The sequence below is a fragment of the Tiliqua scincoides genome, chromosome 5 (genome assembly GCF_035046505.1).
Source record: "Tiliqua scincoides isolate rTilSci1 chromosome 5, rTilSci1.hap2, whole genome shotgun sequence".
Classification (NCBI taxonomy): domain Eukaryota; kingdom Metazoa; phylum Chordata; class Lepidosauria; order Squamata; family Scincidae; genus Tiliqua; species Tiliqua scincoides.
In genome coordinates this window covers 13,108,587-13,180,675 of record NC_089825.1, presented here as the reverse complement: position 1 = coordinate 13,180,675, position 72,089 = coordinate 13,108,587, and the positions used below count along the sequence as shown (strand labels likewise).

The window sequence follows — 72,089 nt, the reverse complement described above, 5'->3', positions numbered from 1 at the left end:
TCAAGAACCACCACATTCAAGCTGTTACACTCCGATCTGGTTTAACATTCTGGCCTCCATCCTCCCACGCTCCGAGCAGATGGAACAGCTCAGCTGCAGCTTGCCAGCTGCTTCAAGGTCGCACGGTGCCGGTGGCCTCGAACTGGCGACCTTGTGGATGTTAATCTTCAGGCAAATGGAGGCTCTACCCTCTAGACCAGACCTCCTGCCCAATGCATACTCTATACCAGGCTGCTGCTGATGCCCCTAAAAGTTAATCAGTTCACATCGGGAGTACTGTACCCAGTTCTGGTTGGCACCTCTCAAAGATGATATAGTGGAACTGGAAAAGGTGCAGAAGAGAGTAACAAAAAATGATTCCCTAACTTGAACCTAGCCAGAGTCTGGTCCAACAAGAAGCTGACAGAACATACCAAAATCTAGGTCTACAGAGCTTGCGTCCTGAGTACACTTCTGTACTGCAGCGAGTCATGGACTCTTCGCTCACAACAGGAGAGGAAACTGAACGCTTTCCACATGCGCTGCCTCCGACGCATTCTCGGCATCACCTGGCAGGACAAAGTTCCAAACAACACAGTCCTGGAACGAGCTGGAATCCCTAGCATGTATGCACTGCTGAAAGAGAGACGCCTGCGTTGGCTCGGTCATGTCGTGAGAATGGATGATGGCCGGATCCCAAAGGATCTCCTCTATGGAGAACTCGTGCAAGGAAAGCGCCCTACAGGTAGACCACAGCTGCAATACAAGGACATCTGCAAGAGGGATCTGAAGGCCTTAGGAGTGGACCTCAACAAGTGGGAAACCCTGGCCTCTGAGCAGCCTGCTTGAAGGCAGACTGTGCAGCATGGCCTTTCCCAGTTTGAAGAGACACTTGGCCAACAGTCTGAGGCTAAGAGGCAAAGAAGGACGGCACATAGCCAGGGAGACAGACCAGGGACAGACTGCACTTGCTCCCAGTGTGGAAGGGATTGTCACTCCCGAATTAGCCTTTTCAGCCACACTAGACGCTGTTCCAGAACCACCTTTCAGAGCGCAATACCATAGTCTTTCGAGACTGAAGGTTGCCAACATATGAACCCAATTCTGCTGTGACTCCTGGCTCATTCTGCTGGCTCAGGATAGGTGGTTGTTTTGACCTGTAGGGGTGTTTTGTTTTGCCTGTGGGCAGAAATGTGTTTTGCTGTGTTTCTCACACTTGCTAACACACAGTGGAAATGTCCTTACACCAAATGTCCTTACATCCGTGGCCCCAGCTGAGCCCTTTGGAGGGGTGCTACTCCCACCTTCCCTATTCAAGTTGTTAGGTCTAAGATCCAAAATGGCAGGCTTTCTTTCAGCATGAAGGAAGAAAAATTGTAGGATCCAGCTCCCACCACGGATCTTTTTTTAATTCTAATAGTCACCAGTTAGATTCGTTCTGTGCTTCTGCTGGTGGTGAGATCATAATCTCCAATCTTGATATGCGCCTTGGCAACACAGCCCTAGTCCAGAGGCTATAACAGAAGAGTACCTCTATTTTTGAACTTCCCATATTTACATGCTGATGACACATTAACTTGTATTTTGCATTGATACTACCTCTTCCTCTTTGACCAAGCACTTCCCCTACCTCTAGCTTTTCCATGAAGTCTTTGTATTGCCACTCACTCCTCTTGCTCACATGAAACCACCTGCAATACAATAAAGAGTCCTGTGGCACCTTAAAGAATAACAGATTGCTTGACGTGTTTGTGCAAACTATGTACGTGTAAGCATATATGCTCACTCACATTCCTTCCTTCTTTATACCCTGTTATTCCTCTCCACTCTCTGTTCATTACCTTTGCCACTTTCTCTTTTTTCCTCCTTCTGTTGACTCTGATGCTGTGAATCTTTGCAATCCTTAATACCACCCTATAAGATATTACCACCCCATATTGCAAATGGGCTCAAGCTGAGAGGGAGGAACTTGCCCAAGGTCATCCAGAGAGTCCATGGGAGAGGAAAAATTCAGACCTGAAACTTCCTGATTTGTAGCCCAGTCTCTTAGCATCAGCTCTCATATTACAAAAAGCGCACTGAGAAATTGAACAGCCTTCTTGTGTGTGTGTGGGGGGGGGGGGAATCCCCTCCACGGGACAGGACAATTAAATAATATGGGGTCTCTCTTTCTTGCCGTTTTCACCTGTCCATTTTGTGATGTTAGGATTTCTTGTATTGAGACTGGGTAATTATAGCCTTGTATTTTTTTTTTTTTACATTTTGAAATATTTTAAATCAAAATATTTACCTCTCACCAAACCACGCTTCTTACATGGACATTTTTACCTCTGCCAGTGTATCAACAGACACATGGGTCATGCCTTTCATTGCCTCACTAACCAGCTCCAGGTTCACTTGTCAAATGCTTTTAATAGCCTTGGAAAGGTTGGAAGAGTGCCTAGACAGTCACAGGATTGCATGAGTCACTGTAGGCTTCAGAAAACCAGCTCAACATAGAACTGAAAGCATTTTTTGAAAGCGCAATGTTGTTTTCGAGTATCTGTGTTGACGGAGCACATTCCATCGGGACAATTTTCAGCACAGGCCTCACTGCAAGGAAAGAACACCTTGTTATTCTATGGCATCTGTACATCCCACCCTTCCTCCATGGAGCCCAGGGTTGCACACAAGGTGTGTCCTTCCATCCCCTTCATTTTATTCTCACAATGCTCATGTTAGGTCCATGGTTCTTAAACTTTTTCGCACTGGGACCCACTTTTAAAAATGACACTCTTATCAGGACCCACCTAGCATTACAAGATTAAAAAAAAATCTAGAGAGAAATAATATTTGTATTTATTTGCTTACAAGTAGTATTTTACTCATTCATTTATTTGAAAAAACTTGATCCATTTCTTAACGAGGCAGCTCTAATTAATAGTCTCAAGGTTTGAGGGGCTTAGTTATGTGACCCAGCTTTCACCTGCCCCCACTACCTGTCACTGGTGGACTTGAGAAAAAAAAGAAACCAGAAAAAAAGATGCTCAGACATTTATCTCCCTATATTTACACAAGCTTGCAAAGTGCAGGACCTCAGCTTTTTGCAGGGCAATTAGCAGCTATCCTGCAAACTCGAGAGCTCAGCTGTTTGCAGAGCAGTTAGCAGTTATCTGATTTTTGAACACCTCAGGGCTTGAGGCAATTAGTTATCTGCTTTTTCCACCATCTTTGTTTTCATTGGATGCTCTGCAGAACCCATCAGAAATTTGGGTCATGCCCCAGCAAGTGGGTCCCCGACTCCATCTGAAAAATGCTGTGTTGGGTTGAAAGAGAGTGACTAACCCATAGTCACCCATCACAGCAATCCATATGGCTGAGCAAGGAGTAGTGTAGTACCCTACACCAGAGGTGTCCAAACTTTTTGGCAGGAAGGCCACATCATCAGGAAGGCCACAAAGGAAATAAGGATTAATTTACATATCAAATGGGAATAAATTGACATAAATGAATATATTAGAGATGAAACTTATAGGAACAAACAAAGCTCAAGGTCCATAAAAGACCTTGCACAAAGCAAGGCCACTGCCGCTGCACCATCAGAGACAGGAAACAGCAAGCAGGGGAGGGAACTCCCGGCCTGCAGCTCACGCAAGAGGTTGAACAGATGCCCTCAAGCTGAGAGCAGTTGCATTGGGCCAGTGTGGGCTCCAGCAAGTCTTTGGAGGAACAGAGGCTCATTGGAGACTGGGGCTCCCTGCAGGCTGGATTGGGAATCCCTGTGGGTTTTTAATGGCCCCCATGCTGGGGTTTGGGCACCCCTGCCCTACACTACACTAACTCTCTCCTCCTTGAGCAAGAGAACTTCTCAGTGGATGGTATACTGTGGTCATTTCAGCACACATTACACAACCGAGACGCAGACTGTTTTGGAAACGCTCAAAGCTCATGCCAAATAGCTGGAATTGCTGAAGTGCTTGAGAAGCTCGTTCAAAGTTGCTTCTGAACACAACTGCACATGGTATAATTATCCGGCATTTGCTGTGTTTACTGGGGCAAAGTACTTTGCATGGTCATGAGGCATGGAACCATTTGGGAGCAAAGGTGAAGATCAGCTAATGTGGTAGAGATGGTTTTGGGCCTTTTTTTTTTTTTTCCCCACCAACTGTGATTTGGAAAGATGAAATAAAAGTTTGAAGACCAGATTTTTGTCAAAAAGGGACGAAGGAGAAAGAAAAAATCCCCGAGGCTTGAAACAAACCTTTTCCCAAAGGCTAAATATAGTGTTCACATCCAGTTAGGCAGCCAAAAAAATGGGAGCCATGGGAAATGAGCCAAATCTAGGTTAGGTATATTAATATCTTCCTTCATTCTACCTCCCTTTGCTGTTCAAATTCCTTCCCAATGGCTTGAGCTGATACAGTTTGATACTTTATAAGAATGAAACTGCATGACTAAATGACAGAGAGAGATCAGGGTTTAATGAAAGCTTTTGTGAGTGATTCACAGCTCTCATCTCTTGACACAGAATCCTGGGCTGCAGGCAGTTTCGGTATTAATCAGATAGTGGTTGCTAAGGGCTACAATCTGCTAACACACATACACAAAGAAACTCAGATTGTTCATGCATTCACTGTCACAGGTGCTGTTTGTTAACAGCATTTTAATTTATCAGAATGCAGTCAAGGCCTGGATTGAAAGACAGAAGGGGGCCCTCTGTGCTGAAACACGATCGGAGATCCTATATTATTTCTGGCCAGAGGAGAATGTTTCGTTCACACCAGTGAAGGGAGAATAAGAAAGGATAAGAAAGAGAGCTGGAGAATCAAGATTTAGGCAAGGGCAAAAACTTTCTGCCCATGACACTGGACTCTCGATGCCAAGTCAAGATTTGAATGTCTTGGTTTGCTGAAATGGAGAGACCAATTGGGAAATTCAGGTTTCCACAGTTCCTTTTATCTCAGTTTCCAAAACCCCTGAGCTTACAAAGTGTAACACCGTGTCATCTGAAATCTTTTCTTTTCATTTAATGTATAATTATTTAATTTAGGGCGCAATCCTAACCCTCTTTCCAGCACCGACATAAGGGCAATGCAATTTCGAGGTAAGGGAACAAACATTGCCATACTTTGAGGAGGCCTCTGTGACTGCCCCCCAACTGCAGGATGCAGCGCATGCCCCACTGGCACAGCTATGCCAGTGTTGGAAATTTGGTTAGGATTGTGCTCTTAATAAGTGAAAATCTATTTTTTGGTTGTGGCCACTGAGAAGCTTTTGTTCCCCACAAGGCCTTTCATTATTCGAGAACCAGGATGGCGTAGTGCAGCGGTTCCCAAATTCTTCCGAGGGAATTGGGAACACCTTGAGTTGTTGCAGGAGCAGGAGTGGAGGATGGTTGGCCCCAACGGCTCTGCAGCGATTGTGGCACTGCGGTGACCCAGGGGTATTGTATAGTAACTGGTGGTGTCCTGAAACCTCCTGGAGGGTCCTGGAGGCTTGTAGCCCCATCTGCAACCCTCCATGTGGCTGTACTGAGCTCCAATCTGCTATCAGAACTCACCTCTAGTTTGCGATCGCACAAATCGGAAGTGAGCTCTAATAGCAGATTGGAGCTCAGTTCCGCTCCAGGAGGCTTCTGACACCACTAGGTACTGTACAATACTGCTGGGTCTCCACAGCACTCTGATCGCTGCGGTGCCATCGGGGCAGCCATTCCTGTGCCACACCCCTTAAAGGGGAGTGGCCCATTTCCAGTACTTCTGGTGAATTGCAACCCACCAGTTTGAGAACCGCTGGTGTAGTGGTTCTGGTGTTGGACTTAGACCTGGAAGATTCAGGATAAAGCCACTGCTCAGCCATGAAGCTTCCTGGGTGACCTTGGGCCAGTCACCATCTATCAGCCTCACCCACCTCCCAAGCTTGTTGTGAGGACAAAAGGGGGAAAGGAACCATGTACCCCACCATGAGCTCATTGGAGGAAGGGCTGCATAAAAATGTGAAAAATAAATTATGGGCTCCTGGTCTCCATCTCTGTTATGCCCCCTGCATCATGTGATCCGTAGTGCATGACCTGAAGAATCAATACTTTCACACTGCCCCCCCAAAAAAAAATTGTGCAAAAGACCAATAGATTTCAATGTTCCTTTTAATTAACAGTTCTCACTTCTTGTGGAACAGAAATTGACAAATATCCCAGGATGCATTCTGTTTAACAGCTACAGACATCACTATTAATAATTTAACACAATGGCCAATAGCTCTCGTGTTGAAAACCACTTCCTTCCCTGACATGGTGCCTGGCAAGGCCTCCATCAATAGTATTCCTCCGAGGAGATGGATGGTTTACCGGCTTCACTTTGCAAGCCGAGGAAGCAACACTTCAATGCTTCGGCATAAACTATCTCTATGCCAGTTGAAAAATTTAAAAGCAAATTGTGCGGGGGGGGGGGAATTCAATGGGATGTGGTGAAACTGCCAAGCACAGAAGGACTCCATTCTCGCCTTCCTTAAAATGCCATTGGTTATCTGCAATCAATGCAACAGGACAGTTTCCCATACTCTAATGATTTACAGTATGTTTATAAGCCCAGGTAGGAATAATCGTAGGCATAGAAAAATATCCCTGGGTGAATTCTTTGAGAGTCACAAGTGCTTGCAGAGTTGCAGTACTCTTTGCCAAAGAACACATGGCGGGCAAGCACCAGTAACCAGAATAATAAATGCAGCCTCTCCAGTTTGTGGCTCCTCATTGGGGAGTTGTACCCCCCCCCCCATACAAAGGGAATGGCCGGTCTCAATCTCATTCTTGAAAGGAGCAAGTTGCTTAAGCACTTGTGAATGTCTGCTTTTTCATATATGGCCACTGCCATCTAGAAAGCCACTCCCTTCTCTCCCACCCGGCCTCTGATTCCCCCACAACATCCTTTTCCGTTAAATTGCATTTAGCAGGATGAGCAATCGTAAACCCTGGGTATAATAGCATTTTGCAAGGGATCCCAGGGCACATCAGCACCAGGCGTTGGCCAAAGAAAGAGGGACAGGCAGATTTCCAATCCACAGTAGACACAATATCTGTTGCCCCCATAACCAGTAATCAGAATTTAAAACAAAGAGGGCAAACGGGGAAGCCATGGGGCAAGAGATGCGTAGGTTGTGGGGTGGGAGCAGTGACTTCCAAATTTGGGGAAAGGGGGGCAGAACTTAGGCAAGACTAGGTTAAAAAAAAGAAGGAATCTTACAGAGCTGGGGGAAAAAAATTAATGATTTACTAAAACTCCGCAAGACATTCTCAGCCACCGAATGCATTCTGATCAGGGTTTTCTTAAATGTTTTTGACCTGAGCAACTTTCATATTCCTCTGTCAGCAACTAATAAAATCATCTAACTTTCGTCTCTGAAAAAGAGCTGCTTCCAAAAGTGTCAGGTGACATATTTTATTGGAATTTTTGTAACATGTAATCAAGTTTTTTTTTCCAACCCTTGGGGGTTCCCCCCCCCCCATATTTTTCCTTATGCTCAGAAAATAACCCAAGTTATTTTCAGTGTATTTTCTGGAAGCTGCTCTGTTTGTTTTTTTGAGCAAATCTGACACAATTCTGAAGGAACTCGCCCATCTGCAACTGACCTTCTACACAGTAGCATTGAGTCTGGAGAAACTGCAAAACAGGAGGTTTTCATAAGGAAAAAGAAACTGTCACCTATAAAAGAACTTGCACAAGGGCATTTGGCTTCAACCCTCTGCAATTTCACCACACATCACATGAGGTGGTATTGCTGATACAGGGGAGAGGAAAAACCCTCAGCAACCACCTTTCTATTCCTGGATTATGCAAACAAGCTATTTACTAGCTAAACAAACACAGGCCCTTCCTTCAAGGAAACATGTGCACAGGCACGAGGTTGGCTCTCGACTTCAGAATCTGCCAGAGCCTAGCATTTCCTGCTTGAAATCAACACTCTTTCTCTGGGCCTTTGCCCTTTCCTGCTTAGCAACCAGTGGTCAGAACATAGAACTTTGCCATGAGCCATAAAGCCAGAGGTTGCGTCAGCCCAGACAAAGCCTGTCGTACTATGACCAGGCTCCATACAAATCACTGAACCATTTTCAGGGCTGAAAAATTAATACCCTTAATTAGGGAAAACCAATGACTCAGCAATTTCTGTTGTGGCCTCACCAGGAGCGGAAGGGCCCAGTGCAGTGCATTTGAGTGGGGCCCTCCCCACTCTCCAAGCAGTTTCGTGATTGCAATTGTGGCGAACCAACTGTTAATGGGCCACCTGGAAATAGTTGGCAGTGACACGATGACATCATTGCCAACTACTTCCAAGAGGCCCATTTTGGGCTGTTTGGACACGGGGGCGGGCAGGAAGGCTGACACAGCACTCAGCCTGCCTCACTTTGGCAAAGATTCCGTGCCAGGGTGGCAGTAGAAGTACCCTCCAAAGTTGGGGCCCCCAATTTGGCCGAATTAGTCAAATCCCCCTAAAGCTAGCCTCAGGCCTCACTCCTCCCCTTTTAAAAATTTGCAACACGGGTATTAAGGAGTTTTGCATAAATTGTAGAGCACAGTACACTGAAGTAGAGAGGCCTATCAAATTTGCAGTGAACAGTGAACAGTTGAGTTACAGTTACTCAAAAGCTTACTTTTGAGTAAACATGCCGAGGATGGTGCCAGAAATCTAAAAAAGATGCAGAGGATGCACCAGCAACAAACACTGGATAAGGTACTATGCTGGGTTGAAGAGGGACAGTTCAGATTTGGGATAAGCACACCAAGATATTTGTATGAGGAGAGCAGCAAAATATATTGAGCAAATGATTTGTCCCTTATTTGTGCTCTGCTATCTGACTGCCATGCAGCTTCCAATGACTCAACTCTGCCAGGGTGTCTTCTCTCAAAGGATTGTATCACGTAATGTTAGAACATAAAATTGATTAAAGACACTAGGTAGGCCAAACTTGAGAGTTCGTTTCAGAAACCAAAGTTTCTGCATGTGAAATCAGGCTAACTTGAACTGGCCTCAGGAATACCGACTGCACACTCTTAAGATGAATGTACTTGTACGGTTGGTATCTAGTGGGAATGCCCATTTATCCACATCAGCTCTTTTAAGTCCCCAGACACATCGCATCATGACCCATGGATTCCAATTGCCAAAAGCTGCCCCTGAGCATAGCTGCTAATAAAAAGAAACCTAGAGGCTCTTGTCTATGGTAATAGAGAAGCACCAACAAATCCTCAGCTCTGGAACATTCCTTGCAGTGAGAGAGTTTCAGTTTCTCTCTTCTGTTACAGTAAATGTTTGAGGAGTTCCTGTTAGGGATGAACAAACAGGAGCTGTAATTGAACACTGTGAGTCAGAATCTTAACAGGGCAGGTATATGTGTGTGTGTGTGTGTGTGTGTGTGTGTGTGTGTGTGGAGAATTAAGAGAAAGTGCCAGGCTTGTGTGGGTTTCACTGAGCTGAAATTATTATTATTATTATTATTATTATTATTATTATTATTATTATTATTATTATTATTTTAGGGAAGAAAGAAGAACTGGGCGAACAATGTTCTTCATTCAAAGACAGAGATGTACTTCTCATTATCACAGTAATCACAAATTACCTTAGCAATGGCTGGTTGCTCCAGCCTCACTGGGAAACTTTCATTTTCCCCTTCATTTGTACTTGAAAAAATTAGCAGTCTCTTAAAGGGCTCCGAATGAAGCTCATGTCAGCAAGAAAAAATAAAGTAACAGGTCGCCGATGCTATCAGGCGATCGTCACCTACAAGCCTTTGCAAGGAAGTCATTACGATCATTGGGGAGGTATAAGTATTTATAACACTCTGGTCTGATAGATGCTCACTCACAAGTCAGTCCCACTGTGTTGAATAAGGCTTATTCCCAGGTAAGTGTGCAGAGGACGACAGCCCTAAATTATGGAGTTTGGGTTATGAGAGGGAACCAAGCCTGGGGGTTTTGTGATAGAAGCACACTGTTTTGTGCAGGATTTCAATATGACAATCAAGTTTGATATAGGTTGATCTCTTTTATTGACTTTTATTGTGCATTTAGGGGTTGATACACAACCTGGCTGAGTGGTGGGATATACGTTACTGAATGAATGAATGACACTTTTTTAGGAACTGACTCACAGAATGACTGGCAATACAGTCGTTATGCACATTGAGGCACTAGTACAGCACAATCTCTGTCATTGGACACAGTAACAGGTGTTGTTGAGCCTAATCCTATGCTGCCCGGAGCACGGGGATACAGCAGTGCCAAAAATGGCTGCCACGGCATCCTAAATGCTAACTGGGCGGCACTGGTGACACCTTGGGAGAAGGGGCTCTCATTACCTTCCCCAGTTCAGGCAAGTAGCTCCGCAATAGGACTACTCAATTCTGTGGCAACGCTTGGGCTCCATAGACTCGAGAGCCTCCGTGTTGGGCCTGCAGCCTGTCCCGCTCCCTCTCGCCGGCACGCTTCTTTCCCACCCTCTCCCTGCTGCTTCAGGGAGTTTAGGGTGGTGTACAAGGTTCCTTCCCTCCTTTTTGTCCTCACAACAACCCTGTGATGTAGGCTAGACTGAGAGATAAAAGACTAGCCCAAGGACATCCAGGAAGCATCATGGTTGGAGATGTCCATGGCTTCTACTAGTCCTGTTGAAATGGATGAGCTTTAGGGCGCAATCCTAACTGGCACTTATGCCAGCATAGGAGCCCCGGAAGGGTCGCAAATGTGCCATAAAGCACATTTGTGCCTCCATGGGAGAAAGCGGCATCAGCGCATCTAGATGCGCCGATGCACAGAGGCCAGTAGAAGTCTCCACGGCAGCTTCCTCCCCGCCGCTTGTGCCAGCGCAACACGCCGACACAAGCAGCGAAGGTAGGCGTGGGGGGCGGGGAGGAGGCGGGAGGGGACGTTAGTGCATTGGGGGGAGGGCAGGCAATGGGCAGCCTCGGAGGTGGGTGCCGGGGGCAGGGCTGGGAACCAGTGGTTATGCCAGATCCCAACCCCCGTTCCCGGGGAGAACAGACTTGCGCTACTTCCAGAGGTGGCGCAGGTCCGAGGAGACCCATTGGGGCCAGCAGCCCCTACCCAGGGGTAAGGGGAAGAACTTCCCCTTGCCTCTGGCTGAGCCGCTGCTGGCCAGAAACCTGTGTTGTATGCAGCGCAAGCCTCCTGGCTTGCCAGCTCCAGCGCGGGTTTGGATTGCGCCCTACGTTGATGTCTAAAGGATGTTGGCAGAACTCTTGGAGAATGCATCCAGTCACATGTGCACTCAAGACTGGTTCATTGTGGCTGGCTCTTGCCAGCCATGAGATGCTGGCTAGATTGGTCCACTTGGTGCTAAATGCCTATCTTTAGGAAGCAATCGTGGTTGACCATTTCAAGAAAATTCTTGAAAAATCTGCCCTGAGACTCGTCTAGCCCTGAGTAATTACCACCTAGTCTCTAATACAGCATTCTTGGGCAAGTGGGCAAACCTCCTGGTGGTTGGAGATTATAGATCGGTGGCATCACTAGAGGGTGCGGGGGCTGCATGCCGTTCTGGGTGATGCACACAGGTGCGGTGACACCAGTATTGGCCAAAAAAATTTAAATCTTGGTATTTTCGAGTCATCATGTTACATATTATTTGATGTGTAAGTTCAAGCAGAATGCAGTGAAACAAACCGTGTTGAAATATGTCTATTCTAACAAAAGTTATAACCAAAAATACCCCAGAAGAGGTGGGGCGATGGTGCATCATATGCTCACCACCTGGGATGTTGCCCTGCCTACTGCAGGAGAGGAGATCCGTCATGGGGTTGAGGTGCTGGCCTCCTGCATTGGGTGATGCAAACCCTAGTGAAGCCTCTGCTATGGAAGACCACCTTTTCCCCAACGAAGTACCCAATCCTATCTAATTTTCCAGTGCAGGTGCAACCGTGCCAATGGGGTGTGTGCTGCATCCTCTGGTGGGGAAGCAGTCCCAGAGGCCTTCTCAAGGTAGGGGAACATTTGTTCCTTTACCTTGGGGCTGCATTGCAGCTGCACCGGTGCTGGAAAGTTGGTTAGGATTGGGCCCTAAGGCTGCAATCCTAACCACACTTTCCTGAGAGTAAGCCCCATTGAACAAAATGAGACTTACTTCTGAGTAGACTTGGTTAGGCTTGTGCCCTAAGTTATAGATACCACTCAGTCTTTCAATCAGCAGTTTTGTAGTTCTCAAATTTTATAATTTTGAAAAAAAAATGCTGAATTGAAAATTAATGAGGTGGGTATTTTTTTGTTTTGTTTTAGGACTGTGCCCTTGTGCTTTTGCACATAAATTAATGATTTAATTTATCTCTTTGATTATGAGTACAAAGAGTTACTTTCATTACAAATGAAAAAGAAATGAAACTGAATGAATCCTATAAATAGATTCTTTCACATTTCTCTTGCTGCCAGTCTTCATTTATTGCCATTTTTCAATTTTACTTATTTCATCTACAAAGTGCTCTAGGTTAACGCTCGTATGAAGGTTTCTATATAAAATAAAATTTTATCATGTGAAACGCTGGTAAAAACCCCTCTCAAATATCTGATATAACTTAATCATGGAATTATACTTGAAGATTAAATATTTGTCTCTGGAGGCTCCGGGGAATGGTGAATTTCATTTTTCCCCTCTCTTAACTAAGCATTCTATTAATTAATGCACTTCAAAGTGATTAAAAGCATTTTTCAAATAATGAACAATACTGAGACAGACAAGTTAATTGATTGATTGGTGTACGAGCATGGTCCTAATGGATTAAAATTTGCATATTAACACAGATCCAATCTCTTTGTCCTTAATGAGCTACGTGCTACATTTTATCTTCTTTTGAGCAAGTCTGTGCAAGTTCAAATAAAATAGAATGCTGACTGGATTGATGCTCCTCAAAGGAGCAGGAAAGACACTTTAATAGTGCCCTTTATTAAGGTCTATCCTATTGGACACGGGTCTGTCATGTTTGGAACTAGAGCTATCCATGTGTAGGGTTGTTAGAGAGAATTGACGTCACAATTCTGTTACGAATTGGGAGACGTCACAACTGACAAAGGCAGTTGTGGGTTTGGGATTCCCAGCATACCTAGTAGTGGCAGAGGAGAGCACAATCAGAAGGGTGAAATGGTGGGAGAAAGCATGCTGAAATGTAGCCCCACACATCACACCTCTTTAACCCCAGCCAACTTTCCCCAGCTTGGGTTCCAGCATCCGGAATCATGGGCTTCTTTTCCTTTCTGCTCTGGGCTGCCACACAGTGCTTCCAGAAGCAGAAATAAATCTTCCTCCAGAGGCAGGGTTCATCCCACCAGCTAATGTCATTTGCAGGCTCCTCAAACCCATTCCCACATTGCTATGGCAAGGAGAGATGCTCTCGAGGAGAACTGAACCCATTTGCAGCAGGGCTTCCCAAAGCGTGCATCATGACACCGTAGGGCAGGTGGTGTCAAACACTTTTCATACAGTGGGCCGAACAGCATTCATAAGGCCTGTTGGAAGTGATGTCATTAAGCAGGTGATGACCCAGACACTTTTCTTCTCACTTAGGAACTCATTAGCTGCAAATAACAGAAGGGAAAATACAGAAAACTTGATCATATTTTCAAGTTTGTTACCCTGCATGTGCCCGATCTCGTCTGATCTCGGAAGCTAAGCAAGGTCAGGTCTGGTTAGTACTTGGATGGGAGACCGCCTGGGAATACTGGGTGCTGTAGGCTTATGCCATAGTCTTTCGAGACTGAAGGTTGCCAACCAACCAACCATTTTCAAGTTATATGAGACCCCAATATATATGGAGACCCCAATTATCACACAGGTTGCCCTTTCAGCAGTGATACTTCAGCACAGCTGAGCAGCTGAGAGCAGCTGATGTTGGTGCTGGGAGAGCCAGAGGGTCAAATAAAGAGCTTTCAGGGGCCACGTCCAGCCCACAGATCTTATGTTTGACACCCCTGCCTTAGGGCATCACAGCACACTCACAGGGGCACTATGGGATGTCCCTTGTGGCCCCTCCCACCTGTTGTCTGAGGCATCACCATCTTGGATCTCATGAGATCTTGTGGGATTTGAGCCATCTTGGATATCACAAGACCTTGCAAGATTCAGTATGGAAGTGCCTGGCCGGAAGAAGAGGCTGTGGGGTCACCATGACACTTTTGCCATCATTTCCATGCACCTAGAGCTATCCCTAAGGAGATGAGGGGCCTGGAACAAATCAGCCTCTCCCATGTCCTTCACATTTTGGCCGAAGCTTGACCAGTGCCTGAAGCAGTGCCTACATTTTCCACCTCCTTTTTTTCTTTTGAAAGCAAGCATGCCCCAATTCTTTCCTCCCTGCCACCATGCCCCCTTCCTTCCCTACCACTCCACATCTTCAAATGTAGGTGCAATACTGTTCCTGCCTGCTCTGGAAAGCTCATGATTGCAGCAACATCACCTCCAGCTACATCTCCAGCCCCACTGTCATGATCAAAGGTAGTAGCACTGGAGGAGTTGCCTTGAGACTCAATGCTTGGGGCCCAGGATTGGTTTGCTGCATCACCCTACCATAGGAGCTGCTCTGCATTTTGCATGCCCAGAGGTAGTGAGAGGTTAGCTCTTAAGACAGAAGGCAGAGAGTGAAATGCATTTGCCCCCTCCACTGAAATGTCCATGGAGATTTATGTGTGTGCAGAGAATGGAAAGAAAATGTACATGAGCATGTCAGACAGAGTGGGAGCAACATTTCCAATGGATCGGGTGGAGGACTTCAGGCTGCACATCTCTCTTTGCCCTTGTCCATGCAAAATGCTTGTAGGTTCACCCCAAACATAGTTAACTTGCATAATATATACAGGCTGAAAAACTAAGGGTGCAATCCTAACCCCTTATGTCAGACTTTCCAGCACTGGCATAGCGGTGCCAATGGGACATGTGCTGCATCTTGCAGTTGGGTGTCATTCACGGAGGCCTCCTCAAAGTAAGGGAATGTTTGTTCCCTTACCTCAGCGCTGCATTGCCCTTATGTCAGTGCTGGAAAGCACTGACATAAGGTGTTAGGATTGCACCCTCTGTGTGCTTTGTCTCAATGCCAAGTCAATGATTGTGCACATCTATTTTCAGTGCCGCCATCTTGCTTCGCGTAGTAGGAGTGGTGCATTCATTCACTGCTCGCCAAAACCTTTGATTTCCATCCTGACCCCATTATTCCTCTGGCTTTGCTTCGGGAGAAGCCGAATGAAAAGAATTGCCATTAACACGTACACTTGTTTTGTGTGTGGGTTTTGGTTCGGCCTTTATGATCTTTGCCGTGGAGTTTGCAGGTTGCTCCCGGGTGACACGCCGTCCCTTTCAGTCCTGGGAAAACGGCAAGCACTGTTACTCATGATTATTTGACTTCGATGGAGTCCTTGGCTCTTCTCCTTCAGAAATGGTGGTTCATCATCTTTGAAAGCTTCTTAAGGGAAGTAGAATAAATTCCCGACAACTACAACAAACTGCATGAGGCAAGCTTTTATTTGGTTCTCTAATGGTGCTCTGTTAGGGAAAGTGAATAATTAAGACAGCATGGCTTATTCCCACACTTCTCTCCCTTCTCTCTCTCTCCCCCCCTTTTTGAGGAGGTACAATATAAACGAGTCAGTAATATATGGAGGCATTAGCCGCAGCGATTTCAGAAGAAAGCATCATGTAAAACAACCTCTTTTAAATGTTTAATACAGCTGGAGAAAAAAAAGCTGTAAGAGTTGTTTACATTTGAATGCAAATGCGGGCATAAAAGAACGAGCAGAAAAGGTGTGATTTTGATCCTATAGGTCTTTTGAGCTTTCTCGAGACTGGCATTTTTCCCCGGGGTAATTTATAAACTATTATTCCCCGTTGTGAGAACATTGGCAGAGAAGAGAAAAGAGGAGCTCCAATTTTCACTCTAATGCATTTGGCGCACATCCAGAAGTCAGGGATGGGGCGGGGGAGAAAGGAACGTGTTTGCTACAGAAGTGAGATTAGGAGCTAATGCCTACATGCACAGTAATTGGTAGGGTAGGAAAAGTGACACAATCCTTGCAGCAGCGTTGTTTTTTTTTTAATGTTTGTTTAGATAGATTCCTCCATCATGCATAATAGGGTCATAAAGATGGATTGTGTTCTAGGGCTCCTGGTTTGGGTTTGTGCTCCAAGCAAACGGGCGATGAGATTATTTTTTTAAAATTAAATGACACACCAAAGATACAAATATAACAGGCAAACAAAGAAAAGGTGTGATGTTCTGATGTTGCCATTTTTCCCACCGCCCCTGCAAACGGCAGTCAATGGAGTTAAGTGTGGCAGGACAATGTCAGGAGCAATCCTAATGCGCTCTTGGACCCATGCAAGTCTTGCACTGGCCCAGGAGTGTCACAGAAGTACCATCAACCACTTTTGCACCACTCCAGAGGAAGATAGGCCAGTGCACGGATGTGCGCTGTCCTCCCTGCACCGACACAAGCACCGGGTCAGATAAAATGCGCTGGCCGAGCTTGGCTGGTGCAGGAGTCTGGGGGAGGGCGCGGGTGGGAGGGAGGCATTTCGGGGCTGGAGAAAGTGGGTGGCAGACATTCCCAGGGGTGGGTGGGCAGGGAGTGGAAGGTGGGGACAGGATCCGGCAGTTATGCCAGGTCCTAACTCCATTCCTGGGAGGCCTGATGCAGTCCTGGGCTGTTCAAATTTGCGCTACCTCTTAACCCATTGGGGCTGCTGATGCTTTACCCAGAGTAAGGGGGAGTGATTCCCCTTGCCCCGGGCTGAGCCACTTTCTGCCCCTATTCTGCCTTGGATGCAGCGCAGGCTCGCCAACCTGCCTGGTGCAGGCAGGTTAGGATTGGGCTGTTAATGTCACAGGCTTTGGACATAGGAAGTGGCCTTAGGCTGCAACCCTCTACACACTTTCCTGGGAGTAGGCCCCACTGAATCCAGTGGGACTTACTTCTGAGTAGACATGCTTAGGATTGCACTATTAGGCTCATCCATACCAAATGTGCAAAAATTCATGTAAGCAAAAACCTGCAAGAAATGAGCAGGTCTCATGGAATGATGGCATGTTAGGTTTCAAAGTTCATGCGAGTTTTCTTATCCATAAGCAGTGGCATTTCACTAGAGCTTGCGTCACTCAGTGCAGGATGCCAGTATGTCACTGCTGTGATGAGCCTCCTCCCATGCAGTGGGCAGGGCAACAGACCCTGGGCTGTGGGCGTGGTGCTGTACCATCACCCTGCCCCCACTGGTTTTTTGGCTATAACTTTTGATAGGATAGAGATATTTCAATGCCATTTGTTTCACTGCATTCTGCACGAAATTACACATCGATCGATATATAACATGATGGTATTATTCAAAAATACCAAGATTTTTAAAAATGTGGGCAAGTAGTGGTGTCAGTCCCTCCCCTCGTGCACGTCACCCCCCTTTCTTTAGGAAGTGCAAAATATGTTTATACCTCATGCGGTTTTGCTATAAAACTCTCCGATTGGGGTGAAGCAGGAAGCAGGGACTCAACATCTCAAAGTGGTGGATAGTCTGGCTAATGAAGAACTACAGTGTAGGATGTGTGGAGGTGGTTGAAAGAGATTTTGAGGAGTGTGATATGTGAATAGGTCCTTGGTCACTCATTTGTCCTTTATGACTCTCCCTCACTGTGAAGTGCAACCCACATTTCATTAAGTCCCGTGCAGGAGATGCTTGTGACGTACGAATTAGCTAGGCAGGAACAAAATTGACAGCTGTTCATCATGATTCCTATATAATGGCAAGATCAAGGCCAAAATTAAACTATGAGGACTTTTTTTTTCTTTTGAAAATCAACTGTTATTGCTGCAAACATTGAGTAAGATGGATGTTTCAGTGGTCAGAAGGCAGCTTTCTATGTTGCCAAGGCCACATTGTAGTGGTGCAAACATGCAGTTGGCCCCAAGGTGCTTGCAATGAGCTAGTGAGACAGTCAGGGCAGCAACAGCATGATTGTGCTAAGGAGTATCCCAGTGAAAAACCGTTCAGATTCACAATGATTGAAGGGGTCACAATACATTGTGATTCCAAATTTTTCACCAAATTTCTTCACCGTGCATTTAAATCACTTTGAACAGAGCTTCAGGTGCCAAGTTACAGGCATCAACACAGGATTTTCTGATCTAGGTCAAAGGTTACTGAAGTCTGAAGGGTGCAGCAGGTTTGAATAGCTACATTAACCTTTTGGGAATGTCTTAAAATAGCGCAACAGCTGAAACATGATCGTTGCATGAATGGATGCCGAGACGCCACTCTATTTCAACAGCGTCACAAATGCTCAAGAGGTATGTTAGAAATGATTGGAAATCACTAGGTGAGGAGCAATTGAGCTCCTGAAACTGCCAGGAATGTCATTGGCAACAGTTAGCTATCTCTTAGTTTATCTTCTTGCCAATGCCTCTGGTTGATTGTTTATTTACTGACTTTTTTAACACACCCTGTTTCTAAAAGCTGAAGGTGAATACACTTTCTTCATCCCATTCATTCCTATATTCCATCAGGAATATTCGTTCTCTCAGCTGCACAATCTCACAATTTGGGCACCACCAACTTGGATCTCATAGAATATCATGAGATTGAGGTGCAGACATCTTGGATCTCACAAAATCTCATGAGAGCCAAAACGGTAGTGCCTGGCTCAGCTGGGAAGAAGAGGGCATGGGGGCATAGTGACCCAAGTAAGTTTGGGAACCACTGCTATAAAGCAAGAAAGTACCATACCCATTTTACAGATTGGAAACTGAGGCCAAAACATAAGGGCTTGCCCAAGGGCACTCGCTAAGATTTCACTTGTTCCAAGAAGCTTCCAAAAAGCAACTGCAAGTGAGCTATATTCTTCCTTTGCTTGCACTCTCAGGTTGAAGAATAGTGTCGAAACATATACATCTCCCTCATAGCGAAATGAGTAAATTATTATAGGAGTGAAAAAGAGAGAGCAAGGAAACTTTCTTGCATTTCCTTTTCCAGTGCTGCTTCATAATGTACAAAGCCAACCTGAACTTGTGATTGAACTGAGAGATCAGCCCAAATCCACAAGGCATGGTTGACATCTGACCAACACACTGTCCTGTGGGATAACCACAATGTGCAGATTAAACTTCTGTTAAAGGTGCAAGAGTGGGTTAAAAGTTGGCAATTCTACTCTCACATCCATCTGCCCTGTACACCGGATAATGCTGGTTTCCAAAGGAAATAGCATAAATATATGAAGGCAGAAAACTGCCCCTGCCAAGAAGCTTTTCCTAAACTAGTAAGTAAGTTCAAATATATCATCATGCATGGTGAAACCCTGCAGTAATTCTAAACTTTCATCAGCTGATTAATCCTCATCAGGACAATGAACTCTCAACTGTAATGTCACATTGCTCGTTTGGTTTATGACTAATATCTCCTTTCCAACATGCATACTTGGATGTCCCACTCTGATCCCACTATGTGATGGGACTCTGAGTCATACGTGACCTTGAGACTGAAGTGGAACCATCTTGAAGTGCCACCTCAGACAACTGAATCATGTCCTGATCCACAGCACTGAACCACACAACCAGAGCAACCTCAAGACTCCATGATGAATAAGAAATAAAATGATGGTTACGACATCATGATGGAGAATAAAGGTTTAAAGCAAACTGCTAGCTTGTAGTCGTTGCAGATAAGTTATGGAACTCAAACATGTTCAGGAGAAGTAACGAAAACTGTTCCACCCAGAACTATTAGCAAAGATGGACAATGTCCAGAAGTAAATGTCACATTCAAAAAGCTTCTGTCATCCATCAATCAGAAGTTCAAATTTTGTGGAGGCCCAAACTAGCAGCAACTGTTACCCTGCACATACCCGATCTTGGAAGCTAAGCAGGGTCAGGCCTGGTTAGTACTTGGATGGGAGACCACCTGGGAATACCGGGTGCTGTAGGCTTATACCATAGTTTTTCGAGACTGAAGGTTGCCAACCAATTCTTGTATGCTTTCTCTGAAGTGATGCATTATGGATAATGTCAGAGTGAAGTTCATCTTTGCTTTGAATCCCCAGGATAGCTGAGGCAAATTAATTCCCCACCCTCTCTCTCACACATACATACTTGGTGTAAACATAATGCTTCTAGTTTGTTGTTAAACTTGGTTATGAGATCAAGATTGTCCTATCTGTGCCTCCTCCCTACCTTCAAGTGAGCATTTGCCTCTCACATTCAGTTTTGGAGCTAACCACAGTTAGCAATACAACTGTACCCATTTTTTCCCCCACTAACTATAATTTGTGCCAAGCCACAATTCGTAACGTACAAGCACTTTTACAAAATGAGGTTTGGACTCATGATTGCTCATGTTAGCATCTGTGCAGATGTAAGGCCTGAAGAGAACATCAGAAAAGCCTTGCTGGGTTACATCAAAGGTCATTCATTTAGCACCCTGTTCTTCGCAGTGGCAAGCCAGGGGAAGCCCACGGGCACAACACAAAGGCAATAGGAACCTATAATGGAGAGACTTCTAATGGGAGCCCCCTGTATCTCCAAAATGGAAAAGGGAAGAAAGTCCACATGAGAGAGGAGGAGGGTTCCATGAGTCAGGCTGGCACTACCAGTGCAATCAGGTGCAAGTTTACTTGGTAGTAAATTCCGCTGTGTTCAGTGAATCTTATTCCTCACTAGAGCATGCATCTGAGGGTAGCTATAATCACCTAATTACATCCAAGCTTCCCTTTCTCAACTAGAAGGAGCTTCCTCTGTAGAAAAGAACCCTTTGCAAGCAACCATATGCTTAGGAGAAAGGGCCGTGTTATATCTACACTGGGTTATCCCCATGAATGGCTCCTGTCTCCTTGCATGAGAACGAACTGCATGAATAGACTTTGGTTTGGTTCAGTCCAGCAGACAGAACTGATTTGCAACAGTCAACACTCGACCTTCCTTTTCTAATTGTTTTACCCTAACTCATCTCCTGTCCCATCCATTGGGTTCCATTTTTTAAGAGACACCAATTTTTTTAAAAAAGGTTTTTTAAAAAAAAAAAACCCTTCTGCATGAACCAAATGCAGTCAGCTTTCTATTGTAGTGTAGCATTGCCAGCAGTTTCTGGGGTTGATAAGCTCTTGTCTGTGTTTTTAATTATTTAAAGAAATCCTCAAATTCACTACATGAAGCATAAGGGATGAATAATTTACACATTATGTCATTATGTCAACAACCAGAAAAGGGTCCAATGCTAGGATGTATATATTGAGAGGGAGAGAGAAAGAGAGAGAGAGAGAAAGAGAGATTATACAGGAATAATTCCTTACATTTACACACATAATGAATTCATCAGAAGAAAGGGAACCATTTGGGGGTTAGAGGGGTGAGTTCAGACAGCGTTCCAAGGAATTACAGGGCCATACCCTCTAATTCAGCATTTCTCAGACTGTAGTCAGGACCCACTAGGGTCACGAGCCTCTTCAAAAAAGACATATTTGATCTCAAATGTAATTACACTTGTTGGGAAGAATCTGAATTAGGAGCTCAAGGCAATGGGATCTATATCCATGGCCGGCCCACACATGAGGCCAACTGTTGTGGATTATATCAGCACCAGATTACAAGGGATCCGAGGCGGTAGTGGATTTGGGGTGCTTTCACCCTGCTGCCATCACCTCCCTCCCTCCTGCTGCCAATGCAAGAAGCAGATCATTCCCCTCTGCATCATGCTCCTTGCATGCTACCATCCAATCCAGAAGTGCAGGACTTCCAGATTTATTTACAGAGACAGTGCGTGCCCATGTATCCGGAAGTCCCTCACATGCTGTACCTGTAGATGAAACAGGAAGTCCTGCACTTCTGGGTTTGATGGCAGAGTGCAAGAAGCATGCTTAGGGTTTTCAATTTTTTTTAGCACAGAGGTGGCAGACTGAGATGGCGTCAAGTGGCTTTCTAAGCACATGCTTTGCATAAGACCTTCCCTGCCCTGGCAGATCCCTGGCAGCTATTCTAGGCAGGGCTGGGAAACACCTGTCTAAAACTCTAGAGAACTTCTTCCAGGCAGTGGAGACAATCCAGAGCTAGATGGGTTAATGATCTGACTCACAGCTTCATAGGCATGTGAAGTGTAGGTGAAATCCTTTGACAGTCCCTTACAGTGGCACTGCAACTCTGTGTCAATGGAATGTAATATTAAATACTTCCTTCAGCAAGAGGGCCATCTCAGTTCATTACCGTCTAGAACAGATGACTTTAATCTAATTCACAGACTAAAAAGGGAATCACCACCCACACCTATCGCCTAGTAGCACCTCTTGGATTTATTTGATACGCAAATTAATTTATCTTGCCCATAATTAATCATCCCCTCTTCCACCATAACACAAGTACAATGTCATTTACAGTTCCTTTATGCATTTTGCCATCAGTTCAGCAAAGTGATGTTTCCAGTAATTAAGAGAAAATATTACATTAAATGATTAGGATATACGTGTAAGGGGAATCCTCCAGTTCAGGGGCGAAACCGATCCAATTTTCTGAGTAATCAAGCCCACAAAATGGTTATTCTCCCAAAATAAAAAAAAAGACAGTAGGTTGAAGGCGCTTTAGAACTGCATCTTTAAGAATGTAAGAACATAAGAAGAGCCCTGCTGGATCAGGCCAAAGCCCCATCTAGTCCAGCTTCCTGTATCTCACAATGGCCCACCAAATGCCCCAGGGAGCACACCAGATAGCAAGAGACCTGCAAGGCATCCTGGGAATTGTAGTTAAGAACATAAGAACAGCCCCAGTGGCTCAGGCCATAGGCCCATCTAGTCCAGCTTCCTGTATCTCACAGTGGCCCACCAAATGCCCCAGGGAGCACACGTCTTCTGCTGTTCCACACGCATTTTCTGCTTTCTTGTAGCAGCTGTTCAGGCCTCCTGTAATTTTGAGGGTAGAGAGCATGTCTAGGCCCAATGAAGCAATATGCAAAAACATATATCCCAAGATGTATTGAGAAATCCTTCCAAAGACAGACAGAAGAGCCTATAACAGTTTGGAGCAATGGTTCCCAAATGTACCTGGTCACAGCATCCTTCTTTTATGGCACCTGAAATCACATGAGATCTGTGCAAGATCTCACAAGAATCATGCAAGTTGCCACACTATCTTGGGTTGGCCAAGATGACAGCATCTGGGAGAGTCAGAAGAAGAGGTCACCAAGGACATCCCGGTGTCCCCTGTGAATTTGCTGCTTGGGAACCACTGTTAGAAGGGTAAATGTATTTCTCTATGTTACATCTTAGAGGACTGGGAGTGGGAAATTTGTAATTAAAGATTGCTTATTTACCAAGACCTGGACTTGGGACTCCTTGCCAAACAGGGACCACTGATCAGACTCAGTGTAGGTCTTTTTCATGAAGGTCCTTCTGTTGCAAGGCTGAAGAAAGCAACTGAGAACGACTCGGTACTCAAGGGTGAAGGTTCACAGACTTTTATTTGAATTGTATACAATTGGCCCACGGAACTCATGTCACAAAGCATGGAGCCCCATCTGAATGCTGGTCCTTAACCTTTATACCTCTCACAGCCCTTTGTCCTCAATTCTAGACTTCTCATTCGCTGAAGATTTGACATCATAGATGGGGCTAACACTTAATAGGCTAGAGATAACCTTAGAGACACCTCATAGGTGAGTTTCAAGTTACAGGTTTCCAAAAAAGGTGAAATTAAACAATTAAACATATTGAATTACAAAGTTTTTAAGAACCAGCAGGGATGCTATAATATCATTTTATCCAGTACTGACCCTTACTTACATCTATCAATCCAATTAGGGACTTCCTTGACAGGTCTCCTGGATTTTGGTTACACTTTAGGGCAAAGACTATTTTTCCTATATGTGTCTTTTCCTTTGAAAGCATGGAAGAATAACAATTTAAAACTATAAACGAACACAGGCAGACTGTCCTTGCTAAGACTGCCAAGTTGGGGCCTATCTGCTCGTTACCTAGCAATTTTATCTATTTGCATTCCAAGGTGTTTACACCTAAGCAGCTCTGTGAGAATACAATTTTTCCTTTAAATGAAGTCAAACAGCCTCTTCTAGTCTGTGTTTTTCTATACTTTTGCAGTGTGGCTTTTGCTTTTACTCAAATGCTATGTCACCCTGGTCATCCTGCCTGCCACCTTCCATCACTTCAAGTCTGTCATTTGCATTATCTGCATAATATCTTTGCCTCCAGACTGGAAAGTAAAGAGACCCCAGAGCTTCCCAGAAACCTGTGAATGTTTTATCCCCTTTCATACTCTAGCAAGCTATTGTTTTCACTTAGTAATGAACCTGTTGGGATGACCTGCAAAAACGGAGCCAGGGACGAAATGTCAGCCTGCCGCCAAAGAAGTTGTTAGTTATTTGAGACGGGTATGTGAACTTCATCCCTCCCCTCCTCCAAAGCTTCTGGTTATGTGCACCTCTCCTCTGTCCATTCTCTCTCCCTCAGATTCCTCCCTCAGGCTCTGTCCTCTTGCCCTCATTCCTCTCAGCTGCTCCCTCTTTCAACATACTTTCTGCCTCCTCATTTCCTAGGCCCTGGTTGTTCTACCTCTTATCCCCTAGGTTTTTCTCTTTGCCTTGCCCTCCTCTAGGATCTGCTGATGGCAGTCCAGGGTCTTTGGGATCAGAACAGTTCTACTAATGGCAGACATATATCCTTTTCCTTGCAGCATCCTGTAATAGGAAGAGAGCACTGTAGATCATTGCCCTAGATTTTATCACTCCACTCATACACCACCACAAGTCCTTTAGGACAGCATTTCTCAACCAGTGGTATTCATACCACCAATGGTAAAACATAAGAACATAAGAAGAGCCCTGCTGGATCAGGCCAAAGGCCCATCTAGTCCAGCTTCCTGTATCTCACAGTGGCCCACCAGATACTTCAGGGAACACACAAGACAACAGACACAACCTGCGTCCTGGTGCCCTCCCCTGCATCTGGCAATCAGAGGCAGCCTGCCTCTAAAACCAAGAGCTTGCACATACCTACTATGACTTGTAACCCGTAATGAACTTTTCCTCCAGAAATTTGTCCAATCCCCTCTTAAAGGCATCCAGGCAAGATGCCATCACTACTTCCTATGGCAAAGGGTTCCACAAACTAATTTCACGCTGGGTAAAGAAATATGTGTCCGGTGGTATGCACGGGTCACCCCCCCCCCCCCCGAATCTGGCAGTGAGATCAGCAATGCAGCAGTAGGAGTCTTGGCTTGGTGGGCTGAGCTCCAGTGTGCACTTTTTGGATGCTCAAAAAAATCCTCCTGTCTGTCCTGAACCTCTTACCAGTATTTGGCATGCTGAGTCTGGCCTCCCAATCTGCAAGTAATTGGCGATGACCAACATTGAGAGACCAACATTGAGAAAGGCTGCCTTAGGACATCAGAATATAGAAACTCCAATGGCTTCTTGTTAAATGTCTTTTCAGGAATCTCAGACAAAATTTAGGCAAAGGTATATGTGAATTAATACGAAACCATTCAGCCAGGCGCTGAGTTACTCCTAGTCTTCACAGCAGCTCTAATATGGTTCTCACAAATTGATTTAATTTCTCCTTTGTCTGTTTTCCCCTCCGCAGTGGTCTCTTGTGGTTCTGCTGAGTATCTGTTAGTTAAATGAAGGCTGAAACCATCACTTTGAGTCTTTCTAGGGAAGATCTTCCTTAATAGTGTCTGAAAGATGCTGATACACTGTTTTCCTCCATTCATGTTCTATTTCCCCTGAGGGTGAGCTCTGCAACCATTCTATTCCCCCCTGCTATTTTCCGACCACGGACGGAAACAGCCTCTTCCTTTGCATTTTCTACTGTGCGAGCAGCTTTCTGATTCAAGCACTGGGATGCATCTGCTAGTAGGGCTTGGGTTCAAACCTGTTCAGTCAGCAAGAAACTTTCTCAACAGCTTGGGACCAGCGTATTTGAGAGACCGCCTTCTCCCATATAGTCCGGTCTGTTCTCTGCGAACATCAGAGGGGGCCCTATTGATTGTGCTGCCATTAAGAGAGGTGAAGGGGACGGCGGCCAGAAACAGGGCCTTCTCGGTGGTGGAACCGACATTATGGAACTCTCTCCCCTTCGAATTGAGGACAGCCTCCTCACTATTAACTTTCTGATGAGGCCTGAAGACTTTTTTATTTAGGAAAGCCTTTGAGACCTTATAATGGCTGCTTTTATTAATTTAATGTTTTTGCTGTGCGTTTTATTGCTGACTGCTGTGTATTTTATATTGTTTGTTTTTAATGGTTTTATAATGTTTTTATCTGTATTTTATATTGTATTTTAATCTATTGATTGTGAGCCGCCTTGGGTGCCCTTTGGGGAGAAAGGCGGAGTATGAATCAAATAAATAAATAAATAAATAAATAAATAAATAAATAAAACAAAACTCAGGGTGGAACTGACATGGAGTTTGACTTACTCCACATCTTGGCTTGCTTCTGCCAAAGGTTTTCCACATGGAGTGGAAACACTCCACGTATTTCACAGGTAATAATCAGGCAGTCTGATTTCTCAAGATCATCTCACACAGTATTGAGCAAAGCTTTGGGGGTTCCCCTGAATTTTTATTAAGGCTGCATGTTATAGCAGTGGTGCGGAGCTTTAATTGCCCATCCGCCACCACAGATTGTGGTAGCCATTATTGCCTCAGAACGGAAGTTCTCAAGTTAGCTAAGTTCTGGAGTAAAAGCCAATAAGTGCTGCAGGGCAGCCCAATCCTCAGCTGCCCCAGCGTCATGCAAAATGGCAGCTCCGAAATGGCTGCCACTGTATCCTATGGGGTCAGAGCAACTGCTGATGATCCCTTACCCCACGATAAGCCCTATGGTTGGCAATTGGGTCTTCTCAGATGTGTGCCCGCTGTCTAGCAGGTGCAGAGCCAAGTTAGCCTGTGTCAGGCTTCTGGATGCAGGAGGGGCACGCAATTCAGCAGCAGAGGCTGCTGCCATCCCTGCCGCCTCCCAATCCTCTCTTTGGCCCACCCTCCCTCCACCCAGTTCCGCCCTCCACCCGCCCTGAAAAACCTCTCCGCCAATCAGTGGGAAAACTCATTGCTGGTTGCTCTAGTGATGTGTCATCCAGGTGCAGAGGCCCAGTGCCAACTGGTGCTGCCCTCTCTGCCAATGCTGAGTACTGAGCTCTGGCAGGAACGTGCCTTAGGGCACTTTTACAACACTCAGTGTCAGGGGTGCGAATGTACCACCAACGGTGCGCCCGATAGAATTGGACCCTTAAATCTGCATTGGAAGGCACCTGCGGTGGGGGAAGAGTTAAAGCCCTCTGCCTCTGCTGTGTCCTCATCCAGATCCCCCATCCACAGCTGACGTTGAGAAAAGATGAGAAGTGCAACTGCTAAGCGCATCCATAATGTCTGATCTAGTTAGATTGGGAAGAAAACTGTAAGAATCCTCATGGCTCAGATGAAGGGACCATTGAATCCAGCATCTTGTTTCCCACAGGGACCAAACATAAGCCTCCAGGAAGCCAGCAAGTAGGGCGCTAAAGCTGCTTCTCACCTGCAGAGCAGCAGGGAAAGAAGGGGTTAACCCAGCACTATAGCTCCAATCAACATTCCTCCCCCCCACTGCTATTTGCAGATCTTTAAAGAAACCAGAGATGCTTCCAGAGATCGACATCTTCTCATCTAGTTTAGGGTAATCCTTTGCTCAGTCTTAAATGGGCATGTGGAGTTAAAACCAGTCAGGCTGCACTGCAGGCACCACAATTCCAACCATGAGCTTCAGCCATGATAGAAAGGGGGAAACTAGACAAGTCAGGAATGCCCACGTTGCAGGCTGGAAAGGTACCAGACTGAGGCCCTGACACCAAACTGGAATCCCCCAGTCACATGAGCCAGGAGCCCAAGAAATGACAACCCTGGACAATCTTGACAAATGACAAGCTGGACCCCCTTCAAGAACTCATCATCTTTGCCATCAAGAGACATCCCCATGTCCGGTCCCATCTTGTTGAGGAGGACAATGTGCCCTGTGAGAACAACCTGAAAAGCAATGGAATGCAGAGCTCCAGGCCAGAGAAGTAGCTTCCTTCTAGTCTGGAAAGGGATGGAGCCTAGAGAAGGTCATCAAGCCAGCTAAGGATATTGGTTCACATAGCTCTAGGAATGATGTTGTCCCTTCAACCAACACATTGTCCCTTCTCTGGGACTCATCCAGGGTGCTGAAATGCCTGCCTTTGATTGCCTCTGCTTTCTTAGGGCCAAGGTTGTGAGCATTGAGAGGATGACGCAGTTCCCTATATGTGAGAACCTATGGGGGAAAGGGACAGAGCAGTCAGTCTTTGCAGAAGTGAGTCCTTCACAGACATTGGGCTTCTATCATCCCTGCCCTATCACATAAAGCCAATTGAATGATTTCTTGAGAGTCTTAAACTAAATGTTATGCTAGGACCACCACTAATGCAGGTAAGCTTAAAATAGCAGCTGAATCCCCCCCCCCCGGACTACAGGGGGAGGAACTTTAACCCTACCCCACTGTTATCCCAGTCTGAACCCTGCCCGCCCCATGGCTTCTATATCACAATGGGGAAAAAATTCTTCTGTTGGCACCAATGGGAGCATTTTTTCCTTGTGAGATAGTATCCATCAAGGGAGAGATCCAGGCTGGGGCTCTGGTGGAAATAGGCTAAAAAGAAAACTGCACCCTGCCACAGCCCTGATTTATGGGCAGAGTATGTCTTTTGTTCCCTATTATGAAAGAAAAGTTAAGTCCCATCTTTTTGAAACAATGGACCATGAAATCTGCAGTTTGACCCTTGGCTCATTTCCATTAGTGGAGGTAGGACAGTTGGCCCTTGGTATCTGGAGGGGATCTGTTCCCAGACACTCCCACCCCATGAAAATACCAATTCCGTGGGTGTGGAGGGCCCTCAAAGTGCCTTCCTGTCACATCCAGGAGGTTTTCTGAGGCAAAAACCAGTGGTGCCTTTTGGAGGCCTCCAGATGGTCTTCTGAGGTGGTATCCCCATGCCTCAGAACATCTCCTGGACATGACCAGAACAGTCTTTTGGTGGCTTCTTGGAGCTCCTTAAGGCCCTTCCAATGCAGAGAGCACCTGTGTTGGGTCAAACCCACAGGTGTTGAATCTGTGGTTGTGAAGGATCAAATGTACAAGCAATCCTTTGTTGCAAAATAACTGATAGCACAATTCCAACCAAATTTCCAGCACTGAGGTAAGAACAGTGCAGCTCCAGGATAAGGGAACAAACATCCCTTTACCTTGAGGAGGACTCTGTGACTGCTATCCAACTGCAGGATGCAGTGCATGCCCCGTTGGCACAGCTGCATCAGTGCGGGGAAGTTGGTTAGAATTTGGGCCTGAGTCAGTTACAGATGTGTCCTTCCGATCCATGAAGAACATCTCTCTAAGCTAACAACTAAAGAATGAGTTTTATGAAATGTTTCCCAGGCAAATTAATCTGAAAATAGAAAGAGTATGAGAAGGGAAGGGATTTTCAGCTCATGAATAATAATTATAATAATAATGGCATTTTGCAACATTTTGACAAATCTGTCTTGCTGGCAATTATGCCTGTGTCGAGAAAGTACCTCTGAAGAACTGGGCATCGATTGCTTGGGCCATGTTTCAAGGCAAACTCTGACACTACATTAGAATTGCTGACCACAGGAATTTCTTCTGGAATTTGACTGCAGGGGGGAAAAAAATATCGGCTGGTAAGACTTTGATACGACTGTTGACATCATCCCGTTCAACAAAAGGTCTGGAAAAACTATTCTCCCCAAAGCTTACCCAATTACAGATGACTTCATCTTTGGATTCCAACCAGTTTAGATTAACTAGAATTGATAGAAAGGAGCTTTGCTGCTTACAGCTGGTTCTGCTGATCGTGTTTGTCTTGTAATAGATGTATTGCAGTGTGTCTGTCATTATCCAATGAGCAAAAACTCCATATCAAATAAAGCCAAATCGGAGCCAATGAAGTTGAGAGCAGCTATTCCTTAGAGTAGGAATCAGTCCACAGAGTACAGGCGCAGGAGGGTGAGAAGCAAGAACGACCAGAAACTAGGGTCCTTTAAAGGATTTCTTAGGGGGAATCATTGATGGAACCCCCCAGTGAACATCTACAAGGACTGCCAGTGTCCCATGTGATGGTACTTTACATCATATAACTTCATGGAGAAGGGGAGGGAAGCACTCAGCTAATGCTTGAACTAGGCTGATACTTCGAACTTTTCAAATGATTCAATAACAGGATGACGCATCATAGCGTTACCCTTCCCAGGTGCCTCAGGGATTTTCCTTTCTTCTTCCAGAGTCTCTGATTAACTGATTTGTGACGTTTGTATTTTACCCTTCCTCCAGTGAACTGTGGCATAGATAGTTCTCCCCCCCCTTTTATCTCACAATAACCCTGTGAGGTAGGTGTGGCTGAGACAGAGTGACTGGCCTTTGGCCACCGAATGAGCTTCTTGGCTGAACCCAATCTCCTCTAGTCCTAGCCCAATTTCAGAGCCAAGTTGGTTTGAGAGTTGAACTTAGACCTGGAAAATCCAGGTTCAAATCCTCACTCAGCCATCGAGCTTCCTGGCTGACCAAAGGCCAGTCTCTCAGCCTCCCTACCTCACAGGGTTGTTGTGATGACCAAAAGAGGGGAGAAACTATGTACATCATTCTAAGCTCCTTGAAGAAAGGGTGGTATGAAAATGTGAAAAAATAAATCAGAACAAAATATTCTGATCCCTATACCACACAGATCTACCAGGAAGTGGGTGGGGGAAGAATTGCCCTGACATCAAGTTTAGAAATGCTACAACTTTTAACAGAATTTTATTCCCTCTGAATGTCCGCAGAATCTTCCAGTTTACTTGAAAAGCAGCTTGATGCCAGATCTAAGCAAAAATAATAATAAGGGGGAAAGATTCCCTTTGAACATCTGAGTGTGCTGTTTTTAGTTATCTTGCACTAAGAAACAGGCAAAGGCTGTAGGTGCGTGGACGGCTTGAAAAGCACCAGGCAGCGTTAAGTGTTTGCCGCTACTTGAGAGTCTGGGCCATGCATCTCAAGAGCACCTGGAGAGTTCACCTCATGTTCACTTCCCATTTATTTTTTGTCTCTCAGATGCCTTTCTTTTGAAACTGTTACTAACTGAATTAGTCCATTATTTCATCCTTGAAAATCAGTTTCCATTTCCCCAGTTCATCACGGCTTGAAAACCACAGTCGCTCAAGATTGCAGGGGCCAGAGGGGAATTGCATTGTATGAGAAATGTTTAATGTGCTGCACTGAATTATAAGGGTGGGATTGTGCAGAATTTAGGTTATAAATGAGATGGAAGGGGATAATATTTCTGCACTTTGCTCTACTAATGATACAGTATTTTATTGCCTGTGGAGAAATGTATTTATCGGTGCAACGTTTAGCTGGGATGAGAATTCATAATTCAGACGCCTTGTTATACTGTACTTTGCACATACGCATCGGTCTCCACACAGAATACTAAAGAGAGAGACTTTGTGACATAGTAGCGCTGATTTGCATGGGCACAGAGTAAGGATGAATACACACACACACTCCATCTTTCTCACAACCATGGAGATGCATTCCTTGCCTGGCACAATGAAGAGATGAAGTCACGTCCCAGTGAGTCAGACTGTGAATCCTGCTAGCTCAATATTGTCAATGGAATAGGGGCCATGTTGCACTCCAAACATGGCCCTGTGGCAGCAGTGCATACAAAGTCTGTAATTCAGAAGAAGATGAGTGCAAAGGGTTCCTATTGCAGGGAAGAGGAAGGCCAAGTGGGCAGAAGGAAGTTCTTGTTCCATAATTGGCTTGATTGACTTGTTTGTTTGGAAGATGTTCCTACTTTCCCAAAGGAGCTCACGAACTATTTCTTGAAGTTAACAGTATAGTAAAACAATAAAACCACCAAACTGCCACAATCAAGAAAACAAAAGCCTAGGAGAACACAAAAACTCAGCCGAGGCAGTCAGCAAAAGCTAGTGGGTTGTCCATCGGCTTGAGACGCTGACAGGGATGTGGTAAATTTCACCTCCTGCTTAGGTGAATTCCCCAGGGATGCTACTCAGCTGGGACCCTGGCATATCTTCCTATATGCATCGAGTGCTGCAAGGGGTAAGACCAGTAATTCCCAAACTGTGTGTCCATGCAGAATGCTGTAGGATCCCATATAGCGCTTGTACCTTGCCCTTTTGGGTACATGTGATATTGGATTTCACAGAGGGTATGACAAACATGTGGAGGTCAAAGTGGAGCATACTACTGCAGTTAAAGCACTCCACATATTTTTCATCCCTGCATTTCAAACATCAGCACAGGGCTCACGTATGTACTCTGTGACTCAACTAGTTTGGATCAGAGGAAAGCGATGATGAATATAGAACTGTTCTTCATGTTGACTGCAAGGAAAAGAGCCTAGCCAAGGGGAGTGGGGTCAGTTGTTCATGGTCTTGCTGTTGACAGATTCAGCCCTGACTTCTGCCCCAGTTATTCCTCATTGCTGCAGAACCGTGCAGCTGCTCACGGCCAGGGGTGGTGCCTTTGAAGATCACAATGCTGCCATGTCAGTGTGATCGTTAAACACGCACACAGACAGCTTAAGAGATCTAATCAGTTTCACAGATAATGCATGAATCACTTCTTTGATAAAGGAGATATCTGGGGGGAAACCGTATGTGGTTCTCTTCAGGGTGCAGTGACCTAGGGGAAATAAAAATGCCTGACATTCCACTTCCTGAAAGAAGGCCTAAAGCCAAACATCTTTCCACACTGGCATATCAGGTATTCGGTAGCCATGTTCCCCCAAACACCAAAATTTCCTGAAATGAGCTGTGTTCATAAGAACATAAGAACAGCCCCACTGGATCAGGCCATAGGCCCGTCTAGTCCAGCTTCCTGTATCTCACAGTGGCCCACCAAATGCCGCAGGGAGCACACCAGATAACAAGAGACCTGCATCCTGGTGCCCTCACTTGTTCCTTTCTTTAACTCTCATTCTTCAAAGGATAAAGGTTGAACACAATGGGATTTGCTTACTTGTGAGAAGACAAACCTAGGATTGCACTGTAGACTATGCTGCAAACCATGTGTGAAGTCATCCAGTAATGCTTTCCAAGTTTTGCAGGGACCGTCCCCACAGCGTGCAAGGGGCCCCTCCCCTTCCCCTTTGAAGTCACTTATTCCAGAAGCTTATGCCTCCATTTTGCTCCCACCACCTGGAACGGCTCTGAAGTGGAGAGAGAGGAGCTGCTTGCATGCTGCGGTGAGGCTCCCTGCAAAACTTAGCACTTTTCATCCCCTCTAGCTATGCCACTGTGACTCATATACATATGAGAGTCCTCATTTGATGTTGAAGTTCAGCGTGGCTGTGTGACATGGGACTTCGAGGTTGCACAAGCTGCAAAGCAATGCTGAATCTTGCCTCTGGACAACTTTTCAACTGTGGTGAGGCTCCTTGCAAAACTTAGTGCTTTGCACCCCTTCTCGCTAAGCCACTGCTTGAAGATAACTACATTCCCTGATCAACTTACTTTAAAAATAAGAGGCAATGAAGATAAGGATAGTTGTGCTTAGGTAACTTTTTTTGGAAACTTTGGTTTAAAAAAAAATAGAGAGCAAACAATCTGAAAAAGTCTATTTTTTTTTTTAAAAGATGACCATGTTGACTTTCAGTCAAAATCTATGGAACTAGTCAAAAATTATTAACAAAACACCGAAGGTTCAGAAGGTTTTATTACGCAAGAAAGGTATAGTATTGCTTAGGGTGTCAAGGTAGGTACAAGTTTCTCTCCTTTGCCTTGGTCAGCTCATCCATTGATATGCAATAAATAAGCCACAATAAATTGCAATATTTTGTTAATGGGAAAAAAAAATGTAAGCCACTGCATAGAATTTTCATTTTTTCAGCATCAAGTTGCAATGCTTTTGTTATTAGGGGAAAGAAATTCTGTCCCCAGACTAGCACATCCCAGGTAGTTTGCGATTTGCCCATTTGGGTTCACCAGCACTGGTGTCTCAAGCATTTATACAATGTTTGTAAGCTGAGTGGTTCACAGTTCTCATTGAATCCCTGCACAACTTCCCTCTTGGTGCTCAGGAGCTTGGCGATGACAATGACATCATCGCTGAGTGTTCCGCAGTCACCCCCACACAGCCACCATAGAGCTCCACCCAATCCAATGGAGAATTAGAGAGAACACTGGTTGGGGAGATACGGGATGGTTGATAAGCCCCTTCCTGCAACCTACATGCATTCAACTGAAGGCCCAAAACAGTTCCTATCACAGGATGGCAATTTGCATCTGATGAGGTGAACTTCAGTCCATGAAACAGTAGCATAGCTAGAGAGGGGACAAAATGGTAAGCACTACAAACATCACAATGTGCTGTGTAAGTGGCCTTTCTCACTTGCCACCAGAGCCATTCTGGGCAGTGAAGGCAATGCACAAGAGACACCATTTGGGTCGGCAAGCGCCTGCATGTTGCCTTCAGTGCCCAGAATAGTTTAGATGGCAAATGGGAGGAGCCATTTCCTTTTTGCCCCCCTCTGTAGCTACACTGCTGCCATGAAAGCTTATGTTGAAAGGAACTGGTTAGTTTAAGGTGCTACAAGACCTTCTGTTGCTTGTACACACATATAGTTGTAAGTATAAAGACTCCAGGGTCTTCAAATGGATGTGCTTAGGTGAGAGGTGAGTCAGCATACATGATCCCACGGCTGTCCTCCAATAGATGAGCACTGAATGCACAGGGCATGCATTGTCAATGATCATTTGAGACAACAAAACTGACACAGCTCTTTCTTCCATCAATGTGTCCCCCTCCCAGCTCGGAACCCGGTACGCAAAGTTTCCAACAAGCCTGCTCCAATTAAGGTAACACATCATTAACCTCCCCCTCACAAAAGGCCAAGCATCATTTGAGCCAAACTGCGCTTTGTTATCTCCAGTCAGTGTGATGTCATTCAGCATTTTATCAAACTTCTCCAGGAAATAAATACAACCATTTAATTCAAGCAATCCCACAACAAAAGAATGTGCACATATGTGGGGTGGGGTGGGGGAGGTAACCCACCAGGAGCTCAGCTCGACAAACCTGCAAGCTGAGCTTGCAAAGCGTTAAAGGAAAGCTCTCCATTTAGTTTTCCCTGTTTATCCCTTCTTAGGGAAACATCTGTTTCACTCTGACCACTCTGTTTCTCTTCATACTCATGTATATTTCTGTGCATTTGGAGAGGGTTGAAGGCTGAGACAAGTTTCTTTTCTTCAAATGCTGGTAATTTCAGGTTTGGGTGAGGTCACCAAGGCACCGAAGAAAGCCAACAACAATCTCGAGAAACGTCAACAGCTGAAATATTTTTACCCCCTCTGGGGAACTGAACTCCGAACTATTTACATGGCTTGAGAGGAGGTTATTTTTAATCCTCTAGCAGTGGGATGAAGCTGTCAGATGCCGGGGAAAACAGAAAAAGAATGATTTGCTAAAATGATTCTTTTTTTCAAATCAGAAAACGACGATACGCTCCTCCATTTCAAGACATCATCAGCACCATCTTTAGGAGACAATCAGTACGTGTTTAAGAACAGGTTCTGCTTAAGGGGGTCACAGCCTAAATTCAAGGCTGGTGCAACAAGGGATGAATGTGAAAGGCAGCCCAATTTGATCCATCATTAAGTCCCATTGATTTGAACAGGTCATGTACATGCCTGATCTCGTATCATCTCGGAAGCTAAGCAGGGACAGGCCTGGTTAGTACTTAGATGGGAGACCGCCTGGGAATACTGAGTGCTGTAGACTTATACCATAGTCTTTCGAGACTGAAGGTTGCCAACCATGTCTGTGCGTAAAATCGGTTTTGATTTGGCTGTGGACAAAGGACTCTGGAGGTGGAGGATTCAAGCAAAAGCTTCTTAATAAAGCTGATCTTGGTGGGGGGGGGGGGGTTTGAAGGAAGAGGTTACTAAGAAAAAAGTGGGAGAGGTGGTACTACATAGACGTCCTGGGAGTGAGCTCCAAGGGCTCATGCAACATGCAGTACAGACTTAAGTGCCTCCAAAAGAAGACTCAACACATTATAAGAAGAATCCTGCTGGGTCAGGCCAAGGGCTCATCTAGTCCTACTTCCTGCATCTCACAATGGCTCTCCAGATGCCAGAGAACTTAACAAGTTCCCTGCATCCTGTTGCCACTCCCTTGCACCTGGCATTCTGAGATAGCCTGCATCTAAAACCAGAAGGTTACATATATCCAGCATATTTTGTCACCTGTGATGGACTTTTCCTCCACAAATCTGCCCAATCTCCTTTTAAAGGCACTTAGGCCAGGTGCCATTCACGGAGAACAAGTCCACCAGTAGCTGCCAGTCATTACGGCCACATCCAATCTCCAGGTTCAGGCCGTAGCATAGCCGCTAGGTGGCGGTGCAGTAAGTATTGCAGGAGCCGCAATGCACCACGTAAGCGGCCCTTCCCACTCACCTTTGGACCATTCTGGCCAGCAATAGCAACAACTGATTAGCCAGAATATTAAACATTGAAATAAATGTGAGCTTCCTGGGCCAGAGAAAGCCTGGGGAGAATGTGCACATATTTCCGCACAAGACCGTGGCCTTGGCCAGGAATTGATTTTTGTTTTCCTCATCAACTCTATAATGAAATGGCTTTGAATGAAACGACTTTAAGTGAGAACTTGCTGTACTCTGTACCCTGAAAATATAAGTCCCACTGAACTCAATGAACTTCCTACTAGGTAGGGGTACCCTACGATTGCAGGCTGGACAGGAAAGTCCCAGGTTCATTGTGACTGAATTGCAAAAGGCCACAGCAGCCATTGTTTAAGAGTGACCTCATTCACCCATCCCCACAAAGGACAGCAGGCCTTCTGCAAGTGCTCCTTGATGATCCTCACAGTGCTAAAGGGATGGCACTGTGTCTGTAGAACAAGCAGCCCATCTATTTAGGGGGAAAAAACAACACAGGAAACCACAAATGTTTGCCCAGCCATTGCGCAAGGACGTATCAGCCAAGGGCCTCCTCTATAGATCAGCCGTTTGATGTCAAACAAAAGGGGTGGGAGGTCTTGTTTTGATTCGACATCACTGCAGAGCCTCTCATAAGCTGGCAGCAGTTGTTTTTAATTTAATTGTCCCTAATTTAACTTGAAATTGCCAGCTTTTATTTTTATTTTTACCAGCCCTGCTCTTATGCCAGTTATGGTAGCTTGATCCACAGGCGTCACCAAATGATCATGTTCATCTATGGGCCGTTAAAAAACCTTTGCCTGCTGCTATCTGCACACAAGAGTGCTGTGAACGTCCCAAAAACATTCTTACAGGCGTTCGTAAGAACCTGAGCCTTGAAACTAAGAGCAGAGTTCCCAGGCCCAGATCATGAGATATTTAAGAGCTGCATTGAAGGGAGAATTTTGGTCCATATGCTTCTTCCATCACTGTAGCAGAGGACCCCCCGATGCACTGGCATTGCTAGCAGGTGTGGGTTGCACCAGGTGACACGCACAGGAGGGTGACACCACTATTGGACAAAAAAATTTAAATCTTGGTATTTTCGAACAATACCATCATGTTATATATCATGCGTAATGATGCGTAATTTCATGCAGAATGCAATGAAACAAACTATGTCCAAATATCTCTATTGTAACAAATGTTATAGCCAAATATCAACAGGGGCAGGGCAATAGTGCATCCCCACATCCACCACCGGGACATTGCCCCACCCACTGCATGGAAGGAGGTCTATTGTGAGGGTTACATGGTGGCCTCCCGCACCGGATGGTGAAAACCCTACTGACGCCACTGCCCCAATGGAGTAACTAAGGGAGATCAGGGGAGTACAGTGCCCCTGGTACCACTCCTTGAGGGGGTGTTTCAGTTACCCTGCACGTGCCCAATCTCTTCTGATCTCGGAAGCTAAGCAGGGTCAGGCCTGGTTAGTACTTGGATGGGAGACCGCCTGGGAATACCAGGTGCTGTAGGCTTACACCATAGTCTTTTGAGACTGAAGGTTGCCAACCATCTCCCTATACTGAACACTATCTCCTGATCTCGTCTGATCTCGGAAGCTAAGCAGGGTCAGGCCTGGTTAGTACTTGGATGGGAAACCGCCTGGGAATACCAGGTGCTGTAGGCTTACACCATAGTCTTTCGAGACTGAAGGTTGCCAACCATCTCCCTATACTGAACACTATCTCCCGATCTTGTCTGATCTCGGAAGCTAAGCAGGGTCAGGCCTGGTTATTACTTGGATGGGAGACCGCCTGGGAATACCAGGTGCTGTAGGCTCACCATAGTCTTTCGAGACTGAAGGTTGCCAACCATCTCCCTATACTGAACACTATCTCCCGATCTCGTCTGATCTCGGAAGCTAAGCAGGGTCAGGCCTGGTTAGTACTTGGATGGGAGACCGCCTGGGAATACCAGGTGCTGTAGGCTTACACCATAGTCTTTCGAGACTGAAGGTTGCCAACCATCTCCCTATACTGAACACTATCTCCCGATCTTGTCTGATCTCGGAAGCTAAGCAGGGTCAGGCCTGGTTATTACTTGGATGGGAGACCGCCTGGGAATACCAGGTGCTGTAGGCTCACCATAGTCTTTCGAGACTGAAAGTTGCCAACCATCTCCCTATACTGAACACTATCTCCCGATCTTGTCTGATCTCGGAAGCTAAGCAGGGTCAGGCCTGGTTAGTACTTGGATGGGAGACCGCCTGGGAATACCAGGTGCTGTAGCCTTACACCATAGTCTTTCGAAACTGAAGGTTGCCAACCAATTAGAGACCTCAGAAAGGCATTTGTGTTTCTGCCCAAAAATGGAAGTGCCTTTCGGAGGCCTGTAACACGCCCCCTTCGAGGTACCCAGTGTATGAGTATACAGTGTGTGGAGGCTTTTAAAAAAAAAATTTGCGGGCAGGGGAGAGTAATGTGGGTGTCAAAAATGTTTGTGCCCCCAGGTGCCAGATACCTTAGATAAGGTATTCTAGACCTTCACTAGAATTTCCTTCTCATCATCATCCCAATTTACATTTGAATTGCTGAGTTAATGGCTGAGTCTTAGACTGAGTCAGACTGTCATATAGTGTCTGCTCTGAGCAGCAGGGACATAGGGGGGAGGACCTTTCCAAAGCGAGCCCTACCCGAAGAAGCCAGGATCTGAATCTGGGGCCTTCTGCATGCAAAGCACGTGCTCTGATCCTGAGATGTTGCCTCCCCCCCCTCCCCCGTCTTAAGCTGGATGTCACACATACATGATTTTTAGTTAAAATCTTGAAAGGTACAGCTGGCATTCCACTTCCAATGACTGCTAAGTGTCTAACAGCCATGCACAGCACGGAGCGCAGTGTCTCATCACATCATGATCTAATCAGGCCATAAATGAAACATGTCTAAGCGACAGCCAGAACAAGAGGAGAGCAAAGAGCATCTCATCAGCACCTCAGTCTATAGATTCAAAAGCTTCCAAGAGGTAAATCCTCTGCAGAACAATGTTAAAACATGAAGAGCAGTTAATGTCGCAGCCCCCATGAGGAAGAACAGAACACAACGTACAGAAGGTTTAGGTTCTATATGTTTTATGGAGCATCATGGAGACCGATGTCTTAATAGGGCTGCTATAGCACTGTCAACTTCTGTGGTCAAAAAATCTGGCACCTTAAGCTGAGTGCTTCTGTGCAGATACAGAGTGCAATTCTTTTGCAAAGGGAAATAGCTTCAAGGTTGTTCAAAAATCAGCTTAAAAGGAGGCAGTGAGCCAGATGATTTTGCAATAAAGGAGAGCAATTCTGTTCTAAGGACGGAGGGGATTTGTGCCCTTCCCTCTGCAGCCCCCGAGGCCGCAAGCCATCAGCTCCAGAAGGTCTTCCAAACTTTAGTGGCACACCAGTTAGCCAGAAGCTAATGGTTAATAGTGAGCCTCACTCCTATGTGAGGGATTGAGTCTTACCAAAAGGTACATTCTCTACTACAGGGGTGCTCACACTTTTTTGGCTCGAGAGCTACTTTGAAACCCAGAAAGGCCCGGAGATCTACCAGGGGGGAAGGAAGCGTCTGACAGACACCCCCTTTGATGTATGGAGCCCCTGCTGGACCAGGTCAGAGGAGGCCCACCAAGTCCAGCTTCCTGTGCCCCACAGTGGCCCACCAGATGCTTCAGGAAGCACACGGGAGGCCTCTCCTCTCTCCCCACCCCACATACTGGGGGCAGCCACAGGTCCCCCCAAGAGGCACATGCCCAGCCTTGCTGCACTACAGGGGGGAGGAGCTCCCCACTCCCCGCCCCCCCAAAACTCTTTGTGGCTGTGCCCCAAGACCAGCAGGGAGAGGGAGGCATCGCAGGTCCTCCTCGGAAGGGGCAGGGGGCTTCCCCGTTTCCATGGAGAGGGGCTGCGCGTGCAGGCGGCAGGGGGGTCGTCTCACCTGTCAGCCCCGACCGAGGGACTGGAAGGGAAGGGGAGGGTCACTTGGGGCCTCCCATGGCTACCGCCATCAGAGCGACTCCATCTCGAACTCCCGCCCCCTGAAGAGCAGCTAAAGTGTCAGTTTCAGTGTCAGTTTAGTGTCAGCTAAATAGTCACTAGATGAAACTGACATATTAACAGTTTGGAGAGACAGGGCTCCACGATCTACTCATTTTGCCTCGCGATCTACCGGTAGATCGTGATCTACCTATTGAGCACCCCTGCTCTACTAGAACAACTATTAGCTTCTATGAAATGCATGACCAAAATGATTCATCCCAAGGGGGTTTTATCAAGCTCCTGTCAGGCTGCAATGAGTGGTTGGCACATAGTGGGTACCACCCATGGCCTGCAGATCTCACAAGTCTGGACCACAAAGCTTCCAACACTCATACAACACCAGGACCAATGGACATTCACTAAAACTGAGTGTTAGGAGAGTTAGAACAGGCAAGAGAAAATATTTCTTCACCCACCATGTGACTAGTCTGTGGAACTCCTTGCCACAGGATGAGGTGATGGCATCTGGCCTAGATGCCTTCAAAAAGGGATTGGACAGATTTCTAGTAGAAAAGTCCATCAAGGTCAAGGCCATGATGGGTTTGTGCAACCTTCTGGTTTTAGAAATAGGCTACCACAGAAGGTTGTTTTGTGTGCTATAGGTGGCATCTGGTGGGCTACTGTGAGATCCAGGAAGCAGGACTTTTGGCCTGATCCAGCAGGGCTCTTCTTATGTTTCTCATGTTCAATGCCATAATTCTCAAGATTAACTCAGCAATCAGGAGGACTAGGAAACGTTTGAAGGCATGGATTAACAAGGTATCTTGGAATTTCCTAATAATTCTACATTCTATCAAGCAATTCAATGGTTCTGCATAAAATGAATCAAGGTGACATTCTGCCACCCCCCCTCCAGGACTGAGAGTAACCAGACATAACCAATTTAGCAATGTACATATGTCCTATAAAGTTATCGTAACTGTACACACCCCTTTCCCTTGCTTACAAATGTCACTGGTCGTTTATCCTGTTGGTGATATCATCACAGCCCATCCTGTACACAAAAGTAATGAGTGACATGACTGGCATTCCAGGCTGTGTGGCTGTTCTTATCACTCTTGGCTGTATTTTTCACCTTTCACTCAAAAGGTCGGGGTTCTTACCGGATGTCGAGCTTACAGATTAACTTCAGTGCTGACTCAACCTGACAAACAGGTGAGCACTGTGAAATGCATCCGGGAATGACATCACCAGTGTCTGAGTACACTCAGTGCCATTACTGCTCATGTTGTGTTACTTTTAAATAAATGATTATGATGGAAATGATTACTTCTAGTGCAGCGGTTCTCAAACTTTTAGCACTGGGACCCACTTTTTAGAATGGGAATCTGTCAGGACCCACTGGAAGTGATGTCACACCGGAAGTGACATCATCAAGCAGGAAAATTTTTAACAATCCGAGGCTGCAGTCCTACCCAGGAGTAAGTCCCGTTTGCTATCATTGTTTAAAGCATATACATAGTAGCCTGTTAAAAGTACAGATCCATAACATTTCCCAAAATGCAGTCACATACCATGGTATCATCAAGTCTAATATATTAAAAATAAGTTTTTGAAATGAATGGGGACCCACCTAAATTGGCCTGTGACCCACCTAGTGGGTCCCAACCCACAGTTTGAGAAACATTGTTCTAATGCAGGGGTGCCCAAACCCCGGCCCGAGGGCCACTTGCAGCCCTTGGGGGCTCTCAATCAGGACCTCTGGGAGCCTCCAGTCTCTAATGAGCCTCTGGCCTTCCAGAGTCTTGTTGGAGCCCATGCTGGCCCAATGCAACTACTGTCAGCAAGAGGACGACTGTTTGACTTCTCACCTGAGCTGTGGGACAAGGGCTCCCTCCACTACTTGCTGTTTCACATCTGTGATGTGCTGTTTCATGTCTGTGATGCAGCAGTGGCAGCGAAGGAAAGACTTGCCTTGCTTTGTGCAAGGCCTTTTATAGGCCTTGAGCTACTGCAAGATCTTCATTCATTCATATAAGTTCCATCTCTAATATATCCATTTATCAATCAATCAATCAATCAACAGTATTTATATACCGCTTTTCAACTAAAAGTTCACAAAGCGGTTTACAGAGAAAAATCAAATAACGTAAATGGCTCCCTGTCCCAAAAGGGCTCACAATCTAAAAAGATGCAAATGAATACCAGCAGACTGCCACTAGAACAGACAGTGCTGGGGTGAGGTGGGCCAATTACTCTCCCCCTGCTAAAAAAAGGAGCACCCACTTGAAAAAGTGCCTCTTACCCAATTAGCAGGGGAAAAAATTTATTCAAATTTTAAATTGTGAATTAATTCTTTTTTCCCCAGCCCCTGACAAAGTGTCAGAGAGATGATGTGGCCGTCCTGCCAAAATGTTTGGACACCCCTGTTCTAGTGGACAAAAAAGGTGGATTTGTCCAAAGGGAGGGCGGGACTCCTCACCAGAAAAAATCTTAGAGGAAATAGTGACAGGGAAGCTGGAGGGGGTTACTTGAAATCTACAATCAATCTTCTTGTAAGTACTATTTTGATTATAGATAAAGAGACAGGCAAACCACCTCCTAAACTTCTGGCTGCAGAAGTTGTAACTCACCAAGTCAGACAACAGCCTACAGTCACTAGACTCAGGCCCCAATCCTAACCAACCTTCTAGTGCCAATACAGCTGTGCCAAGAGGGTGTGTGCTGCATCCTAAGGTGGGAGGGGGGGCAGTCACAGAGACCTCCTCAAGGTAGGGGAACATTTGTTCCCTTATCTCAGGACTGTATTACAGCAGCAGCTGCACTGCAAAGTTGGATAGGATTGGGCCCTAAGGCCACAATTCTATGCACACTTGTCTGGGAGTAAGCCCCATTGAGTACACTGGGACTCACTTCTGAGTTGATTGGGCTATTAAGAGCCCAATCCTGTGGTCTGTGCCGCGCCTCCGCGGCGCTGACCACAGTCGCAAACGTGCCGTAAGACTTACCGCCAGGCTCCCACCAGAGGTGGCTCAGCTCCTGCCAGCACTAAGCCACCGCCCGGTGGGCGCCTGTATTCCGCAGCTCGGCAGTGCCTGTGACCGCTGTGGAACGGGGAATAGGGGCGTTCCCGGGGCGGGGGAGAGGCGTTCAGGGGAGGGGGCAGGCATGGTCGGGGGTGTTCCCCGGGGCGGGGGAGAGGCAGGTCCGCAGAGCCAAGCTCCACAGGATCCAGGGCGCTTGGGTAGGGCTGCTCGCCCTACACGAGCGCCTTCACTTTAGCGGCGACCAAACAGTTGCCACTAAAGTGAGTAGTCCCATTGAGAAACTGCTTCCCTTACGAACGTCCCCTTCTCCCGAGGAGCCTCCCACGCGGGAGGCTCTGGATCCAGCAAGAGCCCTTTGTGGAGCTGCGGGACTCCGCAGCTCCGGGCAGCTCAGGATTGGCTCTGGCTCTGAAACAGTTATTATTTCATTGTATAACACATTGATTATGCCAGAATCTCTTCCAATTGGGTTTATCCAGGGCTAGTTGCATGCTGACTAAAAGCACATTACCACCACAATGCTCTGCACATCTACTTGGAAGTAAGCCCCATTCAGTTCAGTAGGGCTTACACCCAAGTGTGTTTCAAATTGCAGCCTTATTATGCTGAAACATATTGCTGAGCGACCATGGCTTGTTGAAAGATAGTTGCGCACTGATTGATGGTGATGTTTTCCTTAAGGACCTGCAGGACTGGTGGGCTGGTGGTTTGCCTTGTGGGTGTCTGTTGCAGACAAAAAAAGTTGCAATTTGAATGTAAACACTGGCAGAGGAAGAGAAGGTTTTATTTAGCCAATGCTAGCTTAAACTGGGACTGCATTCTTGGAATGCAGAGGCTGCCTTCTGGAACCTGCTGTGGTATTGGCTGTTTCTGCTTCCAATAGGATCCTCCTATTCTACATTTGTAAATAAAAACAAATTTTAAGGGGGAAAAACACTCTTAAGACTTCAATCCTTACACATCTACCAGAGTAAATTCCCAGAAACACAGTGGGTCTTACTTTTGAGTACACCTTTATGGGATTGCCCTGTAAATCTTTCTCATCAGAAGGAATCTAAACCCTTTGGTGTTGTTCCTAAACCTCACCATTTGGGGAAATGGGGAGCATTTAACAATGCTAAATTGTGATAGGTGGGGGCAGGCCTTAAGTTATTTACTACAAAGTAATCTCACTAATGATCAAATTCAGAAAAGCACTGCAGAGTTGCAAACTCTGAAAGCTTAAACCGCAGCATAAGTCTAGTAGAAATAGAACATTTTCTTTGGATGTTATGCCCGCCTTGTGTCAAGGACTACAAGGGCAGGTTATAAATATAGCTACAATCTTAAAAAGGTAGAAGGGGGAAATAAACTGGACAGAACTCTCTGAAACAGAACTCAGTATCAAATTAGTAAACCTCATGGAGGGGAAATGTTCTTGAGAATTATGGATTTGTGTTTTTGAGACTCTCAGTAAACGTTGATTTTTTTCAGTTGTGCTTTTCAAGTTCCACAGATATGAGAGGGAGGAGGAGGGCAACGGCTTCAGATTTCTCATGATATGATTGTGCATCTTGTGATTTATATTTTGTGTTACAAGAGAAACCATCAAAATCATGAGAAACGAGGATGATCACAAGACTTGGCAGCTCCACAGTTGAAATGACTTGGTCAAACATTCCTTACAATTAGACATGTTCACAAAAAGCAGCAAGTATGTAAAAGGCCACAGCGGATGGTGAATCCGCTGGCTCAGTGCTCTCCTGACCACTTCCAAACTGACCAATCCCAGGCATAGCATGCACCCATTGGCTACACAACTACAGTCTCCAAAACAGAGAAGGACACCTTGAGCTATTTGGCACTGAGACCATCAGTCCCACCTAGCCCAACATTGTCTCCTCGGGCTGGCCATGATCTCCAACATCTCAGGCAGAGTTCCTTTCCAAACTGGGCTATCTAAGATCCTTTGACATGGGGCTGCCAGGATTCAAGTCTAGGATTTTCTGAATTCAAAACAAGTGCTCTCCAAGTAAGTTTTAGGATTTACAGGAGACATATCAGCAAAATGCAGAAACGAATCTTGGGGCAGGACAACCTATTGCACACTGAGACCCATGGCCAATTGCAAAAATTGTGGTGCTTGTTGCACAGTTTCTGGGTCACGTGATGTGTCAGAGCCCAGATCACAGGCCTGGGGCTGTTAAAGATTGACGACTTACATAGATACAGTGGGAAAGGTAGCACCCATGGCTATTAGTGATGAGGGCTATATGGAACTTCCATGATCAGTGACAGTCTGCCTTTGAATATCAATGACTGAGGAGCAAACAGTGAAGGGGGGCTGTGGGCTTCCTCAAAGCATCTGGCCCAGCCCTGCACTTACAGAATAATGGATCTGATTTTAAGAATATAAGAAGAGCCCCGCTGGATTAGGCCAAAGGCCCATCTAGTCCAGCTTCCTGTATCTCACAGAGGCCCACCAAATGCTTCAGGGAGTAAAAAAAGACAGCAAGACACAATCACATTGGAGATATTGGTCAGTGATTCCCAAACAATGGGTTGGGATCCACTGGTGGGTCATGACTTGATTTTTGCTGGGTCACCAAAGGGTGTTGGAAAGATCAGATAACTAATTGACTCAAGCCCTGAGGCTATTCAAAAATCAGATATTGTAGCTGCTAATTACCCTGCAAAGAGCTCAGCTCCTGCAGTTTGCAAAGCATGTGTATATATAGGGAGATAAATGTCTGAGGGTATTTTTTTCTGATTATTGTTATAAATAAATAAATAAATAAATAAATAAATAAATAAATAGTATTTCCTTCTAGTTCCTCCTTTTTAAGAATCTTGTAAACCTAGGTGGGTCCCAATAGAGTGTCGTTTAAAAAAAAAGTGGGTTCCAGTATTAAAAGTTTGGGAACCACTGGTCTAGGTAGATTCCCCCAACCCAAATCTTTACAAACACAAGGCTCCACACCACGGTCTATGGAGTTTTATTAAAGGATATCCGTTGTGGTTTGGCAATTCTTCCACCAGGCTATTTTAATATATGACACATAAGCAGACAGTAAAAACGGGATGAGGGGGAAAGTCCCAGATATTGGTTGTGGTTAAAAGCCTTTGCTGTGATATGTTCTCCGACGCATGAGCTGTCCCAACCATTGCAAAATGCAAAAAAGGGGGTGTGTGCCACTGCTCTTCGGTGTCACATCTCCTGTTTCCTTTTCTTCCACCACAGCAGTGCTTGATGGCTAAGTGTGTTTGATTGTGCTTGGCTGCAGACAAAGGTCCGTTGAGAAGTGGCAAGCAGGTCACTCTGTCTGTCCAGCTGCCCTAACAGAACCTTCAACGGAGCTGCTGTTTGACTTTTCTCCTGCCGATCTAGAAAAGGGGCACGACTATTTCACATAGAAAACAAAACATTTCATCCTTTAGCCATGTTTTAACAATGTCCAGTACACAACACGGCTGCTGCCCTCCTCTGCCCCCGTTTTGTAACCCTTTTTAAGCTGGCCCCCAGCACTGGTGCTTCTGTTGCCTACACTCACATTAGTGGGCCTTAAGTTCAAACTATAAAGCTTCTGAAAAATATCAGGAATACATCTTATTTCCATGTGGGAGTATGCATTTTTTGGAGGTGGATATGCTGCCTTAAACTTTTCCATTCCTGATGTGTCTTCATTTTTTCTTGCCAACTCTCTCTCTCTCTCCCTCTCCCTCTCTCTCTCTCTCTCTCACACACACACACACACACACACACACACACACACACACACACACTTGTGTCCATTAATATTATTCACAAGTGTGCTTCATCTGTTTCTGCCCTAAGTGACAGATCTGTTTCAAACCTAAGTGCTGAGGTTTGCTTCATCCACCCCCTGCCTAGCAGGAACAGCTGAATGATTTTTATTCCCTCTCCAATGCATTTTGTTTGCGGTTTTAATTAGTACAAAAGTCCTAGACAATTGCAATGCAAATAGAGAGGAAGGAAGGTGGCAAAGGCGGAAGGAGAAGGGGAAATAAAGCATTAAACTGTGTCAGTTTCACAAACCGTGGAAGGGACCTCCCTCCTCCTGCCCTGCTTTTTCCAGCCCAGAAAGTATCCAGGAGAACTTTGAAATACATCCACTCCTTTCAGAAGCAAAAGCAATATCTTTGCCGTGACATCATCTTCCCACTCTTTGTAACAAAGCACTCTCCGTTCCCTGAACTATAGTCAGAAGTTTTGAGTGCCAAAGGTCTTACACTGCAGTTTCATTCCTGCCTGGAATGATTAAAAAAGAAAGAGAAAGATGGACGTAATCAAGGCTGGCCCAAGCTATATCAAGCCAGTTTAGACAGGGCACCAAACCAATTGCGGTGTGTCATTACACAAGCCACTCTTAGATCAATGTGTTGCCTCCTCTCTTCAGCTCATCCCTGACTTTCTGTTTCACAGCAAACTGGAGTTTGTTGTAACATGTGAACTGGGCAAACTATGGTACGTGTAACTCATCAGTGGCATTAAAGCCAGAATTGGAAACCATGGTTTCTCATTCCAATTTGCAGCCTGACTAGAGTTACCCAGTTTGGATGTGAAGACTGTTCCTTAAAAAAGACAAACTCAGGAAGGGACTCAGAGCAGGCAAATGGAAGAGTGGAGGGGGAAAGGAGGAGGTTGCAAACTCCATGTTCACTCATGAAACATCAAACCATGGTTTGGTGTTACATCCAAACCAGCTCGTTGTTGCTGAATGCAGAACCTGTCCCTAATCCAAGAATGTCACTCTATTAATCAGAAGAAGTTTAGAGCTGTAAGAAACGGTGGAGGATGGATCCACCTGCCCTTTGCCCTACACCTTGTTACCTCAAGGTTTAGGAGAGGGGGAGAAGACACTTTATCCCCCGGCCCATGAAGGTCTTGCAGAATAGCATGACACTTCCTGCATTCCAACAGCTCAGATGGACACCTGTATTCAGAGCTGGCCCAAGACTTCCTGGCCCAAGACCAAATGCTGCCCAGTCTTACCTAGTGATGTACCAGTTTCTGGTTCTCTGACACTCTACCTGCTGCTCTTTTCTCCTCCACACTTCCTGTCTTCCCCCTCTTCCTTTTCCAATCCAGGGAGTGGGAAAAGAAGGATGATCAGTGAAGCCAAGCAGGCAGGCAGAAGTGAGCATTTCCACCTCACAGATGGGCCAGCTGTCCTACCTTTATTGCCTACTGGGCCAGCCTGGTCCCATTCACTGGCATCACTAGGGGAGTGTGGGAGGTGCGGGCCACACCTGGTGATGCACCAGGGGGGTGATGCACCCTGGGGGGAGGAAGCGCTAACTTTGCAGCTTTCAAAGCTTCCCCATCGTGCCATAAACCATTGGATATGGAATTCCCAGCAGAATGCAATGCAAAAAACAGAATTGAAATCGCTCCTTTCGTTCAAAAGTTACGGCCAAAAAACCGGAAAGAAAAAATGTATGGAGCCCTATGAAAAGTGAGTGAGGTGTATCGCATGTTTACTCGTGAGTAGGTGTACTTGCCATAGTCTGTCAGAAAGGGCAGGCTGAGAGAAATCCAACGACACCAGAATGGTCCTGATCCAATGAATGCAGCCCCCAAAAACAGGAGAAGGATGTCCCTGCCTCCCTCCCAGCTGCGTCTATTGAGCCCGAAACGAAGCCACGTGGCCGCAAGTCCAGGCAAGAACTGAGAGGACTCAGAACAGGCTGAGAGGACTCCAACGACATCAGAATGGTCCTGATCCAATGAATGCAGCTCCCCAAAACACAAAAAGGAGAAGGAGGTCCCTCCCTCCCAGCCCTATGGAAAGCGAAGCAGCCTCACGGTCACGTTTACTCGTGAGTAGGCAGACGAGCCTTGGCTGGTGGTCAGGCCAGGCAAAGGGGAATGTGAGGACACCAGAATGGTCCCAATCCGATGGAACTGAAGCTCAACATATGTTCCAGAAGGCAGCCTCTCTCCCCCACTAAAAAGGACAAAAAAGAGGCTTGAATGGTAAGGGGAAAGTTTTCTATTTTGCACTTGCAAAGCCAGGAGGGTCTTTATCTTGATATGCCTGAAATAGAACTTTAAACTGGGCACTGGGGAGGGCTGGAAATCTCAATGATACTTTTTTTTTGGGGGGGGGGGATTATTGCAGGCAGACTACAGAGTAAGCTCCATTAACCACTATGGGACTTACTTCTGAGTAGACATGCACAGGATTGGGCTCACAGGCTGCAATCCTACCCACACTTTCCTTAGAGTAAGCCCCATTGACCACAATAGGACTTACTTCAGAGTAGATTCACTTGGTGGAACAGGACTGGCTCCCCCTTATTTAATTATTTCTTTTAATTTAATTATTTATAATTATTTATTTTAATTTGCTTGATGATGTCACTTCTGGCCATGACATCACTTCCAATGGATCCTGGACAGATTGTCATTCTAAAAAGTGGGTCCCAGTGCTAAAAGTTTGAGAACTGCTGCAATAAGGTGTTCGCAAGTTGACACGGGTGTGTGTGTGAGAGAGACTCTACAAGTTTTTAAAACCACTAAAATCAGAGCTTGGAGGAATAATCCTATCATGTTATATATCAATCAATGTGTAATTTCATGCAGAATGCAATGAAACAAACCACATTGAAATATCTGTGTTCTAACAAAAGGTACAGCCAAAAAACCAGTGGGGGCAGGGCGATGGTATATCACCACCGGGCGCAAGCCTCCCGGACCGCATGTCACAAATCCTAGTGACGCCGCTGGTCCCATTCTGTAGCGACCCTGTTTCCTGCAGCATAATGTGCTACTGATAAAGTTCGTTACTTTCCAAACAGTGGTACTGAAGGCTTTTCTTGCATCAGAAGTGACAGATTTACTTTAAGATGTTCCCAAAAGGCTGGAAAGTAGAAGTCACTGTTCTGATGATGTGCGGCCTTCTGAAAAATGCATGAGGTTTTCTAATGCTCGATTGAAATTTAAGGCACAATTATAGTCCCTGATACACCAATGGCTATGGAAGTACTGGGGAGGGAAAGGAAATCTTGTTACAGATAATGACCACTCTGCCATAGCCAAATGTTCAGAATATGGGGCAAGCAATGTAACCTCGTAAGCAAATAAATGTGCCTTTTGACAGCGAGGATAGCCCTGTTTTTTATTTCCTTGAAATCACGCTGTGGATGGAAAGGGTCTGGTGGCAAGAACAAGGCCTTTGCATTTAAATGGCCTGGAAAACTACCTCTGCAGGTTTATAGCCAACATTTGTTTTGCTTTAGCATGAGGCATGTTCAACAACTGACAGTACTTTTCCATTCCTTTCCAGACACAATGGAAGAATACACAAAGGATTCCATGCAGCCCTGGATTTCAGGAAAGAGCGCTCCGCAGCTGCTTATAAAGCAGCGGCGGTATTTACAACTTTTTAATGACAGAAACCCAAATACTCCCCAAACTGTTGGCTTTCAGGGCCTAAGCAGCAGAATTGGCAGCATCCATCCAGAGCTGCAAAGAAGCCAGCACTTGAAACCACAGTAGCACGGACACTCAAAAGCACAAGGCTGTCACCCACAAAGAAGCCTGGGCATTGATAACAAAGTGCAGACTCACAGCCCAATCCTATCCATTCCCCATAGCTCCTATGTTAGGGGGCAGTCGTGGAAGTCTCTCCTGGGTAAGGGAATTACTGTTCCCTTACCCAGGGGTAAGCCTCTGTGGTGTGGGGGGGTTCAACTTGTACCTGTGCTAGCTAAATAGCCGGCACGGTTCTGCTTGGACCCTTGCCACAGGATTGTGTCCAGGAAAGGAGATAGGGCAGCACTCCCGATCCTGCCCCCTCCCAAACCTTATCTACCATCACTTCCTTTCTACAGAAAAGGGGACTGAAGCAGACGGAGCCCCAGTTTAAGATGGCCTTTACGCACCCAGGTTCCTTGAGTTCAAGGCTGGACCACCATGGCTCACTCAAGGACCCTCTGGTAGCTGGCCTTTACAGTCCCATCATAGGGTTTTAAATATAACCAGAGAATACAAGTATGTATCTATGGGGGACCCAAAGTGCCTAAGGGGAAATGACGACATTTTCTCCCGTGTATTTTTTCCTCCTCCTTAAAACACTTCATTGATCTGTGTAGGACAACAAATCCAACGTATTTCCCCTTTAAGACTACAGTGTGGCACTAGACTGCGCGTTAATGTATACTTGTGTGCCACGCAGTAGGGCATATACAGTACATTCCTCCCAGGTGATGATTGCAGGTTAGACTTAAAGGAAGGGGGGAAAGCCGTCACTGCACTTAAAATGGGCACATCAAAAGAGTGGTGCTGGCTCAGGCCAGAGTCCCATCTAGTCCACCACCCTGCTTCTTGGAATGGCCTGCCAGCTGTCCTTTAAGAAACCCCAATGCCTTGGAACTTAAATCAGCATGAAGTGGAGCCTGTGAGGAGGGGAGGGAGGATTACCAGGGGATTTCCCTTCCTTTCCCTGCCAACTAACTGGCCAGCAATGAGAGCAAAGGGAAACAGAAAGAAACTCTGGCACATACCACTTGTCATGATGCTCCACCCCCCCCCAATTATTTACCTGTGCTGATTTATAACACCTTAGGCTGTGCTGTAAATACATGAGACAGGGTTTGCTGAAACAGACCAAAGAGCCATCTAAATCAGGATTCCATTTCCCGCAATGGCCAGTCTGATATTTTGTGGAAATACACAACTGGGGCATGAAGACAAGAGTCCCCCCCCCCCATGCTTGTTGTCCCATAGCAACTGGTACTTAGCAGCAGATTGCCGGGGGCCTTCGTTTATGTTAGGTCCAGGGCTGGCCCAAGATCTCTTGGCACAAGAAGCAGTATGCTCAATGCTAAATGGAGAGCCAGGTTGGTGTAGTGGTTCAGGAGTGGGACTTAAACCTTGAAGATCCAGGTTCAAATCCCTGCCCTGCTATGAAGCTTCCTGGAGGACCATGGGCCAGTCACTTTTGCTCAGCCTCACCTTCTTCATAGGGTTGTTGAGAGGACGGAAGGAGGGAAGGAACTACAATTGGACCTTGGACTCCGTAGGAATCCATTTCCAGACCACCCACCGTGGATGCCAAAACCCACTGATAATTCAATCCACGGGTTGTGGTCCAATAAGGCCTCCAGATACATCAGAAGGGCACTTCAGCAAAAACCGGAAGTGCCCTTTAAACACCTTCGGGGGGGGGGGGCTGTCTGAAGCTTGTAGAAACCACGTGTGGCCTCTGCAGGTCTCAGAAAGGCCCCCTGACACGATTGGAGTACACCTCTGATTGCACTCAGGAGCTCAGGTCCATCCTTCCACTGCAGGTTCCAAACTCATATTCGTGGGAACCAAATCAGCAGATTAGGAGGTTGGACCTCCAGTCCATTTCTGTGAGACAGGAGGGCACATCATAGCCTTTGTGGGGTAAAGAGTACAATCCACATGCTACATTACCCATTCCAAAGTTGCCAACTGAAAGACCATGGCCTGGTTACTGATTAAAGCCAGGGGTTTAAAAAAAGTAAACCTTCCTCATCAGTGTATTTTAGAAGGGTGGCGATACCAAGGACTTCTGTTGTGAAACTTCTGCCTCTCCCCAATGATCTAATGCCATAAATTCATTATGCACGCTGTGTAAAAGTGCTTTCTCTTATCTGCCCCTTGATCAATGAAATGTATGTGAAGCAATATGTATACAATGAAGAAACATCTGAGCATGTGCAGAGTGCTTTTCCCTTACGACTTAGCAATTTCAGCCTTTCCCCCACCATTGGAAAGAAGAAGTTGGCCTGACTGCTCCTTCTTCTTCTGAAAACATTCTGAAAACTGGGTCTCAAAATCTTTTGAAAAGTTTCAAAGTCGTTTTTGAACAAGCACAAAGTGTTGCCACAGATTGGTGAAATATAGAAAGGTGAAAGGAATGCAGGGCAGAGAGGACCCTGGTCGTTCGGTTGGGGGGGGGGGCTCAAGCCCACTTCCCTCTAGCAATGAAACCAGGGAAGATGAGATGTGGGAAGGGGCTGACCCTGGTTGCTGAAGCAACTTTGCCCCAGAGGCCAAAAAAGGACAGTGCTACCACCACCACTAGCGTCTCAAAAATAAACACTCTGGCAAATATGCACAGACTAGGCTCCCTCTATCCTAGGCAAACCGTAACTTGATGGGGGGAGGTTTTTTTGCTGATGAGTGCCTTGTTATTGTGACAGGAAATGATTCAGCCTTGGCAACAACAGATCAGATGCTTTATTCAACAGCATGAGGTGGTCATTTTTTCCTCCCCCCCTAAAAAAAAAAAAATCACATACTGTTTCACAAGGCAACAGGTTTCGTTTGGGAAAATAAAAGTATTTTTAAACTGATTCCAGGCTGGAGAAGACAGGGGATTACCAATCAAGACAGCCTTCCTTCATAATCACTTCTGTTTATTCCGAGTGTGTATGTTGGAATCTTTGGCCCTGTCTGGCTTTTGAGGCTTGGAAAAATTCCAGAGCCACAAGCAAGAAAAAATCCCCTCTTTTCCCACTCCCCCCTCCCCAATCTCTGCATCAGCAAGTTTCATTTTTACCTCCTCATCTCCATCATCATTCCAGGTGATGATGAGTAAGAAGGGCCTACGGGGCATGCACGGGAAGGCACTCCCTGATCATTGTTGTTGGCAACCTTCAGTCTCAGAAGACTATGGTATCGCACTCTGAATGGTGGTTCTGACACAGCGTCTAGTGTGGCTGAAAAGGCCGATTCAGGAGTGAAGCAGTGAACAGTGCTTCCTGTCCAGTGAAGTCTGTCCTAATGGGGCATGGAGGGGGAGAGGACACATGGGGGAGTAGGTGGGGAGGGAAATCAAAACCTCCAAAGCAAAAGAGATGGCAAGAAAATGAGGAGATGAGAGAGATGGGCGAGCTGGAGAGGGAAAAAGATATTTCCATGGTTCAACTAACCAGAGAGCTACTAGATAGAGGTTGGTCTGTCAGCCCTGGAATTGCTCCATCAGAATGTTGGCTGCAAGATGCTGCTGATTATTACATAAGTTTAAAGCAACTTAGGGCCCAATCCTAACCAACTTTAAGGGAATGAATGTCCATGACTGCCCTGTCACTGTGCATATCCTGTTGGCATGGTTGCATCAATGCTTGAAAGTTGGACAGGATTTGACCCTTCTTATTTCAGAAATTAATGTTGACTCCTTACAGTATTTTAAACTAAATTTGAAGCACATTGACTGTTCTTCTGTCACTGTGTCTCCATGCAGCTACTTTTTTTGCATGGTTTAAATGATCGGCGCACTCAAACTGGCCTAGGTCAAACTTTTCCTGGTCAGATCATCCTTGCAGTGCATGTGGGAAGCATACCTTTGCCTACACTACTCTGGCAATAAAACGAACTCTCCCAGCATCAGCCCATCCATGAGGGATGTATTGTCTCAGGTAGACTGGCAAGTGAGGGGGTGCCCATCTCTGTCTGTCCATCCACCTGCACTGTCCCTCCTCCTCCGTCTCCTCCTCCCACACCTTGAATTGGAAAAGGAAGAGGGCGGTAGAGAAGCAAAGAAGTGCAGAGGACAGGAGAACGGTGAGCTAGAGTGTTGATGCTACTCTCCTCCACACTTCCTTTCCCACTCAGTTCTCCCCCATTTTTTATCCCAAGAATGGGAGGGGTAGAAATGTCACATCACCATGTAGGGCAGCCATCTGGTTTCCTCAAGTGTTGGGGGGGGGCGCCTTGGGCCAGCTCTGAGCCCTCCAGTTTTATACGTGAGTCAGAGACGTGTGTCTGTGTGTGCGTATGTAATATTTGCTTTATCACACCTGGTTAGAGCACACCTGGTTATTCTAAGAGTGTGTGCAGCTGTGCCAGTTTCTCTTCTTGACTTCCATTGCAATATCTCCCAGATCAAATCCTGACTCTCTTCCAAGAAAGAGAGGAGGGGGGAATCACCTTAGGCTTTGGCCTTTCCTCTCGGGGTTGATGTACTTGAAGGTCCTGATGGAGGTTTCCATTCAAGGGGTTTCTAGGCCATAAACAACCGTGGACCTTTTTTTGTCTGTTCCACGTGAACTGGTTCAGTGTTGTCTCAGGGTCTGGTGCTAGTTCCATGTTTACACATATCAAATCCCAATTTTACAACAATATTCAGGCATCTTCTCCCACATCTGCATGTCCCATACTTGCAGTTTCACTTATCTTTGATTCACAAAATCCCCTCCCCCATGCAAATCACTTATCTGGTCTCTGATTGCAGCCCTCCTGTCACTTTCTCCCTGTGTCTGGTTGTTTCTGTGCTGTCTGCAAATCCTAACAGGAAGTGGGTTAGAGGGCTGAAAGCAATGCAATACTTAGCGGTTTCTAGAATCCACGGTGGCTGCTGGACCTATCTCCCACAGATGCAACGGGACACACACAGATAAAAGTCATTCTTCTGAAAACCAATTTAGCAAATTGTAAACTTTGTAAACTGATTTGGGTGACATTTGTTACAGAAAGGTAGGTTATAAAAATAACAAAAGTAGGAGAAAAAATCAGTGTTTAAATCTTTAAATTAAAAAAATGCCAACACAGTCTCTTGTATGCTGGCAGGAGCAAGTGCAAAAAATAGTTTTCAAAGGGAAACTTTTTGAAATCTCTACCACCACAATTTACTGTCTATTTGCCTGCTGTGCACAAGACCTCATTTGCAGAATTAGAGAATAATACTTATAATTGGGCAACATTCCACAATGACATTTGCAGGAAAGTAACAAGACCCCCGGCATTTTTTCCCTAAGCGTCAAACCAAATTATTACTTTTCAAATGTGCAAAAAAAAAAAAAAATCCACTTTGATTTCCATTTTGAAACCTTGCATTCGATCAAGAGCGAAACAAAACAGAAAACTAAACTTCCCTAAATTCCTGCTTTGCTACCTTCTCTATGAGAAGCGCTTGATATACCTTGCTATAAGGGAAGATTTTCATGAATTTGGGTTCTGGTGCTCCAGCAACACATTTTACCTTTATGAAGTGCCAAATGGATTTTTTAAAAAAAACTCGTTCCAGACATCTCAACTAGTTATTGCTTCTGTTATTTCATATTTTAGCACATGAAGAACTTGTCATATGTCTTAAAAGAATAAGTACAGTGGACCCTCACTTCACAACGGGTTCACTTCAGAATTACTTGCAACATCTGCTACTGTGGTAAAGGCCAAGAACTCACCTTGGTGAGAGAAGTCCCATCAGAGTGCACCTTGCTGATGTTCCCTGCTGGCCCCAATTTTAAAGAGTTTTCCTCCCATGCAACCCAATGTGCTGCATGCTTTAACGTTATGTGTCCCACTCAAGCAGTCGCAAGTCAGTGAACACCTTCAGGTCTCCTGAAAGCTTGGTATTCAGCCTGCATTTCATAGTCAGATCCAATCCAAAAAGAAGATTCAGATTCTCTCATCACCAGCACTGCAATCATTATTTATTTAGAATATAGTAGTCCTATACAGTCAGACACCAGTATCTTTGGGTCTGGCATGCATGGATTTGACTCACTGATGCATTCTAGGGTGAAGATAGGAACCTCCACACAACCCAGAAGTGGGTCTTTGTGTGAAAAAAAACAACAGCTCTACAAGCTGAGAAACAGCACAGTTTGGCCATGAAAAGGTAGGAACCCCAGTTTTGGTGCCTCTTTGTTTTTAAAGGGATTTAAATTTGGGCACTGGTACCAGCGGATTCCGTATTTGCAGGGGGCTCAGGAACAGAACTCCCATGTATACTGGCAGTGGTGTCGCTAGGGGGGATATGGGGGGTGTGAGTCGCACACCACTCGGGTGGGAGGTGACACCACTACTGGCCAAAACTTTTAAAATCTTTGTATTTTCGAATAATACCATCGTGTTACATATCAATTGATGCATAATTTTATGCAGAATACAATGAAACAAACCATGCTGAAATATTTCTATCAAAAGTTATAGCCCAAAAAACTAGCACAGGCAGGGTGATGGGGCATCACTAAACCTACTGCCCAGGGTGTTACCCCACCCACTGCATGAGAAGAGGTCCATCATGGGGTTAACAAGCTGGCCTCCTACACTGGGTAATGCAAGCCCTAGTGACACCACTGTATACCGGTGTCTATTACATTTTGATTCCACCTTTCTTCTACCATTATTATTATTATTATTATTATTATTATTATTATTATTATTATTATTATTATTATTATTATTATTATTGACAGTACTTATATACTGCTTTTCAACAAAGTGTTCCACTCAAGGCAGCATACTTAATACTCTCCCATCTGAACACTTACCAGACCTGCCAGACCTTGCATCATGTGCTTTCAGACTATATTTTCTGGATTTAATTAGGTTGTTTTTTTTTTTTTAATTGACTTTCTTTTGTGGTTCTTCAAGCGCATTGGGCCACTAAAAAAGGTTGGCTCCTGATTGCTTTTGCGCAATTGACGGACTGATTCCTCCGCTTGGCTCTCTCAACATCTTGGACTAACAAAATCTGTGGACTTGACTCCATCTGTCACAGGCTAGCATGCCATCTCGAAGAATACATAATGTATTGGTGTCACAGAATGATTACAGATTTGTGCAGGGCTGGTAAGGTGGGTGCCGATTCAGAAGAAACCAAGTAAGTGATTGCAACTGTCTCCTTGAAATTGCAGGAAAACGGTTACCTTAATAGAGCAATTATGTTACAGCTTTAGATACTAAAAGCCCTTGACGTATAACAGATAACGCAGAGATCAGCGCATACCCACTGAGATCACAGTGGAAGCACAGGGAACATCATGATGTGTGGAGAACTCATTATGGTGATAAAATACTCAACCTACGTATGTCATATTTGACCTAATTAGTCTGGGGGAATGAATAGCCCATTGTCCATAGTGAAACGGAGCCCAGATGAGGGTGTTTGGTAGAGGTTGCGCACAGAGGAGATGGACTGAGGTAATGCTTGAAGGATGGGTGGTGGATCAAGGGTTGCAGAAATCATGTCAAGTAACAACCAGTGTTTTACACACAGAGTTAAGATGTGAAGAATTCCATAGGTGTCAATGAAAGTGTTTCTATTTTATCTCTGCTTTACAAAGCGATGCAGGATTATGTTTCTGCGGCTGTTAACTTTGTCACTGTTATCTAAGATAAGGTTTCTTAGGGCCCAATCCTATCCAACGTTCCAGTGCCGATGCAGCCATACCAATGGGGTGTGTGCTGCATCCAGTGGTGGTGTGGGGGCGGTCACAGAGCCCTCCTCAAGGTAAAAGGATGTTTGTTTCCTTACCTCAGGTGTGCACTGCAGCTGCATCAGCGCTGGAAAGTTGGATAGGATCAGGCCCTTATTTTCTAACAGTGTTGCAACCCATCCAACCCATCCAACCCATTGTCAGGCTGGAATTCAACCACTGAAGCTTCCATATGCCTCCTCAGGCCACAGGAGGTTTTGGGCTGAACCTGAAGGGCCCTGGCTCTGTTTGGCACAATTGTCCAGATGCACTTTGAAGAGGGAAAGGCACAAAGCATAAAAAGAAGAGGATCTTCAGCAGAGGATCTTCAGAAGAGGATCCTTCAAATGGAAGGATAATGTACAAGATTTCACACTGTGCAGAATATTTATAATTCTTATAAATACTTAGATTCTAATGAGTAAAGAAACTGTCTCATTCTCATGTGATGCGAATGTAATTAAGTTGACCAGTTCCTTAATTTAAAAACAGAAGGAACTGAAGCTGTCACAGGGGCTGTTGAAACTCTCCCACATTACTCCAGAGGGCAAGGAAAATGCTGGGATGTGCCTTTTTATCTAATTAGGTTGAAAGCATCCCCTTCTAATTTGTTTTTGTTTTATTTTGCTTTTTCCCCTAGCACGTCCCAGAGTTAGACTCATAACTGCCCTACAGGATATATTTGTACTTAGTTGCATTTTCTGGATGTGGCGGTGGGGAGATATTTTATGGTCCCATTTTAACGCACCTGTAATGTTTTGAGGTTCAGCTCACACCCGTATGTACAAAAGCCATTTTTACGACCGAAACCATTCAGGTGTTAAAAGATGGTTATCTCTCATAAGGACATTAAAATAAAATATATAAAAATACTAGCATCATAAACGCGGTGAGCAGCAAAACTTTTAGGTGAAATGTTTCATTTTATCGATTTCATTTCTATTCCTCTGGGCATCCAAGGAGCTCAAGGTGGTGTCCACTGGGCCCCCAAGCAGTCTCCCATGCAGACCCAGACTGCTTAACTTCAGCAAGGTCTCTGCCCTCAAACCGTTCTAATGGTTATTTTGAAACACTTACATGCACAATCTCACTCTCTGGTGTTATTGTAAGGAGATGACATATTTGCGGTTTGCAGTGTGAAAATCTGACCTCAGATGTTTGGTATGGACTGGGAGAAGCCAGCCCACTTCATGCACAGAATGTCCCTCATGCTGGTACTTCACTGAAAAATTATTACCTTCATGGAGACGGGATTCTGTCCTACTTGCTGAACAGTGAAAGTGCAAGCAAACGTCCCCCTCCTTCCCCCCACCGCATCCCCTTCAACCCCCTGAAAAGCTGCTCCTGAGAAGATGAAGGGATTTTCTTCCTTCCCATTCTTTCCCCAGTGCAAATTATGCCCTTCTGAGAAGTCTTTGTATGGGGCAAAGAGCTTTATTACACATGGATAAGTACTATAAGTGTACCTCTTCACCCCAGCATAACATTTTTTTCTAGTGGCTATTTGCTGAAGTTTCTACTGCATCTTTTTAGACTGTGAGCATCTTTGAGAAAGGGAACCATTAAAAAAAATTGTCCTATATACTGCTTTGTGAACTTTTTTGTTGAAAAGCAATCTGTTGGTAGCAACCTTCAGTCTCGAAAGACTATGGTATCGCGCTCTGAATTGTGGTTCTAGAACAGTGTCTAGTGTGGCTGAAAAGGCCAATTCGGGAGTGACAATCCCTTCCACACCGGGAGCAAGTGCAGTCTGTCTCTGGTCTGTCTCCCTGGTTATGGGCCTTCCTTCTTTGCCTCAGACTGTTGGCCAAGTGTCTCTTCAAACTGGGAAAGGCCATGCTGCACAGCCTGCCTCCAAGCGGGCCGCTCAGAGGCCAGGATTTCCCACTTGTTGAGGTCCACTCCTAAGGCCTTCAGATCCCTCTTGCAGATGTCCTTGTATCGCAGCTGTGGTCTACCTGTAGGGCGCTCTCCTTGCAAGAGTTCTCCATAGAGGAGATCCTTTGGGATCCGGCCATCATCCAATATACGTACATCATCATCACTGATGTTCGCAGTCAGACAAGGGTTGTCAACTGGTTTGTTTTATCCAGACATCAAATTCTTCCCAAGGACTTGGAATGCCTATCATATTCAATGTTATAAATGCTGTTGCAAAATGTAAGCTATTCCCAGTAAAACTGCTTGTTGCAGCTGGTGAATGGTAATTTCTGTGAACCCTATGCTGTTAAGGTCCTCTTCAAAACGTTTTGGAATTGCACCAAGAGTAATAATAATAATAATAATAATAATAATAATAATAATAATAATAATAATAATAATACATACATACATACATACATACATACATACATACATATATTATATAAAATTAGTAGTAGTAATTCACCCCTGAGGTTTCCAATGGCTCTACTGAGTTCCCTGGGACAAAGTTAACAGTCATAAATTGAGATACAGTTGAAAGGTGAACTGCCTCCACTATTGGGGACCACCAGAAAGCACATTTTGATATGGTGTACCTAATGGCATCCACAAATGCACTATTTCTTCTGCGTGCACATGGTTGCCATTCAATCCTATGGGAAATGCAAAGTGTGGTTTTGGATAAGTTGTCAAAACCAGTCCTCCACCACTGACACTACTTGGCCCAGGCTCCAACAATAAAGAACAAACAAACACAGCCTCACTCCAGGAATCCCTTGCAACATACAGGGCAACCTCTCCACACGTACGAACAGCCTGTCATAATTAAGAGTATTAGCGCATGAATAATAATCGGCTCTTCTTTTCAGATTAGTTGTAGAGATAATTGAGAGTTGGACAGGCAAGCAGTATTTCAAGTCCCAAGTTGTTATATCATAAAAATATTCCGTCCCAGTCTGGACAATGGAAACATTTACACATTTGCATAGATGAACCCGACACACCTCACAGGTGTAAAATTACTCCTGTGTGGGAGACTGACTGCTGATTTGGCAGCCGGCCTCTCTTTCCTGTGCGAAAATGCTTTGGATCAGATAATTTCACCATAAACGTTGATGGATTGTGTTCTCAGGCACAGAGCATGCAGGAGGAATGAGGACATCCCTAAAAACAAAGAGCTTGTTTGCCTGGGGAAAAAAAAAAATGTTCCTAGTTATTTATTTTTTTTAATGCACAAAAAGAAAAAAAAATGCAGACCAGCAAATCCTCATAAAGAAAATGATCTCAGAATAGCATGGTTGTTTCTTTTTGTTTGTTTGTTTATTTCTTTGTCCTTCTCCTCCCCCTCCCCCACAGGGCAGCCAAATCTTTCAGTAATCTTTAAGAACAGGCGTGTGATTTAGCCACTGTATATTCAATCAGATGATAGCAGAAAAACATCAGCTGGTTCAAGCATGCTTCATGCTCTCCCCTTGCCCCACCCACCTCCTCCAACAGAAGCAACAAGGTACATCATTTATCATTGTATTTATCATTCAAAGACTCAATTACCAAATGACATTATATATATAATCTCCCCACATCAATCACTTACATAAGGGAAGACTTGAGCACATCAATATGAATACTGGGCTAATTGTTTGCCTTCTGAAAAACAGTAATTTCTCCTGAAGAAGGCTGTGTGTGCGTGTGTGTTGATGTTCAACAAATACCGACTGTGAATTTCCACCTGTCACAACCAAACCATCTACACATTTTCTTCAAAGAAAGGAAGGGTGGGGAAGGGTCCTACATCAAGTGAAGACAGGTGACAGCTGAAAGTGGGCAGGAAGAAATTGACATTGCGGCAAGTTATTCGATGCTCACAGGCAGTTTTCAGTAGCAGGTAAGATCACGCACAGTCTGACTCAAGAGGGGCAATCAGAAAAACTTTCCTGATGGGACTGAGTCAAAGTCCACAAAATAACAGAACAATGCTCCTGATTTTCTATTTCTTTAGGGAGAGCACATTCTTCACATGCAGAGAGTCCAGAATTCAGTCCCCAGTCTCTATAGCTCAAACTGGTAGCAGGTGATAGGAAAGACCCCTGCAGAGAATCTGGACTCAGTTAGAGGAGCTGATACTGGACAAAATTCAGATGAGCAGCAACTGTTAACCTGCACATGCCTGATCTCGTCTGATCTCGGAAGCTAAGCAGGGTCAGGCCTGGTTAGTACTTGGATGGGAGACAGCCTGGGAATACCGGGTGCTGTAGGCTTATACCATAGTCTTTCGAGACTGAAGGTTGCCAACCATATATTCAGATGCTCAAAAGATTAAGAAATCCTTTCCAGTTCTCCCAGCCTGCTTCAGCCAGGCTCATAGCTGGGCTATCCCTGAATGCGACTTGACTGGCAGTAGTTTCAAGACCAGGTCTGACCCATATCCCCCAAGTGCATCTGAGGCGGTGCATCTATTTGCTGCTGTGGAAAGGAGCAGGACACTGCATGCTAGCATGCTCTCACTACCCCTCCCCCTTGGTGGCATGCTGCCTTTTCTCATTGGATCCCCCTCCCCAACCTCTGTCCCCCTGGGGACAACATGGGAACTGGAGAATCAGACAGTTCTTGAGCTGAAAGACACCTGAAAGAAGGCCAGCTCTTCAGCCAAAACCAGGCAAATGGAGAGCCACTGGGAACAGGAACAGGCAGCTGCTCGCAGTTTGGTCAGGTTGAAGCTGAGCTGAGCACCTCGGACTACTTTGCTGACAGCCCCCTTTCCTGGCCTGAGAGTCGAGCAGGTGAGTGGCCCGGAGTACCCTTGCCAGCCAACCCTGACTCATGGATAGGTTAGTCTTGTTTCTGACAGACAAAAAGAAAACATTTCTTCCCACAATACATAATCTATAGTATACACTGTACGTATAGTCTAATGTCACAGGAGTAGCTTAAATTGGTTTTAAAAGCGAATTAGACCAATTCATAGAAAATAGGTCCATTGATGGATACTAATCCTTATGGTAATATGGAACCTCCAGGTTCAGAAGCAAGATGACCCGGAATAGCAATTGTTGGGGAGAAACTGTGGGAGAGGGGCATTACCTTCCTGCCCAAAGGCAGCAGTTGGCCACTATGGGAGGCAGGATCTTGAACAAGATGGGCCTTGGCTCTCATCCAGCAGGGCTTGTCTCACCTGGTGTGCACCAATTAAAACCAATGACTGGCACAAAGACAAGGGTTGGAGGATGTTTTCTGGGCAATCTGTTTACTGCACAAGAAAAAAATGTGTCACCTGTTTGCGACACATTTTTGGAGCTCTGAGAGCAAAACCCTTTGGAAAATGCAATACTTTCCCCCAAATGTTGTAATTGCTGCGTGACACAGGATGGACGCATGTTCTGAGCACTGATTAGAGTAATTTTTGTGATGTAATCAGTGAGTGAGACATGACACACATCTCCCGCCCACACACATCTTGCCGCCATTTTCTAATACATAATAATAATTTCTAATATTTAAGATTTACTTTCGACTGCTTTATTCATTATAGAAGTGTTTGTCCTCTGTAGAACTCCACTGCAAAAGATCATTTTTATCCATATTTTTCAAAAGCAGTGGGCATCAGGAAAGTCATCCTTCTCTTCTTCAAGCACCAGTCCATCCTCCCCTCAGTTTATTAGCCTTTTGTACAATTTTTTTTCTATCTATGTTGAAACATGCATCTAGCCAAAATTTAATAAAATAAAATAAGTTATGGGATCAACATAACAGATCTATCCCTTCCCCAGGCAAGGATGTCTACCTTAAACACCTCTTGCCCCCATCTATGGAAACGTGGACTGGATAAGGAATTATAGTCACTGGAATAAATCCATGGAAATAGCATAATGGCTAAAATATGGAAGGAGTGTGCTTGAAGGAGAGTTCTTTATGGAAGCTTTCCATCTCTGAACTCCCTTTTCCTAGCCATTTCCCTAAACCACAGCATCTTGAAGAGGAAATGTAAATAAAATCTAATCTGGGACCACATAAAGTAGTCCAGAATAAGGAGTCTATATTTATTGCTCATTTATAATTATTTCTTCCTGAGTTTTTGGAGTAGGGCAGGCTATTAATAAAAATGAGTGAATGTATCATGATAAAGATAGGCTCAGAAAACACAAATCTTTACATTTTTAGACACTGTGTATTAATGCCAAGAACTGGAGGTCTTCCATTATTGTTTAGCTCTGCTACAATTCCTTTGAATCCATCACTATGATTACCACAAGAGGTTAGGATGACTATGGAACTATAATGGAACATCCTAAGAGGTTAGGATGACTATGACTATAATCCACTGATATGACTGTTTTTATCTGATGTGACCATTCTATCTGTTTTTATCTGATGTGACCATTCTAGAGTGACCATTCACTCTGCTGTGGTCCCGCTTTACTCTGCATTGATCAAACTACACCTAAAGTACTGTGTCCAGTTCTGGGCACCTCACTTTAAGAAAGATGCAGCCAAACTGGAGCGGGTTCAGATGAGAGCAGTGAAGATGATCAGAGGGCTGGAAAACAAGTCCTACAAGGAAAGGTTGAAAGAACTTGGTACGTTCAGCCTGGAGAAGAAAAGGCTGAAAGGGGATATGATAGTGCTCTTCAATACCGGAAGGGCTGTCATATGGAAGAAGGGACAAATTTGTTCTCCACTGCCTCTGAAAGTAGAATTAGATCCAACTGGTACAAGCTGCAAGAGAAGAGATTCTGGCTGGACATCAGGAAGAAATTTGTGACCATCAGGGCGGTTTGGCAGTGGAACAGAGTGCTGAGGGAGGTGGTGGCTTCTACCACAGTGGAGATCTTGAAGCAGTGGCATGAAAAGCACTGGCTGGAGATGCTGTAGGTGGATTTCCTGCTACAGGCAGGGAGTTGGACTAGATGGCCTTTTAGGTCCCTTCCAACTCTAGGGTTCTATGATATCCTCATAAGATTATGATGATATGAAGCTTCTCCATCGTCAAAACAAACACAACACCTTCCACCCTTTACGAATTGACACATTTTGTGCCAAATTGACATTTCACATATTAAACAAGCAGCAACTCCACACGCAAAAACAACGCATGGTCCAAGGATCGATGTGGCAGCTGGTTCCAGAGTCTGTTCCATGTGGAATCTGAGGCTGAGTTAAAGTTTGCACTAAGATAGATTACATGGAAGGTCACCCTGCTTTACAAGGTTGTCTGTATGCTAATAGCTACAGATTTCTGCACTCTCCCCTTGACTTCCTTGCCTTGCCTTGTCTTGAATGCCTTTCAGTAATGGTGATTTCACAACGAACCCTAAGCAAACTGTTCCATTGTATGATTGGCGTCACTGGCAGGAACTATTCACTGGTACGTCACCTACATTCTTCATGGAGTGAACAAGGTCATCATTGTGTTGAAAGGACTTTTCCCTCTGACACTCCAACAAGTTCAGCACATTGCACATGCCGTCATACCGGTTTCCTTCACCTTCCAGCCACACTCCATCTTGCAGAACTGCCAGGATGAACTCTGGCTGGGATGCCTGGGGAAAATCTGCATTCTGCATAAATACATGCAATGTCCAATCTGGAAATTCCGTTCTCTGATGAATGAGTACATGAATAATACACTGTGACCACAATGCATGGTCCCACCCACTCCAGAACTATTGCATATTCCTGTAGGCAAGGAAGTGATGTCTGATGTAACAACATACATATACATTTTGCGTGTTATAAAATAAATAAATGACTAGATTTATCTACAAGGAACAGAGTACAGTAAATTAAGTAATTGCAGATAAAGGGCCCGATCCTATCCAATTTTACAGCACCGGGGCAGCCACAGTGCAGCCCTGAGGTAAGGGAACAAATGTTCCCTTACCTTGAGGAGGCCTCTAAGACTTCCTCCCCAACACAGCAAACAGTGTATATCCTATAAGCACAGCAGCACCGGCACTGGAAAATTGGATAGGATTGGGCCCACAGATAAATATGAACAGCGTTGTTTTACAGGCATTAAATGTAAGGCTGTCCTTTGCTGTAATCTCAGAATTAAGAACAGTGGTGTCACTATGGGGGTGCGGGCCATACTGGGTGACACGCAAGGGGGTGACACCACTACTGGCCAAAAATTTTTAAATCTTGGTATTTTTGAATAATAGCATTTATATAGCATTTATATAGCATGTTATATAGCATTTGATGTGTAATTTCATGCAGAATTCAATGAAACAAACAACTTTGAAATATCTTTATTTTATCAAAAGTTATAAAAAGCCGGGGTGGGGCAATGGTTTATCATCACATAAGAACATCACATAAGAACAGCCCCGCTGAATCAGGCCATAGGCCCATCTAGTCCAGCTTCCTGTATCTCACAGTGACCCACACCCACAGTCTGGGGCGTTGCTCCACCCACTGCATGGGAGGAAGTCCATCATGGGGGTGATATGCTGGTCTCCCGCACCAGGTGACCCAAACCCCAGTGACACCACTGATAGGAACATTTTGAGTTCAGGATTTTGCATTCTCTCATATGTGATGACAAGAAAATGAAGTTGACTTTCTACTGCATGAATTTGACTTTGTAGGATGCAAAGTATTTCACGCTAATTGAAATCAGCGGGTTGCTTGCCCATCCGCTTTGTATTTCTTCAACAGAAAAAGGATTAAATCCTGCCAGACCATTTCCAAAGATGGTGGTCTACAAGGTTCATTAGATGAGTTGTAGGGTTGTGTCAGGACAGTACTAGACTCATGATGACTTTATTGTACTAGTGGCCCTGATGACTTTATTTGTGAAGATGTTTGTCCCCTCAAGAGACATGCAGGTTTTCACTCAAACCTACTGCTTCTGTATCCTTGTAATTTCAAAGACAAAACAGTCCGTATGGTCAGAAGAAATCTTTTTGACCAGATTTGTCAACAGAAACATTCTGGGATTTTTTTTTTCACAAATGAAAATGTAATTTCCCTTTAATCATCTCACACCTTCATCCTCAGACAGTGGTTCTCTGTGTGACTTACTGACATTCAACAAGAAAAGCAGAAACTCCCCCAAGGAACAGTAGCTATCTTTTACCACTTCCAGAAAGAAAAAAAAATGCTTTGTGCAATTTGCCTGATACATACCATTTCAGAACAGAAGTGAGCAGTAGTAGTGTCACTAGGGGTGTGTGGGGGTACAGACACACATGGGGGGTCACACGCATGGGGGGATGTGGTCAAAATTTTTAAAATCTTGGTATTTTCAAATCAAGCGATGCGCTACTTCATGCAGAATGCAGTGAAACAAACCACATTAAAATAATATATCTATTCTATCAAACATTATAGCCAAAAAACCAGAGGGGGCAGAGCGATGATGGTACATGACCATGCTCACTGCCTGGGGTGGTACCCCGTCCACTGCCTCGGGGGAGGTCCATTATGGGGTGATGCGCTGTCTCCTGCACTGAGTGACAAAACCCCTAGTGAGATCACTGGTGAACTGTCAAATGTTTGAATGCTACTGTAGATTTAAAACCAAAAATCTAATGCCTTTGGAAATATAACATGTCGGATGAACTAGTCTTTTCCCTGACATGCTAGTTTTCTATGTGCAGGGAGCTTTTTACACAAGGGAGCATGCAAATATGAAATTCCCCACCTGTAATCTAAAGAGGTATATCCAGGGACGTGCGGTGTGGGGGTGGCAGGTGAGGCAGAACTGCCCCACTGTAGTCCGTGGAAAAGCACCGCAGCTGCTCCACCTGCTTACACCTGAGGAGGCTCTCCTTACACTTGAGAAAGCAGATGCATGGAGAGTGTCCTCAGGAGAGCCTCCTCAGATGTAAGCAGGTGCCACCCCCACATCGCACGTCCCTGGTACCATCCCAGGAAGGCTGTTTCACATTATAATTCAGAATATTTGGTCTGGTTCTTTGATTCCCCATTTTGCTCCTTCGAATATCCATTTCAACACTTTATTAAGAACATTAGACCATAAGAACAGCCCCACTGGATCAGGCCATAGGCCCATCTAGTCCAGCTTCCTGTATCTCACAGCGGCCCACCAAATGCCCCAGGGAGTACACCAGATAACAAGAGATTCTGGTACCCTCCCTTGCATTGGCATTCTGACATAGCCCATTTCTATAATCAGGAGGTTGTACATGCACATCATGGCTTGTAAACCATAATGGATTTTTCCTCCAGAAACTTGTCCAATCCCCTTTTAAAGATGTCCAGGCCAGATTCCATCACCACATACTGTGGCAAGGAGTTCCACAGACCAACCACACCCTGAGTAAAGAAATATTTTCTTTTGTCTGTTCTAACTCTCCCCACACTCAATTTTAGTGGATGTCCCCTGGTTCTGGTGTTATATGAGAGTGTAAAGAGCATCTCTTTATCCTCTCTGTCCATCCCCTGCATAATTTTGTATATCTCAATCATGTCCCCCCTCAGGTGCATCTTTTCTAGGCTGAAGAGACCCAAACACCATAGCCTTTCCTCATAAGGAAGGTGCCCCAGCCCCGTAATCATCTTAGTCGCTCTCTTTTGCACCTTTTCCATTTCCACTATGTCTTTATTGAGATGCGGCGACCAGAACTGAACACAATACTCCAGATGTGGCCTTACCATCGATTTGTACAACAGCATTATAATATTAGCTGTTTTGTTCTCAATACCTTTTCTAATGATCCCAAGTATAGAATTGGCCTTCTTTGCCGCACATTGAGTCGACACTTTCATTGACCTGTCCACCACCACCCCAAGATCTCTCTCCTGATCTGTCACAGACAGCTCAGAACCCATCAGCCTATATGTTGAGTTTTGATTTTTTGCCCCAATGTGCCTGACTTTACACTTACTGACACTGAAGCGCATCTGCCATTTTGCTGCCCATTCTGCCAGTCTGGAGAGATCCTTCTGGAGCTCCTCACAATCACTTCTGGTCTTCACCACTCGGAAAAGTTTGGTGTCGTCTGCAAACTTTGCCACCTCACTGCTCACCCCTGTCTCCAGGTCATTTAAGGTTGAAAAGCACCGGTCCTAGGACAGATCCTTGGGGCACACCGCTTTTCACCTCTCTCCATTGTGAAAATTGCCCATTGACACCCACTCTCTGTTTCCTGGCCTTCAACCAGGAATTTATTTTAACACATGCCCCAAACACTTTTTTCCCCTCTACCTCTCAATTATGTTTTTTTCTTTTTTTTTCTTTTTTTTTGCAAATACAATCCACCATTACTAGATATTTCTATTGCAGAAAGAGATAAAAGACACAAAAATATCTAATGACAACAAGCCCATTTCAAAGACGTTTAACTTTTATTTTGAAAGCAATTAAAATGGCACTATAAACCAGTTATTTATTGGAGGATAATTATATGCTTGCTTCTAGCATGATTTTGTCAGATAAGCAGATTATTATTTTAGTTTGCTGAAAATGACCATTGAGAGCCTTTCTTCATTTCAGAATCAGACTTGGAGGAGACTTCCAGACCATTTAGATCAAACAGATTCAAAAGATAATAATAATAAAAAAGACAGATAACAGACAACAGCCATTTAGGGAGATTTCACCATAGACTTTCAGTGATTGTGCAAAGCCTATAAGACTTGCAAGAGAAATGCAAGATGCTGAAGAACATGACACAATGTGTGACCTCAGGCACATCTAGGCTGCAATCCTATACACATTGGGCAAGGAAGTTTCAATGAAATCCATTGGACTTCCTTCCCTATCCACAAGGATGACTCACTGCAGGGTAGGGAGGCTGGACTAAATGATCTCAAGATACAATTCCACTGGGGCAATTGTAGCTGATGGTCCATGAACCCGTAATTGAGTGGGGTCACATTCAGGCACATGATTCAGGACTGGACCATCTCAACACAACAGAAGCGTGTTTCAATGTTCCTTCACACAGAGGGGGGAAAAAAGCACTCTACAACCCTCCAAAGTGAGAACATAGGAAAGAAGCCTGTAATGGAACTTTCCCCCTGATATGATCTTTTTTTTTCATAGGTAGAAGAACTGTGAAGGGTTTTAATATAAAATGTGCTCTGCAGAATGAGACCAAAGAGCCCTTAAAGCCCAGCATTCAGTTTCCTATGAACCTGTAGGAAATACTTCCAGCTTTCCATTTCTGCTGCCCACCCCTGGCAAATGGTGTTACAAATGGATACAGCTTCTGAACATGGATGTTCTACAAACCCATCATGACTAAAGCCACTGATAGACTTTTCCACTTCCAAGAGTTATTCTAATCCCTTTTTTTAAAGTCATCTAGGTTAGTAGCCAAAAGGTTAACCCACCTCAGCCTGTAGGCAGAGCTTCCTGGTCTCCTCTGGACTCTGAAATGACACATGCCCAGGAGCTCTGAACACTAGGATTTGCCCAAGCCTTTCAAAGCACTCTACGCCACATGCATGATCCCCCCCCCATTGGCTTTTTACCCTCATAATTGTGAAGTATATTAGGTCAACAGATGACAAATGACTGGGTCAGGGCACCCTAAGCTCCATAGCCAAGAAATGATTTGAACCCAGGTCTCCCTGTGTGATTCATCCTCACCACTCACAACATCACACTTGTTCTTTCCTTAATTGCTGTCTTTTGTTTCAATCACCATAACCCTATAAGACACAAAGACCAATTTCTCCGTTCAGAGCCTCAGTGTCCCACAGAATTTTATAGATCAGCTCTCGCCTGCTGTGCCATTGATCTTCAAACTTTTCAACCCTGCTGTCATGTCTCAAAGTTCTCACATACACAACCATAACTTTTCTGTCACTGTTGGGGACAGCAGCGATACATTATAAGGTGTCACACCACAGCTGATGGCTCCACGTGTGCCACAACAATTCAAAGTGGTAATACACCTGCAAAAACGATTGCACACAAATCCCTTTGTCACAAAGTAGCTATCGCCCTCGTGGAGCACAAGGGAGCATTTCCCTAACCAAATAGGCTCACATAATTCCCCCAGCAGTTTCCTTCTTAAGGCTATTGAGAATCTGATGCTACTGAAGAATGTTAACAAGGAAAGAGACCACCAAAGACCTGACCCCAGGTGATTATTGCGACTGATGAACTCTTGACTGCCTTAGGTTCTATTTTTGGAGTCCTCCTTCTTCCCTTCCTGATCATAATCAATAGTATTGGCCTTGGAATGCTATCGTAGTGTAGTGAGTAGCTTGTGGGACAAGGACCAGGAAGACCTGGGTTCAAATCTCACCCCAACAATGAAGCACAGAGGATTCCCTGTCAGGTGCGCAGATTCCCTCTCTGGCTTTGCCTCCCAAGCTGAGCTCTTCATGGAGCACTCACTTCCAGGTACCTGGCAGCCCAAAGGTTTGGAGATGACATGATGACACCACTGCTGAACATCCAGCCCCTTTAAAGGGAAAGGTTGGTGTTAATCTGACATACACTAGCCTGAGTTTCTTGGAGGAAGGACAGGACAAACTGTTGCCTGTTCTCCTGTATGTGTGCAAGGTGCTGGGT

General features: G+C 45.2%; 4 pseudogenes; all 4 read left to right on the top strand.

The window, feature by feature from the left end:
- Positions 1-13,569: 13,569 nt before the first annotated feature.
- On the top strand, positions 13,570-13,688 carry LOC136654573 (5S ribosomal RNA; annotated as a pseudogene).
- Positions 13,689-37,854: 24,166 nt separating this feature from the next.
- LOC136654628 (5S ribosomal RNA) lies at positions 37,855-37,968 on the top strand (annotated as a pseudogene).
- Positions 37,969-37,997: 29 nt separating this feature from the next.
- LOC136655103 (5S ribosomal RNA) lies at positions 37,998-38,120 on the top strand (annotated as a pseudogene).
- A 179-nt stretch (positions 38,121-38,299) lies between these two features.
- On the top strand, positions 38,300-38,422 carry LOC136654770 (5S ribosomal RNA; annotated as a pseudogene).
- The last annotated feature ends 33,667 nt before the right edge of the window (positions 38,423-72,089 follow it).